Source organism: Pseudoliparis swirei, chromosome 19 (genome assembly GCF_029220125.1).
Source record: "Pseudoliparis swirei isolate HS2019 ecotype Mariana Trench chromosome 19, NWPU_hadal_v1, whole genome shotgun sequence".
In the NCBI taxonomy this organism is placed as follows: domain Eukaryota; kingdom Metazoa; phylum Chordata; class Actinopteri; order Perciformes; family Liparidae; genus Pseudoliparis; species Pseudoliparis swirei.
The window spans coordinates 11,736,571-11,808,026 of NC_079406.1; the positions used below are offsets into that span (position 1 = coordinate 11,736,571).

Here is a 71,456-nt window from a genome sequence, read left to right on the forward strand (position 1 = left end):
CTCATCATGAATGTCACCAAAACTAAGGAGCTGATTGTGGACTTTAGGAGGGTACAACAACAGAGGACGTACTCACCACTGGGGATTAACGGGACTACTGTGGAGAGGGTGAGCGGGTATAAATACCTGGGAGTCCACATCACCGAGGATCTGACATGGTCAACAAACACAGACACTCTGGTGAGAAAGGCAAGGCAGCACCTCTACCACCTCAGGCAGCTGAGGAAATTTAAAGTTTCCCAGAGGATCCTTCAGTCCTTCTACTCTGGAGCTGTAGAGAGCGTCCTGACAGGAAGCATCACAGCCTGGTTTGGCAACTGCTCCGCTCAGGACAGGAAGGCTCTGCAGAGAGTAGTGCGTTCGGCTGAGCGCACTATTGGAACCACACTCCCACCCTGCAGGACTTGTACACCAGGAGGTGCAGAACCAGAGCCGGCAGGATCATGAAGGATCCTCACCACCCCAACAACAGACTGTTTCAGCTGCTGCGGTCAGGCAGGCGCCTCCGTAGTCACGCTGCAAGAACAGAGAGACTGAGACGGAGTTTCTTTCCTCAGGCCATCAGGATTGTGAACTCCGACCTCACCAGGACCCCCACATAGACCCACACAACTGCCCCTCTTAGGCACACACACACACACACACACACACACTTACTGTAAATATTGTGTTGTTTTTTATTTTTGTAAATAGTGTGTACTTGTTGCCCTTGCACATTCCTGCTGAGCATTGCCACTTTCATTTCACTGCACACCCTGTGTGTGTATGTGACAAATAAAACATCTTGAATCTTGAATCTTGAATCTTGAATTTACATCTGGGCCACTGCACTGCATCTCCTCTTCCATGGTGCACCTATTTCTCAAGTAGCCTCAACTTACTCTCTGAGACTTAACTGTTGGAGGAGAATGTAGAGCAGACAAGGTTAGCAAATACATTTTCATGGTGTTAATGAAAGACAGTTTAGCCTGACTAAGAGAAACATAATTACAAACGTTCTTTAAATTACTTGATTGCCCCTCAGATGAACATGGGATATCCTAATAACCTGCTGCAGCCCACTTCCTTCAATACCAATAATGAGAAGACTAGGGAATGACTCTATTATTATTTGTCATGATTAAATGTATGTGTCACTATTATTATCAATTACATGTTCTGCTATTATATATATCTATGCAGCTCCCCTGCTATTAGCCCTTTCCTGAATTGCTCATTTAGAAACATGAGACGGCAGCTCAGCTAAAGGATACTCCTTACTTACACAACACATTCACAAATACATTCACGAGATGGAGTGGAGTTTTCCAGATTCTCCAAATTATGTCAAATCAAAACATGTCAACTGTTTAAACATTATAAACAATGTGCGATCACAGAACATTATGTACAATACTTATATTCAATTCATCACAGTGGAACAGGTCCTCTTTAAAGAAAAGCGGAAACAGTTGTCAGTCACTTCCTATTCTCTTAACTTTGCATCACGAGGCTAAAGATCCCGGCTTCTTCCTCTTTTGCTACGTTTCAATACTCACGACACTATTTATTTCCCCCCACATCCTCAGCAGACAAGCTTTGCCCCAAGTGTGGAGCAGAATTCATATTTTCTTTGACACTTCATGAAGATTTTAACATTTCAACAATCATGGATGGAGACGTGTTGTCTTTGTCGTCTTTATCATCATTATCATCCTCAGCAGCGACAGGACCACAGAAAGATACCTCACCAAAAAACGACAGCAGCCTCCCTCAGAGTCAACAGAATCACAAATTAACTAAAGAGTTACGGTATGTATGTTTCCTATTTCTTGATTACTAGGTGAACACAAAAATAGAAACATATTATAGTACAATCTATGACAATTTAATATAACAACTCCACCAACTGCCGCTATCAACACCTCTCTGACTGAGTGTGAACAAATGTTAAACATTATACAGGAAGTATAAGGTAGTTTTTATTGTAGGGATATTGCGTTGTAGTTTACTGGGATTCCTGCACTTATCAAGCTTACGTGATCTGTCCATCATCTGTAATGTATTACATTCTAGAAACAGGAACACATTTTGATTTTTATTATATTTCACAAGTTCATGAGAGGAGGAATAAAGAGTGAATTCAATTCAATTCAGTTTATTTGTATAGCCCAATTTCACAAATTACAAATTTGTCTCGGAGTGCTTTACAATCTGTACACATAGACATCCCTGCCCCAAAACCTCACATCGGACCAGGAAAAACTCCCAAATAACCCTTCAGGGGAAAAAGGGAAGAAACCTGGAGGAGAGCAACAGAGGAGGATCCCTCTCCTAGGATGGACAGATGCAATAGATGTAATGTGTACAGAAGGACAGATTTAGAGTTAAAATACATTCAATGAATATGACAGAGTGTATGAATAGTTCATAGTAGGCATATTCCACGATGGAGACTCCACGATCCATCAGGCAGATGGCGGTGGGGAGGAGGAGGGCGGAGTCTCAACAGGACAGTGGCGTAGTCATGAGCAGGAATTCCACGACCCAGACGATCCATCAGGCAGATAGATCTATGCGTCTCATAGGGTCCGATGACCCCATGAGACGAAAGTCAAAAGGACTTCCGGGAGAAAGCAGAGTTAGTAACGTGTGATTGAGAGATGAAAATTCATCCTTAAGGAGAGAAAAAGAGGAGATAGGTACTCAGTGCATCCTAAACGTCCCCGGCAGCTATAAGCCTATAGCAGCATATCAAGGGGCTGGACCAGGGCAAACCTGATTCAGCCCTAACTATAAGCTCTGTCAAAGAGGAAGGTCTTAAGTCTACTCTTAAACGAGGTGACTGTGTCTGCCTCCGGACTGAAATTGGAAGCTGGTTCCATAAAAGAGGAGCTTGATAACCAAAGGCTCTGGCTCCCATTCTACTTTTTAAGACTCTAGGAACTACAAGTAGTCCCGCATTTAGTGAGCGTAGCTCTCTAGTGGGGCAATATGGTACGACAAGCTCCTTAAGATATGATGGAGCATCACCAATCAAGGCTTTGTAGGTTAAGAGAAGAATTTTAAAAGTGATTCTTGATTTTACTGGGAGCCAGTGCAGAGCAGCTAGTGCAGGAGTGATGTGATCTCTTTTCTTAGTTTTAGTGAGAACACGAGCTGCAGCATTCTGGATCAACTGAGGGACCTAAGAGATTTATTAGAGCAGCCTGCTAATAAGGAGTTGAAGTAATCCAGTCTCAAGTAACGAACACGTGAACCAATTTTTCTGCATCTTTTTGAGACAAGATGTGCCTGATTTTTGAAATATTACGTAGATGAAAGAATGCAGTCCTTGAGATTTGCTTTACGTGGGAGTTAAAGGACAAGTCCCGATCAAAGATAACGCCAAGATTCTTTACAGTGGTGTTGGATGCCAGGGCAATGCCGTCTACAGAATCCACATCACCAGATAATTGATCTCTGAGGTGCTCAGGGCCGATTAAAATTACTTCGGTTTTGTCTGAGTTTAACATCAAGAAGTTGCAGGTCATCCATGTTTTTATGTCTTTAAGACATGCTTGAATTTTACAGAGTTGGTTGCTCTCCTCTGGTTTTATCGATAAATATAGTTGAGTGTCATCTGCATAACAATGAAAGTTTATGGAGTGTTTCCTGATAATATTGCCCAAAGGAAGCATGTATAAGGTAAATAAAATTGGTCCAAGCACAGAACCTTGTGGAACTCCGTGATTAACGTTGGTGGTTATCGAGGCGTCATCGTTTACAAATACAAACTGAGATCGATCTGATAAATAGGATTTAAACCAAATTAGTGCCGTGCCTGAAATGCCAATCGACTGCTCCAGTCTCTGTAACAGGATGTCATGGTCAATGGTGTCGAATGTAGCACTAAGGTCTAACAAGACCAGGACAGAGAGGAGTCCTTTATCTGCTGCCATTAAGAGGTCATTTGTAATTTTCACCAGTGCCGTCTCGGTGCTGTGGTGTTTTCTAAATCCTGATTGAAATTTCTCAAATAAACTATTATGATGTAGAAAGTCGCACAACTGATTTGCACCACTTTCTCAAGGATCTTGGAGAGGAAGGGAGGTTAGAGATCGGTCTGTAGTTAGCCAATACCTCTGGATCCAGAGTGGGCTTCTTCAGGAGAGGTTTAATAACAGCCACCTTGAAGGAGTGTGGTACGTGGCCTGTTAGCAGAGACACATTGATAATATCTAATAGAGAGCCGCCAATTAAAGGCAAAACGTCTTTAAGCAGCCTCGTCGGGATGGGGTCCAAGAGACAGGTAGACGTGTTCAAGTAGAAACCGTTGAAAATAATTGGTCACGGTTGATAGGAGAAATCCCTCCAAATATACACCAGGGCATACAGCGGTTTCCAAGGCCATTCCACTTGAGAACAGATTGGCACTGGTTATGGGCAAGAGATTATTAATCTTGTCCCTAATAGTTAAAATCTTTTCATTAAAGAAGTTCATAAAGTCATTACCACTAAGGTTTATAGGAATGCTCGGCTCCACAGAGCTGTGACTCTCTGTCAGCCTGGCTACAGTGCTGAAGAGAAACCTGGGGTTGTTTTTATTTTTCTATTATTGATGAGTAATAGGCTGCTCTGGCATTACGGAGGGCCTTCTTATATGTTTTAAGACTATCTCGCCAAACTAAGCGGGATTCTTCGAGATTAGTTGAACGCCATATGCTCAAGCTTTCGTGACGCTTGCTTCAGTTTGCGGGTCTGAGGGTTATACCAGGAGCAAACCTCCTCTTCCTCACTGTCTTCTCCATCAGAGTTGCTATCGAGTCCAGTGTCATTCTCAGAGAGCCTATGGCACTGTCAACAAGATGATCAATCTGGGACGGACTAAAGTTAGACCAGGAGTCCTCTGTTATATTGAGACGTGGTATCGAATCAAATACAGAAGGAATCGCTTTAAATTTAGCTACAGCACTATCAGTTAGACATCTAGTGTAGAAACTTTTGACTAACGGAGTACACTCCGGTAGTATAAATTCAAAAGTTATGAGGTTGTGGTCTGACAGAAGAGGATTCTGTGGGAAGACGTTCAAATGCTCAATGTCAACGCCATAAGTAAGAACAAGATCAAGCGTGTGGCCAAAGCTGTGAGTGGGTTTCTGTACTCTCTGACAGAAGCCAATCGAGTCCAACAAGGAGATGAATGCAGCACTAAGGCAATCATTATCAACATCCACATGGATATTAAAATCTCCAACAATAATAACTTTATCGGTTTTAAGAACCAAACTTGATATAAATTCTGAGAATTCAGATATAAACTCTGAATATGGACCTGGTGGCGGTACAGAATCACAAATCGAATTGGCTGTAGTGTTTTCCAGGTTGGATGTGAAAGACTAAGAACAAGGCTTTCAAATGAGGTGTAGTGTAATTTTGGTTGAGGATTAATTAATAGGCTGGATTCAAAGATGGGTGCTACTCCACCTCCTCGACCGGTGCCTCGAGGAATGTGAGTATTAATATGACTTGGAGGAGTCGATTCATTCAGGCAGACATATTCTTCATGGCTCAGCCAGGTTTCAGTTAGGCAACATAAATCAATGTGATTATCTGATATTAAATCATTCAGTAACACAGCTTTAGATGACAGAGATCGAATATTTAGGAGACCACATTTAATAGACCTATTTTGTTGCACTGCTGAAATAATTGTGTTAACTTGTATAAGGTTATTGTGTACGACTCCTCTTCTGCTTACTTTTGATTTATTTAATTGAAGTGGCCGTGGGACAGACACAGTCTCTACTCTAAAGTCAAGGGTGGGTAACTGCTCGAATGGAAGAGCAGAGGTGTTAAACTACAACTCTGCTCCCGGTTCCTGATCTGAACCCTGGGTTGTCATAGATTAAGTCCGGTGATCAACTTGGTCATATTCGCAGAAATGAGACGCTCCGTCCACCGTGGGACGAATGCCGCCCCTCCTCATCAGATCAGGTTTTCCCCAGAAAGTCTTCCAGTTGTCTACGTAGCCCACATTATTCGCTGGGCACCACCTCGACAGCCAGCGGTTGAAAGACTACATTCGGCTATACAATTGGTCTGTCTGCAAGTTTGGGGAGAGGGCCAGAGAAAATTACGGTGTCCGACAACGTCTTGGCATAAGCACACACCGATTCCACATTAATTCTAGTGAGTGCCGAGCGGCGGGCTCGGGCGCCATTACCACCGGCGTGTATTACAATCTGACTGTATCTCCGCTTATCCTTAGCCAGCAGCTTCAAACAAGACTCCACGTCGCCCGCTCTGGCCCCCGGGAGGCACATACCGACTCTGGTCCGTGGCTTCGCTATTTTCACGTTCCTGACTATAGAGCTCCCGATAACCAGGTGTGTTCCTCAGCGTGTGTCGCTGAGCAGGGAAAACTGGTTCGAAACGTGAAGTGGTTGGTGCACAGCGGGCTTCTGTAGACACGACTCCTGCGAACAGTTAGTTACCCAACCATCCGGCTGCACGGTTACCGCCGGCACAGCTAACAGCTGACTGTAGCTCGCCCGACTACGGGAGAGGGCGGGCTAACTAGCATAGCTGTCTGAGCTTCGAGCGGCGGAGCCGCATCTAACCCACTTAGACCTGCCTCCAACCTAGCAAATAAACTACACTTGTTGCATGTATCGTTATCATTAAGGGAGGCAGGGGGATAACTATACATGAGACACACTGAGCAAGAGGGAGCGGGAGGGAGAGAAGAAGAAGTCATGCTCGCTGTTGAGCTGGCAACCAAAGCTACCTCAGGAGTTTCCCATGAGGTCATGAAGATGTAGTCTTCAGTTCATCATTTCACAACACTAATACTCATGTTGTAACAAATGCTATTATATTGCCATATATTTTATGATGTCAAGGCATCAACCTGAAAGTAGCTTTGTATTTCATGGTCTCTTCTTTCATGGTGTTTATTGTGTGCACACTACCTGCAAAAATAAATAGTCTGCCTTAAAATAACCATGTCGAAATAGTGAGATTGCACACTTCTCTCCTCTGGACTGTGCCTATCGACCAGTAACAAACAGAGGCCTATCTAGAGTGATATTTCTCAGGTTTGCCACCAGCAAGAAGGAAAGATAGTATCTCTCTCTTTATCATATGCCATGACAGTGATTTATCATATTGCTGCTGGAAGCAGTGGCATTTTGGTGTCCACTAAGGTGGCATACAATTGAAAACTTTGTGAAACTGGATCAGACAATGTGTATGGACTGTCAGTGAAGCTGAAAGAGAAAAGACTCAGGATCAGAGGAAATGGAGCATGGTGTAGTCCCACTAAGGTGGCTTAATACACAGACTTGACTTGACAACCAGGCCTTGGGCATGCGTATCTTGGCGTTATTTGGTCAAACTTGCTCGAAGATTTCATGTGTTTCCAGCGACTTCATTCTGGACTTCCCAAACTGTAGAACTATTGGTTCTGTGTGACTAATTCTCTCATTAGTGTCCATTGTTCCTGCCTTGTTGAACTAGATGACAAGTGGTACAGTGCAGATTTGGAGGAATCTTTTCACTGGGTAAAGTTTTCTATGATGTACTTTTTAATTATCTAATGAGACTATGTAGGTTTCACACAAATGGCAATGTATCTAAATAAAAGCAATTCATTCTATAAAGAAAGTAACCTTGTTTTAGGATATTATCTTTTCTGAAAAGTCACAACCCACATAGCAAACTGACTCCGTTCCAGATCCGCCCCAAATCCGCCATAGACTCCGGGAAGGCTCCGCAAAACGGGTCCGGATCGGCGGCTAAATGCACACCGCTACCGGATCCGGAACAGATGCGCGCTGTGTAATATTGGCGGATACGGGGCGGATACGGGGCGGATGCGCCCCGTATCCGCCAATATTACGCAGATATTCATAAAATATTGACCCTTCCATAAAGCGGCTCATTTGGCCCAGATCAAGCTAACAAATATGCATCAATGCAACAACAACAAAATGCAAACGTAAATAATGTCAAACAGTTTTTTTATTTGAAAGGACAAATTTATATACACACACATTTAAAAAAGATATATTTTAAGTCTGTTCAGTGTGGGGGACGTCTACAGTAGCACGCCTCCTGGAGCTACCCCGGTCTGCTGCCAGGTTGAACCACCGAATGGCGTGCTTAAGAACCTGGTCGTCAGTGGATGTGTTGAGTGATTCTTTCTGACAGCATCTGTAATCACACAAGCAGATACAAAATCACATGAATACTCAGTGCAACATAAATCAGACATGCAGTCTAAAATCTAGTGGCTGTCTGGCACTTAAAGTGTGCTATGCTAAATATAGTCAAGTCAAGTCAAGTCAAGTCTTTTATTGTCAGATACACAGAAGAAACTGTTCTCCAGTCTCTGTGTGCGAGACCGGATGATACGGTACCGCCTTCCAGAAGGCAGCGGGGTGAACAGGCTGAAGGCTGGATGATGGCAGTCCTTTAGGATCCTGCCAGTCTTCCTGAGGCATCGTGTGCGGTATGTGTCCTGCAGGGCTGGGAGCTCCCTACCGATGATGAACTCCGCAGTCCTGACCACACTGCGTAGGGCCTTGCGGTCCTTGGCTGTGCAGCTCCCACACTGTGATGCACCCAGTCAGGATGCTTTCTATTGTGCATCTGTAGAAATTGGTGAGGATGACTGAATCCATGCCAAACTTCTTCAGTCTCCTCAGGAAGAAGAGGCGGCTCGGCAGCTTTGACCACCTTGTCTGTGTGAGCAGACCAGGTGAGGTCGTTGCTGATGTTGACCCCGAGGAACCTGAAGCAGCTGACCATCTCCACTCCATAGAGCTAATATATCATATAACTATTATGTAAAGGTATAGTTGAGTAACATTCACCTAAATAGAGAATAAAGTTGCAATTCAAACATTTTATTTAGAAACATGGTTATTCGTTAGTTTGAACACAAAGACCTCCGGGTGAAATCAAATTGTTTTCATTATATATGAGTTACTTACGCAGGAGCAAAGTCTTGGACGTCATTAGATTGAAAGATTTTTTCCCATGAATCCTTTCCAATTTATGGACTTGCCAACATCATCAGTGAACATGCGTGCGAGGATGTTCCACGTTGCACGTTTACATCATGTCCTCCGATTGTTCCCAGGAGGAAATCTAAAATGGATAGAAAAAGTACTATTAATATTTGATATTGTTTAAAAAAACATTACCATCAAACAGGGTATTATCTAGTGTTAATGACATACAATAGATTTTAATGAGCTTTATGCGTGAGATTCTTAACCCTTGTGTTGCCTTAGGGTCATTTTGACCCGAATCAATATTACACCCTCCCCCCGCCTTAGGATTAATTTGACCCCATTCAATGTTTAATGTCGGTGTTCTTTCGGTAGTCAACAAACAAACATAAAGTGCCTCACACTTAAACTTGGAAAACAATATTAATTCTAATAATTTTCTGGAGGTTTTAATTGCTGGCGTCAAATTGAACCCAAAGGGTAAAATATGTTAGTAAATATAAAGGTAACAGGAGGGTGAAACATTGAATCGGGTCAAAATGACCCTAAGGGTAAAATATGTTAGTAAATATAAAGGTAACAGGAGGGTGAAACATTGAATCGGGTCAAAATGACCCTAAGGCAACACAAGGGTTAAAAAAACAACAACTCACCACTCTCCTTCATTATAGCGTTGGCTGGATCTTTGAGCTGTTGCTCGTAAAAAGGGAAAAAGGTAACGATTAAGAGATTTTACATCAAATATGGAAACATCAAGTGTTATACAACCCATTAATCCAATCGTAATGATCATATTCACTTGGATTCAATGTGACAGTGTGTATTGCATGTCTCGTATCCAATTTACCATCGTTAACATTGTAAAAAGTGAAATGATTAAAAAGATTCAATTTGAATCCCATAGCTGTTTGAGTTGTTGCTCACCACAGCAGGCAATGGTGTCTGAACCACACCTCGCCCCTCGCCAGGTTGGTGTGTACCCTGCATGGCTTGTTCGCTGTCCTGCTGGTGATGAAGTCTGTGGAGGAGATGGGACAATAGTTGGAGGAGGGGCAACTGTCCCGCTAGTAGATTCTTAAAACAAAACAAAAACTCACCACTCTTCTTCATTAAAGCGTTGGCTGGATCTTTGAGCTGTTGCTCAAACATGTCCACTTCCTGCATTGTGGTCAACGGAAACGGGTCTCTCCACTCCACTTCTTGACCAGACATTTGTGTCACGCCAGCGAACAAAGCTGTCAATTTTGGAAGTTAATTGATGGACCTGCTGTGTTAATTGATGGACCTGCTGTGTAAGCGTCTCCAGCATGGCCATCATTTGAACTTGAGCAGCTATAAAAAAAAACATTAGAATAGCATTTAAAAAAGGGAGAGATTTTACATCAAATATGGAAACATCAAGTGTTATACAACTCCATTAATCCAATCGTAATGATCATATTCACTTGGATTCAATGTGACAGTGTGTATTGCATGTCTCGTATCCAATTTACCATCGTTAACATTGTAAAAAGTGAAATGATTAAAAAGATTCAATTTGAATCCCATAGCTGTTTGAGTTGTTGCTCACCACAGCAGGCAATGGTGTCTGAACCACACCTCGCCCCTCGCCAGGTTGGTGTGTACCCTGCATGGCTTGTTCGCTGTCCTGCTGGTGATGAAGTCTGTGGAGGAGATGGGACAATAGTTGGAGGAGGGGCAACTGTCCTGCTAGTGGTTGGACCCTTTTTTTTTTTGGGGTGGCGATTTTCAGTCTCGCTGTCTGCATCCGAGTCCCCAAAGAAATGGCTAGAAATGGAGTTAGGAAAAAATGTATTATTTGTCATACTATAACATTGAATGACAGACACTTTATTTATGAAGGTAAAAGAGTTCTAAAGAATACAATTTATTCACATTTACTCACACAGGCATTGGCTTTCTCCTTTTAGGAATTGCCTCCTCTTCTGAATGGAGATCAGATGTGTCACAGGACATATATTTTGTTAACCATCGCCTTGCCACCAAGTAATCATCTAAAAATTAAGTCAAAACACAATGAAAAAGTACAGAATTATGACCAGAACAATGTGATTAAAATGTTGTTTCCCCCCCCCATATGTAACATAAGGTAAATGTTTTTATGTATTTGTTTAAACTGCTAATTATTAGAATATTAATATAATTAGCATACCGCATGATCTAATTATTCTGACATAATGTGTCTGCCAGTCAGGTTCAGGTTCTTCGGCACTTCGGACCGCCTTGTCCACCCTTTCATCCCTCGGGTAATCTGGCCAAACGCAGCCACCACCACTGTACCAGCTTTGTGCACGACTGCTACTGTTTTGCTGTCCAAGAATTCAATCAGTCATCAGTCACAGAAATATAACTCTGTTCCAAGAACTTCTGAAAACAATTTAGCAACTAGAAAACAATTTAGCAACTTTAATAAAAACACTACGCTATACATTAAGATAGTATTTTAATGGATTAAAACAAATCTGGTCATTTTAAAGTTAAACAGGTTATACAATTCCCTCTCAAATGTGTCTTTAAGTTGCTGTGAAAACTTCCTCCAAAAAGACATGCTTACCTGAATTGTAGAGATCGATCCTGATGAACACTTCTGTAAACTGAGGATGACATTTCAAATTGTAAATTATGTGTTGAGAACTCAATACATACGAATTAAATAAAAACAGGTTTGTGCTGGCCATCTTTATTAGCTTAATAGCTAGCGCTCCTCGTTATTAGCTCGTAGCTAGCGCTCCCGTTATTAGCTCGTGAGCTAGCGCCTCGTTATTAGCTTGCGAGCTAGCGCTCCTCGTTATTAGCTCGTGAGCTAGCGCCTCGTTATTACCTTGCCCAGCTTCATCACAAGCCTTGGGTTGAGCTTAAGTATACTAAGTATACTTAAGCTCCAACCCAAGAACCACTGAAAATTCAGCGCTAGCTGCAGAAGATAGCTCACCCTAACCCTAACCGAGATAGTTCGAAAATAGCCATAATTCGACAGTAGCAACACAATTCAACACTTACCTAAATAATATGTCTGGCGAAGAGCTGCAGGTTTGAAAATTCCAGTTTGGAAAGTCGAGGCGCAGAAGTCAGAGGAGCAACGATTTAGAACAACCGCTGTGTGAACCGGATGCAGATGCGGGTGGATCCGGTTCACATGACCAAACCGAGTGCGGCAGTAGGGCGGATCTAGCGACCTGCGGGCGGATCTAGCGACCTGGCGACCTGAGGGCGGATCCGCCCCGGAATCATCTAGCGACCTGCGGGCGGATCTAGCGACCGGCGACCTGAGGGCGGATCTAGCGACCTGAGGGCGGATCCGCCCCGGAATCAGCTGCTATCTGGGAAGCCCCTAAATATCCCAATTCCCTTACTTGCTATGAATTGGATAAGAAGATTGATACAACTGTCAAACCTTTACATACAAAATATGAAGCTACAGCTAACAGTCGGTTAGCTTAGCTTAGCAGGCTAGAAGATTAGAATACGGGGAACTCTAAAGCACATTTAAAGCTATCAATCTTCTCGCCGAACCTGGAACATCTGACGATCTCATGCCGTCCATTCTACCTTCCCCGGGAGTTCAGCTCGGTCATCACCACAGCCGTCTACATACCACCACAAGCGGACACCGACGTAGCACTATCGGACCTACATGATGTGTTATGTCGGCATCAGAACAAGTATCCCGACGCGGCTGTGGTGGTGGCTGGGGACTTTAATAGGGCTAACCTAAAAAAAGTCATGCCGAACTTTCACCAGCACATTACGTGTGCTACCAGAGGGGAAAGAACGTTGGACCACTGCTATACGCCATTCAAGAGAGGCTACAAGGCTGTCTCTCTCCCTCCGTTCGGAAAATCAGACCATGCCGCCATTTTTCTGCTTCCGGTACGCAAAATATCGCGCTGGAAGCGGTAGTGAGCGAGGAACGTGAAGCGGTGGTCTGACCAATCAGAGGCTGAGCTACAGGACGCTCTGCGTGTCGCCGACTGGGACATGATCCAATCCAGTTCCAGTGACGCGTCAGCGAGTTTGCGGAAGTAGCAATGAGCCTCATAGCAACGCTTAGCGGACACCATCGTCTCCCACGATAAAAGTTAGGGTCTTTCCTAACCAAAAGCCGTGGGTTGATGGATCCATCCGTGAAGCTGTGAACGCCCGCATTGCTGCCTATAACTCGGGTCTTGTATCCGGCAACATGGACGAGTACAAGGCAGCGGTCTATGGACTGAGGAGGGCGGTGAAGGAAGCCAAAAGGAGGTACCGAGACAGAGTGGAATCACAGATGGAGCAGCGCGACACCAGGCGCCTATGGCAGGCGCTACACGCTATCATAGACTACCAGAGCTGACCCCGCGCTATGGTGTGTTCAGACGCATCCTGAGCCGACGACCTGAACTCATTTTATGCACGGTTTGAGGCTAGCAACAACAGCGCTTAGCTCGCCGCTAACAACAACACCGTTAAGCGTGGCCGAGGTGAGTTCTACCGCTGGGGACGAACACACACTCTCTGTGACCGAGCACAGTGTGAGGAGGGCTCTGTTGAGGGTGAACACCAGGAAAGCTGCAGGTCCAGATGGCATATCTCGGCGAGTACAGAAGACCTGTGCTAACCAGCTAGCTCCAGTGTTCACCACAATATTCAACCTCTCCCTGGCTGAGTCCGTGGTCCCCGCCTGCTTCAAGAGATCCACTATTGTCCCTGTGCCCAAGAATGCTTCTCCAGCATGTATGAATGACTACCGACCGGTGGCCCTCACCTCGGGTGGTCATGAAATGCTGAGAGGCTGATAAAGGACTACATCTGCGCCTTCCTTCCTTCCTCCATGGACCCGCTGCAGTTTGCTTATCGCCCAAACAGATCCACAGATGATGCTGTCTCCCAGGTACTGCACACCACACTCTCTCATCTGGACAGCCAGAAGGGGGCTATGTGGGAGACTGTGCTGTTCATTGATTATAGTTCAGCTTTCAACACCATAGTCCCTCCAGACTGGCCGGCAAGCTGATTGAGCTGGGACTGAACACCCCTGTGTGCTTGGATCCTGGACTTCCTGACCGCCAGGCCACAGGTGGTCAGGGTGGGCAGACACACCTCCAAATCCCTCACCCTGAACACAGGATCCCCCCAGGGTTGCGTCCTCAGCCCCTACTGTACTCCCTGTACACACATGACTGTGTGGCCAGGTTCAGCTCCAACACCATCATCAAGTTTGCGGATGACACAGTGGTGGTGGGCCTGATCTCCGACAACCACGAGAAGGCCTACCTGGAGGAAGTTGCTGATCTGTCACTCTGGTGCCAGGACAACAGCCTCATCATGAATGTCACCAAAACTAAGGAGCTGATTGTGGACTTTAGGAGGGTACAACAACAGAGGACGTACTCACCACTGGGGATTAACGGGACTACTGTGGAGAGGGTGAGCGGGTATAAATACTGGGAGTCCACATCACCGAGGATCTGACATGGTCAACAAACACAGACACTCTGGTGAGAAAGGCAAGGCAGCGCCTCTACCACCTCAGGCAGCTGAGGAAATTTAAAGTTTCCCAGAGGATCCTTCAGTCCTTCTACTCTGGAGCTGTAGAGAGGCGTCCTGACGGGAAGCATCACAGCCTGGTTTGGCAACTGCCCGCTCAGGACAGGAAGGCTCTGCAGAGAGTAGTGCGTTGCTGAACGCACTTTGGAACTACAGTCCACACCCTGCAGTACTTGTACACCAGGAGGTGCAGAACCAGAGCCGGCAGGATCATGAAGGATCCTCACCACCCCAACAACAGACTGTTGCAACTGCTGCGGTCAGGCAGGCGCCCGTGAGTCACGCTGCAAGAACAGAGAGACTGAGACGGAGTTTCTTTCCTCAGGCCATCAGGACTGTGAACTCCGACCTCACCAGGACCCCCACATAGACCCACACAACTGTCCCTCTTAGGCACACACACACACACACACACACACACACACACACACACTGTAAATATTGTGTTGTTTTTTATTGTAAATAGTGTGTACTTGTTGCCCTTGCACATTCCTGCTGAGCATTGCCACTTTCATTTCACTGCACACCCTGTGTGTGTATGTGACAAATAAAACATCTTGAATCTTGAATCTTGAATTTTACTCTCCGCGAAACAAGCACAGATATTTGTTCAACATTTTGAACAAAACATTTTGAATCTTTTATTTCAATGATCCCAGAGTAGAGCTCTTCACCCAGTCCCACAGTGTGTGACCGGTCAGAAGGCAACAGCTAGGCCAATGTCGCCTCAACCCAGAGGTGCCAGATTAGCACCCATTATAGATCAATATTTATACACATTTGTTGCAACTAACAAAGTCCAATCAATTTCCATCTTTGTCAGTAACAACTGGAAAGCGAGGTGATCACAGATTTGTCATACTTAGCTCTTTAAGGTTACAGCAGTGTGAAAAAGCCCTGGGAGCTGCATTCAGAGTTGTGTGCTCTTCCATAGCAGGCAGATTCCTCCAGGGTTTAAGATCTGGTGGAAGGGAATCTAATTGACTATTAATCTTTGCAAAAATTTTTTTTTTTCCCCAAAAAAGGGGGAAAAACCCCCAAAAAAAAACCCAAAAAAACAAAAAAAAAAAAAAAATTTTAAAAAATTATTAAAATAAAAAAAAAAAAAACCCAAACCCAAAAACCCCCAAAAACGGGTTTAAAAAAAAAAAATTTTTGGGGGAAAAAAAATTTTTTTTTAAAAAATTTAAAAAATTTTTGGGGGGTTTTTTTAAAAAAAAAGGGTTAACCCCAAAAATTTTTAAAAAATTTTTCCCCCAAAAACCCCCCCCCCAAAAAATTTTTTCCAAAAAAAAAACCCCCGGGGGGGGGGGCCCCCCCCAAAAAAATTTTTAAAACCCCCCCCCCAAAAAAATTTTTTTTCCCAAAAAAACCCCTTTTTTTCCCCCCCCCCCCGGGGGGGGAACAAAAAACCCCGGGGGGAAAAAAAAAAGGGGGTTTTCCCCCCCCCCTTTTTTTTTAACCTTTTTAAACCCCGGGGCCCCCCCTTTCCCCCTTTTCCCCCCCAAATTTGTCCCCCCCCCAAACCCCCCCCCCCCCCTTTTTTTTGAAAAAAGGGGGCCCCCCCCCCCTTTTTTTTTTTTTAAAAGTTTTTTTTTTTTTTTTTTTTAAAAAAACCCCCCCCTGGGGGGGGGGTTTTTTTTTAAGGGGCCCGGGGGTTTGGGGGGAAAAAAAAACAAACAAAACTTACTTAAATTTTGGTTTTGTTTTTATTTAAAAGGGGAGGCCCACATTTCTAAATTTTCCCATTATTTCATTTTTGTTTGTACAAAAAAAACATTTTAATCTTAATTTTTGGGTTTTTATTTAAAAAACAGTTTTTTAACTTTTAAAAAACTTTTTAATCTTTTATTTCTTGTGATTTTGAGTTTCAAAACATTTTTAGGAAAAGGAAATTGGGCCAATGTTCCCCCCAGGGGTTTAATTACAATTTGCAAAAATTTTAAATTTGTTCCTTTCAAAGTAACTTTCCTTTTTTTTCAAAAGGGGGGTTACCCCAATTTGCATTTATTTTGGAAGCAGTTTAAAAAACCCGGGATCAAAATTGTTTCCCCCAAGACAGTTCCCCATTTAAGTTTTTGGGGGGGTTTTTGTTTTAATTTTGCTTGGGGTTAAAAGAAACAACATTTTTAAAGGGTCATAAATTGACAATTTTTCCCAAAAAATTTAAAATAAGTTCTGACCAAAAGGATGAAAAACACCATTTTGGGCCTTTTTCACATAAGGTAAACAGTGGGGGGGGGAAAATTTAATTCAACTTTAATTTAACTTTCTTTTAAAAAAAGGGGGAAATGTTTTTGGCCAACATGGGGTTCTTTTTGGGCCCTTTGTAATTTTTCATTGTTTAAGGAAACCGAAACTGAACCGGATTGGTGGGTGGGAACGGAAAAGGAAAGCCCAGGGCCGCGGGTTTTCCCATGAAAAAGGGGGGAAAAGGAGGGGGGGAAGGGGCCGGGAAAAACGGGAAAAGGAAAGGGAGGGGGGGAAAAAGGGTTTAAAGGTGCGTTTCCTCAAAAACCGGGTATTTGAGGAAAAATTTAACCCCTCTCAAAAAGGGACAGGCTTTGTGAAAACTGTCGTAAAAGAACTCCCCCAAAACCGGCCCCGGTTTTTTAAAAAGGGGTGCAAAAAAAAGGGGAAAAAGGGTTTAGGGTTTTTAGATGCCCCCCTTTCTGCCCAAACCCCGGTCACGGTTTTCGACAGTTTAAAAGGGAAGAGGAAACTCGGCAAAGGCCGATTAAGGGGGGGGCGGAGATAAGTAATTTATATGATTTGTGTTCGTTGGGCCCTAAATGGGGCGGGGCCCGGCCGTCCCACCTCGACAGTGGGGTTTTTGGGCTGGGAACCCCCTGTGTTCAAACACCCCAACGGGGAAAGCTTTTTTCAAATCGGGCCCCCCCCAAAACACCCGGTACAATTTTGGAAAAAGGGCTGGGGGAAAAAATTTGGAATTTATTTTTAAATTTTAGGAAAATAGAAGGTTTTGTGTTAGGGTCCTCTTTGGGGTCCCAAAACCAAAGGTCGGCGAAGGCGGGGGCTAAAAGCCAGGACTTAGTACAAAATGAGGGGAAAAGGGGTTAACCCCAGAAAGGGTCCCGGGGAATAGGTAGAAATTTTTACTAAAAGACTCATGGGGGTTTTGGGTTTGTTCGGTTTGCTTTTTTTTCGGTGGGCCCCCGCCAAAAAATTCCCCCAAAAAAGTAGGCCCAAAAAAACCTGTAATTTTAAGTTTGGAACCCCCCCAATTTTTAATTCCCCAAAAGAAAGGGGGAAAGGGAAAACCAAAGAAAATTCCCCAAGTCAGCTCCCGGAAGTGAGGCTAAAACACAACCACTAAAACCTCTTTTTTGACCCTCAAAAATTTTTTTTTTTCCCCTGTGTATTTAAAAACCCGGTCCCCCCACTTTTCCGGAAAATTTTTGCCCTTTTTGGGGTCCCCTAATGGGGGTTCTTTCCCTCCTTTCCTGAAAAGGTTTTTGAGAGCCCCTCCTTCTGCCCCCAAACAAAAAAAGGACGGCCCCCCTTCTCTGGGGCCCCAAAGGACGGGGGGGCCCCCAACCCCAGACGGGAGAGGAGAGGGGAAAAAAATTTAAGGGGCAAGGTACAGGTTTTTTATTGGGGAAATAATCCTTAATACAAGGAAAAATTGTCAAAACAGGGCGGGGAACCACCTGAACCCGGCTTGTGTTTAAACACCCCAAGGGTAACACCCCCTCTTTAGCCCCCTAGGTTCCCCGGTAGGGGAAACCCAAAATCAACCGGGGGTTTTAAGAATTAAAGAGGGGCCAATGGTCCTTTTTGTTCTGCGACCCCGGGGTTGTAAACCCCTGGCCCCCTGGGCCCCGGGGTTCTTTTACCCCGGCCCCTGTTAATTGTCCCGGGGGAAAAAGGGCCTGGTTTTCTTTATCTATCTCCCCCAAAACCCCGGGTCGGCCGGGCCTGGGGACCTTTTTTTCCCTTATTTTTGGGGCAAATGGAAACGGGGCCCTTTACGATTCCTTTTTTTTCCCCGGATTCCCCCTTTCCCGGGCCGGGGTCTACCGCTAATTTTCCCAGAAAAATTGGGGAATTTAGGGTTCAGAAGGTTGGGGACTGAGGAAATGGGGTATGAAACCCAGGGGGTTTCTGCTGGTTGTGTTTGGGGGGTCACGGGGGTTTAAAAAATGGTGTGTGAAGCCAAAGGACCGGATTTTAAAAAAGGAAAAAAGAAAAAAAGGTAAATTCGTGCCCCCCGGAAGCCGACCTCCAACCCCAAAACCTCCTGCCCCCAAAACCCTTTTTCCCTTTCCCCGGTTGGGGTCCCTTTAACCTCGGGTCCCCCCCTTTCCGGTTCCGCCCTCGGGGTGCGAGGGGGGTTCCCCCTTCTCCCTGGGGGGAGAGATTTCCGGGCCCCTTCGAGGGGGGGCCCTCCGTTTGGGTTCTCCCATCCCAACTTGGGGCCCCTTTTTAGCCCTTTTCGGCGGGGCTTCCCGTAGGCCACCCCTTCCCCTCAGGTCTTTGGGCCCAACTTAAATGAAGATTAAAGGCCCGGTTAACCCCGTTCCGGGTTGGGGGTTTATTCACCTGTCCCCTCGGGCCCCTTTGGTGCTTGGCCCCGGGAACAATAAACCGGGTCTTATTTGGGAAATCAAAAGGGGGCCAGGGCCTGCTTGTATTTAAAAGGCCCCCGGGACCTGGAAGGGATCGGGGGGAAGGGACCCAGACACAGTTTGCGGCCGCCGGTGGTTTTGGGTTTTTTTAAAAAAGTTGTATCAAAGGAAATTTTGGGGTCCCTTTGCCGGGTTTTAAACCCACTTCGCTTTTGGCCGGGTCACTCCTAACCCAAAAAACGCGGGAAACAAATAAACTGCGCCTTTTTGGATCATTTTTCCCAAAACCAAATTAAAAAAAATTTATTTTAATGGTTCCATTTCCACCTTTATTGGGGGAAGGAAAGGAAAATTCCCGGGCCAAATTTGGGGTGAAAAAATTTTTGGTTTTAGGAAGTTTTTATAAACCTTAAAATATTGAAAGGAGGACCAACAAAAAAAATTTTTAGCACAGCTTTAAATTTTTAAATTTTCAAAAAGAATAAAATTTTTTTTAGGAAATTTTTTTTTTAAAACCGGCCCTTTTTTAAAAAAAAAAAGTACCCGTAAAAAAACAATTGGGGTTTTTGTAACCTGGTTTCCGGTTAAAATTTTTTGCCTGGGGTTTTCAATCGTAAAAAACCCAAAATCCCTTTTTAAAAGGGACCTAAGGATCGGAAAAAACCAAAAATTTGGTGGGTTTTTCTGTTTCTGTTTTTTGGTTTAAATAAAGTTAAATCAAAAAACCCCCCTTTGCCTCTATTTTTGGTCGGGAAAACCCCCCTCCCAAAATGACGGGGCCCAATAAACGGGCCCAGCGCTAAGGGAAATGCACAAAATTCCGAAAGGAAAAACATTAATTGGGGGTTTAAGGAACGGGCCGGTTTGGGGAGAAAAATTGTTTTAACGGGTTTAACTGCCCCGGTTTTACTCCTTGGGGCCCCGCCACGGGTTGCCATTCTTCCCCCGGCCACCCGGCCGGGCCTTTAAAATTAATCCCCGCCTTCCGATTTAAACCACCTTTAATGCCTGGGATTAAAGCCCCCCAAATGAAACAGCTATGGGGGTTTATTTATCCCAGGTAAAATTCAGGTCTGCCGGGAGACTAAATAAACCCCCCTAAAAAAATTACCCCCCGGGTTTTTGAGCCCCAGACGGTCGGGCCGCCCGGGAAACCCAAGGGTTCCCCCCAATTTTTCGGGAAATGGTTTAACAGACTAAGACCTCCCCCCCTTTTTAAATACTCCGCCCTGAATAAGGACCGGTAACAGGGAAAATTTCCCAGCCGTAAAAAACCGCCCTGGGGCCAGCTGTCCCCAAACGGGGGGCCCCCCTTTCCTCCCCGGTTAAAACCCGCCCCCCCTTTCCCCTCGGCCGGAGGCAATCCCCACCCCACCCCGGTCCTGCTTTAAAAAAAGGGCGCGACCTAGGCGGGGAAACGGGACGTGGGCGGTCCCCCGGTGTGTTTTTTGGTTAAATAAAAGTGCTCGAAAGGAAATCGGTCCGGCGATCCTTGTTTGTAAAAAAGGGAGCGGCTGGGGGCCCGGGAAAGGGGACCCCAAAATGGGCCCCCCTAACCCGGTGGGGGTTAAATAAAAGGGGAGCTGAAAAACCCCCTTGGGCGGCTGGTTTGGGTGGGGAAACCCACGGGAGGGAGAACCGCCAGTTCCAAAAAACCCGGGCCCCTGGCAGGGGAAAAACCCGGGGCCCCAAAAAAATTTCCTTTTTATTTAAGGATAGCTGCCGGGGGAGCTCCCCAAAACCCCGGGGGAACCAATTGGTTTAGCCGTGGCCCTGAATCCCGGCCCCCGGAGGTATCCCCGTTAAAAATAAAGCCGTTTTTACCCCAAAAACCTGAAGCGCCATAGGTAAGGACCCGTTAAATTGGTTTAAAAAACCCAAGGAGGTCAGCCTGCCAAGAATGGGGGCCCCGGGGTTTACCCGCCACTCCGCCTCCCAGGCCCCCGGACGGGAAAATGAAAACCCCCAAAAGGGACTGCTGCCTTTTCGGGGTTTAAATTTTTTTAAAAAACCCCCGGGGTCCAACCTTTCCAGTTCAATTTAGCCCAAAAAACCCCAAAAATTTGGCCAAAAACCTACTTTTGAAAAAAAAGGGGAGCCAGTGCCGACCCCCACCTGCCCCGGTGGGGGCCGACAGCCCCGGGGTTTCGGACACTGAAATAAGCGGGTTGCGGGGGTTTTGTGTTGGGTTGAAATTTGGACCGGGTTTCAGGGCGCCCCCAGCCCCCAAAAGTTTTTCAAACACCCCAACCTCCGAAAAAGAAAAAACGGGGATGGAAAGAAATCTTTGTGAAATGTCATGTGTTTTTCAAATCCCTCGGGGGGGTTAAAATCATGTTTTGCCCGGAAATCAGCAAGGATCCCGAAAAAGGCACGGGTTTAAAGAAGGAAACAATGAATTTTTCCCCCTTTGTTTTTAAAAAAAAATTTCAGAAAAAAATTTGGTCCCGGCAAAAAAAAAAAAAAAACCGAGACCCTAAAGCTACTAACCCTAAAACGCGCCGGGCACAAATGGGCGGTGCGCCTGTGGAGGGTGCACGTGCGCAACGGGGCGATAAAACTAAATTTATTTAATGGATTCACGCACATGTCCACCTTACTGTGGGATGAGGAGGAGGAAAAATCCCCAAAAAAGCGTAGGTTTTGGGTGAACAATTGGTTTTAGGTACAGTGTTTTACTGTACAAGCCTTACCATAATAGTTGCCAGGATTGGTACCTCTACTGTATATAATTAATATATTTAGCACATGTTCTTTAATATATCTATTTCTAACACTGTATATATTTTGTTCTTCATAGGTAATGATTTTGTTTACTCTGGCTGATTGAATTGAATGTATAATAGATAATAAATTCAATTGAGTTTATTTTGTATAGCCTGATATCACAAGTTACACATTTGCCTCAGGGTTTTACAATCTGTAAACATACGAAATCCCTGTCCCAGGACCTCACATCGGATCAGGAAATGATAACCATTATAAATTGGTGGTTTGTTACTGCTTCAATGTCTGTCAGAGGTTATTTTTATTTATAATAACAGTTCAATCATATCCTCCTTATGTCATCTATTACTTAGTCTGCAAAATAATTTCCTCCCAAATGACTTGGCTCAATAAAACTGGCACAGCGACAATAAAAGTGAATGACATCAGAATGTCAGACAAGGAAGCTACATCTATGTGGGTTTCCCAAGAACAGCTGGTTTCGGAGCAGTTCATGTTTGCGCTGACACTGAAATAAGCTGTACGGTTTACTGCTGCGGTTTGCTGTTCACTGTTGACACATATCATCACATGGCCACCAGGTAATCAGGGGTTTTCCTTCTGTAAATAAGTCTCTCAGCCTTCATAAAAAGTTACTTCAAACATCCTTAACCTGCCTGTTGTATTAAAGTACACATTTTATGAAACAGTCTATAGGAAGTTTATTATATAACATTTGTGTAAATGATCATGTGTCATCAGCCAGGAGACTAAATAAACCCGCGAGGAAACAAAGAGGTTACATCACATGTTTTTGACCGCACTCAGACAATGATCTGCGACCGCAAACATGGTTCACAGTTTTCTGAAAATGAAGTTGATAACATTTTTTTTTTATGTTACTAAGTATTTCCCTCCTTCCCTATTTATAAATACAAATCTAAGTGCCAAATGAATAAGTAAGGGGCGCGATCACACCAACAAAATTAAAAACGCAGCCGCTACTAAAACGCTACTAACCCTATAACGCGCCGGGCAGAAATTGGCGGTGCGCCTGTGGAGTGTGCACGTGCGCAACGGGCGATACAACTTAATTTATTAAATGGATTCAAGCACATGTCCACCTTACTGTGGGATGAGGAGGATGAAAAATCCCCAAAAAAGCGTAGGTTTTGGGTGAACAATTTTCGCTCCTTGTTGAAATGTTTCAACTTTGAGGCGATAATTTCGCAACTCGGGCCAATCAGCTCTTGAGTTGCTCTGCGCGTCATCACTGTCCTGCCGTTATCGAATCAGAACAAGATCAAGGACAAACTTATCTTTGCGGTTTGCGGGCACCAGGAGCTCTTTAATACTACCTCCTATGAGTACCTGACTCGCAGAGTATAAAACAGGCACAGGTGATGTTATGTATAAATATGATATAATGTTATGAACCCAACACGAGGGCGTTAGATGTTCCGACGTGTGTGGGATGTCCACAACAAATATAAAGCAGAACTAGTGGTTAGTTATTCCGTGGTGGATGAAGGAAATGATAAAAGTCTTTACCGGGACGAGACACGAAGATAAGCCCCACCCCTCGCGGAGTGTAGCGTGTGAACACGGCAAATGGTCGTGCGAGTAAACGCACGCGCTTTTGGTGTGAACGTACCTTTAGGAAAGGGAGTTTCCAGCAGGTGCTCTGTGCAGTATTTAATCATTGGCACAGAGGGAGCTCTTTAGTATCCTGAGATAAGAAGAGAAGTAATTCAATTCAATTCAGTTTATTTGTATAGCCCAATTTCACAAATTACAAATTTGTCTCGGAGTGCTTTACAATCTGTACACATAGACATCCCTGCCCCAAAACTTCACATCGGACCAGGAAAAACTCCCAAATAACCCTTCAGGGGGAAAAAAAGGGAAGAAACCTTCAGGAGAGCAACAGAGGAGGATCCCTCTCCAGGATGGACAGATGCAATAGATGTAATGTGTACAGAAGGACAGATTTAGAGTTAAAATACATTCAATGAATATGACAGAGTGTATGAATAGTTCATAGTAGGCATATTCCACGATGGAGACCTCCACGATCCATCAGGCAGATGGCGGTGGGGAGGAGGAGGACGGAGTCACAACAGGACAGTGGCGTAGTCAGGAGCAGGAATTCCACGACCCAGACCTCGATGATCCATCAGGCAGATAGATCTATGCCATCTCATAGGGTCCGATGACCCCATGAGACGTGAAGTCAAAAGGACCCGGGAGAAAGCAGAGTTAGTAACGTGTGATTGAGAGATGAAAATTCATCCTTAAGGAGAGAAAAAGAGGAGATAGGTACTCAGTGCATCCTAAACGTCCCCCGCAGCTATAAGCCTATAGCAGATATCAAGGCTGGACCAGGGCAAACCTGATTCAGCCCTAACTATAAGCTCTGTCAAAGAGGAAAGTCTTAAGTCTACTCTTAAACGAGGTGACTGTGTCTGCCTCCCGGACTGAAATTTGGAAGCTGGTTCCATAAAAGAGGAGCTTGATAACTAAAGGCTCTGGCCCCATTCTACTTTTAAGACTCTAGGAACTACAAGTAGGCCCGCATTTAGTGAGCGTAGCTCTAGTGGGCAATATGGTACTACAAGCTCCTTAAGATATGATGGTGCATCACCAATCAAGGCTTTGTACGTTAAGAGAAGAATTTTAAAAGTGATTCTTGATTTTACTGGGAGCCAGTGCAGAGCAGCTAGTGCAGGAGTGATGTGATCTCTTTTAGTTTTAGTGAGAACTCGAGCTGCAGCATTCTGGTTCAACTGGAGTCACCTCAGTGATTTATTAGAGCAGCCTGATAATAAGGATTTGCAGTAATCCAGTCTCGAAGTAACGAACGAGTGAACCAATTTTTCTGCATCTTTTTGAGACAAGATGTGCCTGATTTTTGAAATATTACGCAGATGAAAGAATGCAGTCCTTGAGATTTGCTTTACGTGGGAGTTAAAGGACAAGTCCCGATCAAAGATAATGCCAAGATTCTTTAAAGTGGTGTTGGATGCTAGGGCAATGCCATCTACAGAAACCACATCACCAGATAATTGATCTCTGAGGTGCTCAGGGCCGATTAAAATTACTTCGGTTTTGTCTGAGTTTAACATCAAGAAGTTGCAGGTCATCCATGTTTTTATGTCTTTAAGACTGTCATGGTGAGTCCGGGTTGTCGCAGCAAGAGAGGACCCAAATGCCGACATTACTGCACAAAACAATCTTTACTCCAAGAAACCAGAACAGGACGACAAACACGCGGACCAAACAATACGAAGCCACACTGGGAATGAGACGAACAGGGTTTACATACAGGCAAGGTGAGAGGATTGGACAACGGGGAACGAGACACAGGTGGACACAATGAGGGCGGGACCAGCAATCACACAGAAGGAAACAATCAGGACCAGGGCAGACAATCACAGGGAGACAGACGACACAAGGACTTCAAAACAACACAAACTCCAGATCATGACAAAGACATGCTTGAATTTTACCGAGTTGGTTGCTCTCCTCTGGTTTTATCGATAAATATAGTTGAGTATCAGCTGTATAACAATGAAAGTTTATGGAGTGTTTCCTGATAATATTGGCCAAAGGATGCATGTATAAGGTAAATAAAATTGGTCCAAGCACAGAACCTTGTGGAACTCCGTGATTAACGTTGGTGGTTATCGAGGCGTCAAAGTTTACAAATACAAATTGAGATCGATCTGATAAATAGGATTTAAACCAAATTAGTGCCGTGCCTGAAATGCCAATCGACTGATCCAGTCTCTGTAACAGGATGTCATGGTCAATGGTGTCGAATGCAGCACTAAGGTCTAACAAGACCAGGACAGAGAGGAGTCCTTTATCTGCTGCCATTAAGAGGTCATTTGTAATTTTCACCAGTGCTGTTTCGGTGCTGTGGTGTTTTCTAAATCCTGATTGAAATTTCTCAAATAAACTATTATGATGTAGAAAGTCGCACAACTGATTTGCGACCACTTTCTCGAGGATCTTGGAGAGGAAGGGAGGTTAGAGATCGGTCTGTAGTTAGCCAACACCTCTGGATCCAGAGTGGGCTTCTTCAGGAGAGGTTTAATAACAGCCACTTTGAAGGAGTGTGGTACGTGGCCTGTTAGCAGAGACACATTGATAATATCTAATAGAGAGCCGCCAATTAAAGGCAAAACGTCTTTAAGCAGCCTCGGGATGGGGTCCAAGAGACAGGTAGACGTGTTCAAGTAGAAACCGTTGAAGATAATTGGTCACGGTTGATGGGAGAAAAGCCTCCAAATATACACCAGGGCATACAGCGGTTTCCAAGGCCATTCCACTTGAGGACAGATTGGCACTGGTTAAGGCAAGAGATTATTAATCTTGTCCCTAATAGTTAAAATCTTTTCATTAAAGAAGTTCATAAAGTCATTACCACTGAGGTTTATAGGAATGCTCGGCTCCACAGAGCTGTGACTCTCTGTCAGCCTGGCTACAGTGCTGAAGAGAAACCTGGAGTTGTTCTTATTTTTTTCTATTACTGATGAGTAATAGGCTGCTCTGGCATTACGGAGGGCCTTCTTATAAGTTTTAAGACTATCTCGCCAAACTAAGCGGGATTCTTCGAGATTAGTTGAACGCCATATGCGCTCAAGCTTTCGTGACGTTTGCTTCAGTTTGCGGGTCTGAGGGTTATACCAGGGAGCAAACCTCCTCTTCCTCACTGTCTTCTTCTTCAGAGGGCCATCGAGTCCAGTGTCATTCTCAGAGAGCCTGTGGCACTATCAACAAGATGATCAATCTGGGACGGACTAAAGTTAGACCAGGAGTCCTCTGTTATATTGAGACGTGGTATCGAATCAAATACAGAAGGAATCGCTTCTTTAAATTTAGCTACAGCACTGTCAGTTAGACATCTGGTGTAGAAACTTTGACTAACGGAGTACACTCCGGTAGTATAAATTAAAAAGTTATGAGGTTGTGGTCTGACAGAAGAGGATTCTGTGGGAAGACGTTCAAATGCTCAATGTCAACGCCATAAGTAAGAACAAGATCAAGCGTGTGGCCAAAGCTGTGAGTGGGTTTCTGTACTCTGACAGAAGCCAATCGAGTCCAACAAGGAGATGAATGCAGCACTAAGGCAATCATTATCAACATCCACATGGATATTAAAATCTCCAACAATAATAACGTTATCAGTTTTAAGAACAAAACTTGATATAAATTCTGAGAATTCAGATATAAACTCTGAATATGGACCTGGTGGCCGGTACAGAATCACAAATATAATTGGCTGTAGTGTTTTCCAGGTTGGATGTGAAAGACTAAGAACAAGGCTTTCAAATGAGGTGTAGTGTAATTTTGGTTTAGGATTAATTAATAGGCTCGATTCAAAGATGGCTGCTACTCCACCTCCTCGACCGGTGCCTCGAGGAATGTGAGTATTAATATGACTTGGAGGAGTCGATTCATTTAGGCAGACATATTCTTCATGGCTCAGCCAGGTTTCAGTTAGGCAACATAAATCAATGTGATTATCTGATATTAAATCATTTAGTAACACAGCTTTAGATGACAGAGATCGAATATTTAGGAGACCACATTTAATAGACCTGTTTTGTTGCACTGCTGAAATAATGGTGTTAACTTGTATAAGGTTATTGTGTACGACTCCTCTTCTGCTTACTTTTGATTTATTTAATTGAAGTGGCCGGGGACAGACACAGTCTCTACTCTAGAGTCATGGGTGGTAACTGCTCGAATGGAAGAGCAGAGAAGGGTGTTAAACTACAACTCTGCTCCCGGTTCCTGATCTGAACCCTGTTGTCATCGATTAAGTCCGTGATCAACTTGGTCATATTCGCAGAAATGAGACGCGCTCCGTCCAACGTGGGATGAATGCCGCCTCCTCATCAGATCAGGCTTTCCCAGAAAGTCTTCCAGTTGTCTACGAGCCCACATTATTCGCTGGGCACCACCTCGACAGCCAGCGGTTGAAAGACGACATTCGCTATACAATCGCCTGTCTGCAAATTTGGGAGAGGGCCAGAGAAAATTACAGTGTCCGGCAACGCCTTGGCATAAGCACACACCGATTCCACATTAATTTTAGTGACTTCCGACCGGCGGCTCGGGCGCCATTACCACCGGGCGTGTATTACAATCTGACTGTATCTCCGCTTGTCCTTAGCCAGCAGCTTCAAACAAGACTCCACGCCCGCTCTGGACCCCCGGGAGGCACACGACTGTGGTCCGCGGCTTCGCTATTTTCACGCTCCTGACTATAGAGCTCCCGATAACCAGGGTGTGTTCTCAGCGGTGTGTCGCTGAGCAGGGAAAACTGGTTCAAACGTGAAGTGGTTGGTGCACAGCGGCTTCTGTATAGACTTACTACTCCTGCGAACAGTTACCCAACCACCGGCTGCACGGTTACCGCCGGGAACAGCTATCAGCTGACTGTAGCCCGCGCCGACCACGGGAGAGGGCGGGCTAACTAGCATAGCTGTCTGAGCTTCGATAGCGCGGAGCCGTGCATCTAACCCACTTAGACCTGCCTCCAACCTAGCAAATAAACTACACTTGTTGCATGTATCGTTATCATTAACGGAGGCAGAGGGATAACTATACATGAGACACACTGAGCAAGAGGGAGCGGGAGGGAGAGAAGAAGAAGTCATGCTCGCTGCTGAGCTGGCAACCAGAGCTTACCGGAAGAGTGAGATGATGCATTCAGGAGCAGCTGGGAAAATCAGTCAGCACAAAACAAAGGCCAAGTAAGGTATGGAGGAATACAAAGCCACTGCAAAATGTATAGTTAATACTGACTAGTGTAGTCACTTTGTGTGTGTGTGTCTGTGTGTGTGGTTGTATGTGTGTGTGTGTGTGTGTGTGTGTCTGTCCAAGGTATCATCAGTGAAACTGTCTAAAGATGACACTATCCACCACTAAACTGCAGGAGATCTACAGCCAGCAGGGTTTCCTGTCTGCGTTGCCTGTGTTGAAGGAAAATGAGCTGACTGAGACCAAGCATGCCTTTTCTGAGCTGGAGAAGGAATTTGGTAAGTAGCAGTGCTATGGTAAGGACATGTTGGTTTGGAGATGCACTGACATCGATACTGATATCATATATATATATATATCCCGTATTCACGAAATAACTGGAACCGGTATCGATACAGGCTGATCTCCAATTGGATACGATAATTTTTTTGTATAAATCAGAATTTAATAAATGTCAGCCTGTCCAGCCTGTTGTTGCCTTGCACATTAAAGAAGGATCCCATTGTCTTCCACTCAGTGAAACTCAGTGTATTAATAAAACACTGGTATCGGATCATTCCTGGATATCTTCCCATATCCAAAACCCAGGTAACGGGAAGGAAAAGTTGGTGCATTGCTTGTTTAAGATAATTAAGTGAAATAATATCAAATTAATTATAAGACCAAATTTGGAAATCAGGAATGTGGTTTGGTTGCAAATCTAATTTGTAATCCTCAAGATGTACATTTGCATGCTGTTTCTTATTCAGAGTGTGTTCATACTTTCTTTCCACGTAAAACCAAATGTTTTGCTCTGTATTTTTTCAAGGAGAGGGGTACAGCCTCCACAACATTCACCTTCAGTATCCATGGGTGAGGAACCTAACCAAACACCCTCAAATCATACAAGTGGTCAAAGACATCCTTGGTCCTGATGTCATCCTGCTGGACTCCCGCTTCATCTGTAAATATCCAATACTCAAAACTGACATCCAGAAGAATGAGGAAGAAGAAATCAAACCTGGTCTTCCATATGTGGCCTGGCACCAGGATATGAGGTATATCCACTGAGACCCGCTCTGAAAAACACTGAGAGGTTTTGTTTTGCTTTGTTTAGTTTTTTCTCATTGTAATTTTTGTGTTCACAGGTATTGGGGTATTGCTGGTGGTCCTGTTCTCTCTGTGTGGCTCGCTTTAGATGACTCACTGCAAGAGAATGGTGCCCTTCAGGTCATCCCAGGTACCTCAGCTACTCATTTATGTGTTTATTGTGCTTGTTTCATACTCCTGATTGCGGTAAATATTCAAATCAGTTAAAAGTTTAATTCAATGTTTGCATTTTTCTCAGCTGTGTCACCAAACAGTACCAAATAGTATGGAATTTGCTCTTTTAATACATTCACCTTGCCTTGGTTGGACCTTAACTGAACAAAACAAAGCTTTGTTTTAGTCCTACCAAAGACTGCTTTATAGAGAGTAACGTTGAACTTTTAGATAGATAGATAGATAGATAGATATATACTTTATTAATCCCCAAGGGGAAATTTGTCGTGACAGTAGCAGCAACACACAAGAGTAAAAACAAAACACAAAATATAAGAAACAGGGATGAAAGATATAGAAGTATACAAGTAAAATAAAAGTAAAATACAAAACAAAATATATATGTAAATATACAAATATACAACACACATGCATACACAACACACAACAACACTGACAAATCAAATACACAAAATATTAAATATAGACAGAGTGCAAAAAGCAAAGTGTGTATGAGTGCAGAGCAAATGAAATGTGTGTGTATGTGTGTAGTGCAAACAAATGAGATGTGTGAAGTGCAGATCAACATAGTGTAAGTATTCAGTTATTGCACTATGATCTGGCAAGAGGTGATCTGTTGTAGAGCCTCATAGCCGTCGGCAGGAATGTTCTCCTGTATCTGTCCTTGTGGCAGCGGAGCGTGAGGAGACGTCTGCAGAAAGTACTGCTCTGTCCCTGTAGGAGGTGGTGGAGAGGGTGGTCCGGTTGTCCAATATGGACACAAGTTTCTTCAACGTCCTCCTCTCCACCACCTGTTCCAGGTGCTCCAGCTGGCAGCCGATGATGGAGCCAGCCTTCCTAACCAGTTTGTTCAGACGGCTGGTGTCACCGGCTCCGATGCTGCTCCGCCAGCAGACAATGGCAAAGTGCAGTACACTGGCGACAACCGACTGGTAGAATAACTCCAGCATCTTGCTGCACACGTTGAAGGATCGAAGCTTTCTCAGGAAAAAGAGTTGACTCATCCCCTTCTTGTACACAGCGTTGATGTTGGCCTTCCAGTTCAGTCGGCTGTCGATGGAGACGCCCAGGTACTTGTACTCCTCCACCATGACCACGTCCACTCCCAGGACACTCAGAGGTGTAGGAGCTGTCGCCTTCCTCCTGAAGTCCACCACCATCTCTCTGGTCTTGGCCACGTTCAGCCGCAGGTGGTTCTCATCGGCCCACTTTACAAAGTCGCTCACCACTGCCCTGTACTCCTCCTCCCGTCCATCCCTAATACACCTGACCACTGCAGAGTCATCAGAGTACTTCTGCAGATGGCATGACTCTGTGTTGTACTGGAAGTCACTGGTGTACAGGGTGAAGAGGAAGGGAGACAGAACAGTTCCCTGTGGGTTTCAACATCACTGACCACCGTTCCAGACAGCACACGCCCCATTCTGACAAACTGTGGTCTGCCTGTGAGGTAGTCAGTGATCCAGGAGATGGTGGACGCATCCACACCGACCACCCGCAGCTTCTCACTCAGCAGCAGTGGCTGGATGGTGTTAAATGCACTGGAGAAGTCAAAGAAAGTGACTCTCACAGAGACACCGGTTCCATCCAGGAAGGTAGCCACTGCACTGGTATGTTGCCCCATCAACACGCTACTCGCCCTGGAAACATGCTGTCAGTCAATCAGGAGATTCCAGAGGAGCTGGTGCAGGTGGATGAAGCTGTGTTTTGCCCTCTGTTAGCTGGGCAGATGTCTGTAAGTTTATTCCCTGTTTGTTAAAGATGACAGAGTTATGAATAGTTTGACTTAAAGACAGGGTGGATAACTTAGGATTTGTTTTTGATAGATTCATGATGGATTTCTTGTCCACGCCAGTGATGCCAACACGTCTCAGAGGAGGCGATGTGGGTTTGTGATCCGTTATGTTTCCACATGTGCATATCCCATACAGGTTTGCCAAAAAAATATTTATTGCTATACTGCATACAGATTATCATTTTTAATGTTGTGTTAATCCTGTTTCGTTTTTTTGTTGCCGATAGGATCCTGATCGTCCCAGGAAATTTGATGCAACAGTGTTGGTCTGTGGAACGGATCAGTTCAATAATTTCTCCAACAAAACCACATAAATACATCTTTGGTTCTTCCTACAAGAATAGCTACTTGTGCACTTTCATAGAATATTTCATACTGAGAGCGACTGTCTCAGTATGAAATACTATGGTATTTGTATGAATGATGTTGTTTATCAAAAATAATTGCAGATTTCTACAATAGTTTGAACTTAATTCTATAGTATTAAAATTTTGAAACTGCTGTTAATGAATGTAATAAAATACTGTTTTAATGTGAAGAATGTGTCCTAATCATATTGTGGCATACATACATTTAACTGAAATGTTTTAAACTGCTTCTAAGTTTACACATAACACGTTGTATTTTCAAATGACACTCATCAGTCCGTCAATCTTAGTTCAAGCAAAATATGAAGGACATCTTGACCTCTTTACTGAAGGTAAATCAATGAAATATGATGCAGAAGTGTAGGCATATTTTTAATTGTTACGATTTGGTAAAGTCCTCAAAATCCAACACTTAAGTAATTTAGTCACTACTTGTTTGAAATGTAGGAACTCAGTTTGTCTTTTTGCAAGAACTCTTAAGAATAGATATTATTGTTCAACAGTAATTAATTGATTGTATGGATTACAAGATTATACAAATAAAGAATAACAGTTTTAACAATACCAGAAGGTCACTAATAGGCGGTCCGTATCTGGACCCAGATGCCGTTGTATCTGGACCCTGGACCTATAACTGATCGATAATTGAGAATAATTAAATGTTGACAGAGCGTTTATATTTTAACCGGTGCAGCTTTTCCAACATTGAGGGTACTTGTTCAGCGGTCCAGAAAACACACCAAAGAATTCCATGCATTGTAAATCATATCACGTGATGCGTAATACAGGAGCAATTTGAGCCCAGTCAGATATGCGTATTCTTGTAAGCATCGTAGCTCGAATGAGATATACACAGACGGGACAGACTTTACGAGGAGAATAAGCTGATCTAAGAGCCCAATGTGATCAGAATCTCTGAATCAGAAACACATACATTCACTACAACAATAATGCCAATCAAGTAGTTTCAATAACATATTCAGTCCCTGCACACACATTTTTATAAGAAAAATATGTATTTTTTGTTGGAGTATTTATAATTCATCTAGTTAAATTTGAAACTGATAGTAAATATTGTTGAGTATTCTTTCTTTGGTCAGTGACTATACAGATGTTGAAAGAATTATTTCAATACATATGGGACTAACACCACAAATTAGACATTACTGTGATTCCGGACCTTTGCATGAGGAATTTTTCTCGAAGATGAATACCCCTACTGTAGACACTTAAACCAACAATGCCAAAGATTGTGTGTTGTTTAAACGTCAGACAAGTAAAAGGAAAACCAGTAAGATGTATTCATGTCAGGGTTTGGTGGGTGAACTGTTCAATGTTCCTTTACAAAGCAGCTCCTGCTTGCCTAACATACAGAGAGGTCCCAATGATCTCTGCTTGGACAATGCCTACAGGCCTCGACAGATGATGGGCTAAAGAATAGTCTGCCCTGTGTAATAAACTAGTGAAGACTCCTCCTTGTTAGGTACAAATAAGTATTTATGTATTTCATTGTTTTATTTCAATAACGAAGAAAATTGCAAAATTGTAATTTGTAGAATTACTTTATTGAAGATCTCAAAGCAACACATTGATGATACAATTTGAAAAAAATGCTTATATACTGTATATGTATAACTTCATATTAGACATAATGCTTATGCAGAACATCAATAGTGTATTATGTAAATACAATAATCCAGTATATAATTAGAGTCTTCTTAAACCAGTTTCAGTGTCTCTTTGACCATGACTCCAATTCCATCAAAAACTTTATGAATGGGAGCATTGCACATAAATGCAGAGGTGGTGACCAGTTTATTTTTTACATCAACGTGTGCTTCCTCCACATCCGTGTTGACGTGTTTGCAGCCCATCTCCTTCATAGTGCCTGCTGTCTGAGCATGTGGCCACCTAAGAGGGAAAATAGAAGGAACGTGAGAACGGTATAACTGTGTATTTATACTATGTCTACTGATTTTGATCAACTGTGACACACACCTTTCACACTCTTTGTCCTGTCCCACAGTGATCTCACAGCCGGGCAGGATTTTGGCAGCGAGGATTGGGGAGATGCAGCACATGCCCATCGGCTTTCCGGCTTTGTGGAAAGCCTTGAGGAGCTTCTCTAAATGTGGCTGGATGGTGAACTCCTTGTTCTTCACTGCCCAGTCACTCAGGTTCTTGGCCACCCCAAAGCCCCCTGAATGAGAGCAAACAGTATTCATTAAGAATATCACAGTTTTGACTATTTGACTCCATGGAATTTATTCATGGCTGGTTCAGCCAAACCTGGGATTATGACGGCATCAAATGCTGAAACATCTAACTTTGCCAGATCGGTCACGTCACCCCTGGCGATGCGAGCACTTTCTTGCAGGATGTTTCTTTTCTCCTCTGTAGGTTTCCCCTCACAGTGATTTACAACATGCATCTGATCTGCATTAGGAGCAAACATCTGCACCTGAAATGAAGCACGTCAAACTTAGCCTCTGTAGCTAAGGACTGGAGGATCTAGTTGTTATCAAGGCCATGTATATGTCTTTAATTGCTAAATAAGTATATAGAAACATGTCCATGAATGCTGCAATTCCCCTCTTAATGGGACTGAATCCAGAAGTGTAAGAATACATAACAGTAGTAAGTTGACATTTGATCTTCTCCTACTTTCGCTCCAGCTCGACTCAGGTGGACGAGGACAGCCGAGGCCTCATGGATCTCTGTGCCGTCATAGACTCCACAGCCTGCAAGAATAACTGCAACACGCTTTGACATGGTTCCTATAAAACAAATATAAAGCATATACATGCATAGTGTTTATATCCCATATTTGTCATGAAGAGCCATGGAGAGCGCTGCTCCTGAGTCACATGTTGCTCTTGTTTACATAAATAATGAACAGAGTCAGATGACAGAGGAGTAGCTGCTGCTGCCAGGTAACACTGTTGACACCTCGATAGAGGAAGAGGTTGGAGTCTGTTTCACAATACTCCACTGGTTTGAATAAATATTCATTACTGTAAAAAATAATATCAAACAGACACCTTTTTAAGCGTTTTTAAGCGTTGCACCATTTACCTCGTCCATTTCATCAATACATTGCCATCTAAAATCAACATGTTTGTCCCTTAAAATATTAGGAGAAAGCATTGGTTAAGTTCAGAAGTGAAGACGATGTCAATCTCACCTTGTAGAAGTACTGTAAAGATGTGAGTGATCGAGCTGTTCAACGGAGGTGTGCGGACTGAACTCTGAAGCAGTCTTTATAGTCCTGCTTGCCTTTCAGGCTCCTCCCACAACCTGGGTGTAGCTCAATTTGTTCTGCTGACGTCACACGCAGCGGTAGACTATAAAATTCAGCCTCTCGTCTTCAGTAATCCACTCCGACTATGGCTCAACACTCACTGCATGTGTCCATCGGCATACTGGGAATCTCTGGCGGTAAGCTTTTTAATTGCATACGCTATAGTGACTCATTTTCGCCATTACAATGTGCGGCGGTGGTAATTCTGCAGCCATAAGTCTCCGTCGAACGGTTATTGTCACATTAGTTTTTTGTTATGAACGTGACGTAGTGACACCCTCCTGGATTTTGGTATCAGAATTATAAACGTATGTTGTAGCCTATAGCCTGTGTTTTGAAACCTAAAACATGTAAAATGACTATCCAAGCACTAATATCAGATTCGTATTAATTCAATTCAATTCAATTTAATTCAATTCAGTTTATTTGTATAGCCAATTTTCACAAATTACAAATTTGTCTCAGAATGCTTTACAATCTGTACATATAGACATCCCTGTCCCAAAACCTCACATCGGATCAGGAAAAACTCCCAAACAACCCTTCACGGGGAAAAAAAGGGAGGAAACCTGCAGGAGAGCAACAGAGGAGGATCCCTCTCCAGGATGGACAGGTGCAATAGATGTAATGTGTACAGAAGGAATCATTCTACACAAATTAAAACACAGTAACAACACAATCAATGAATACGACAGTAACGAACGTGTGAACCAATTTTTCTGCATCTTTTTGAGACTAGATGTGCCTGATTTTTGAAATATTACATAGATGAAAGAATGCAGTCCTTGAGATTTGCTTTGCGTGGGAGTTAAAGGACAAGTCCCGATCAAAGATAACGCCGAGATTCTTTACAGTGGTGTTGGATGCCAGGGCAATGCCATCTACAGAAACCACATCACCAGATAATTGATCTCTGAGGTTCTTAGGGCCGAGTAAAAATAACTATTTTTATTTTTTCATGCACTTCCTCAAGGAGGGACAGTCCCTCCATGAAGAAATGCACTTCCTCAAATAGTTTAACAATTGTCCTTTTTCTACCAGTTTTTCAGGGTAACAAGTTAATAAGTAAGCAGTTTCATTGTTTCATTATGAACCTGTGTTTAGTCTTTTAAGGGGAAATCCAAAGGGTATGTTGCCGTGCACATTTGAGATACTTCCGTGGTGATGATGTAAAATCCAACAACAACCCAATCAATGAATATGACAGTGTATGAATAGTTGGTAGTAGTCATATTCCACGATCCAGACCTCAATGATCCATCAGGCAGATAGGATCTATGACGTCTCATAGGGTCCGATGACCCTATGAGACGTGAAGTCAAAAGGACTCCGGGGAGAAAGCAGAGTTAGTAATGTGCAATAGAGAGATGAAAATTCATCCACAAGGAGGGAGAAAAGAGGAGAGAGGTGCTCAGTGTATCCTAAACGTCCCCCAGCAGCCTATAAGCCTATAGCAGCATATCCAGGGGCTGGACCAGGTGAACCTGATTCAGCCCTAACTATAAGCTGTTGGCAAAGACACATTGAGAATATCTATTAGAGAGCTGCCAATTAAAGGCAAAACGTCTTCAAGCAGCCTCGTCGGGATGGGGTCCAAGAGACAGGTAGACGGGTTAGAAGTAGAAACCATTGAAGATAATTGGTCAAGGTTGATGGGAGAAAAGCTATCCAAACTAATTGATTAATCATCAAATATCATGTATGTATTGTGTACTAAAAAAATAAAGTGACACCATTTTAAAAAGCCTGTTGTTGATGTTTTAAACTGACGGTACTAATAGAACACATACATAAAAAGCAATCATATCAAAGTAATAATCTAGAATATGTAATCGTCGAAGAAAATCTAAACTGTGAAATGTAAGCACAATTTTTGGTACACAGATGCTGTTGATAGGTGGCCAAATCACACCTACGTTTTAATCAAAATGTAAAAAAATTTATAATAATCAGTCTGATACTTTTATATTTGTTGTTTATTAATTACCTGAACCTGGCCATTTTTTTCTCTTTCTGACTTGTAGGTTCTCTTTTGCTTTTGGTGAACAACTATGCCAGCTTACCTGAAAAAGACTTCATCCCCCATACTGTACTGGGGATCTTGCTCCTCGTTATTGCAATCCTCTTAGCTTATACAGGTAGTATTTTATGAATTCTTCTCACAAGATGATATACATATATTTGTAGTGTTGGTTGATTTATATTTGTTTGTACAACTCATAATCCTCTCCTCTGTTTTTACCTATATCTTAGGTATCTCTCACAGTCTGTCCCACGCTCAGCTGTTTTCCTCTCTGTGTCTGACCGTTTCGGCCCTCTGGTGTGGTTCAGGTCTGGTGTACATCCTGGTGGGGCAGGCGGTGCTGCAGCCTACGGAGCTGAGATCCTCTCTGGTTCCCGGCCTGGCAGCATTTACCTTAGCCCTGCTCGTCATAGGCGCTGTAGCAGTTGCAGTAAAGGAAGCAGTTCTAGTTATCATAGCTGTCGGCATAAGTTTAGCAAGTGCCCATCAAATCGCCGGTTTGTCAGCTTCAGGTTTTGGTCAGTCTGCAACAGCTGCCAACTACCTTCTGGTCTGTCTGGTGGGTGTTTACTTTGGTTTTGGACGTCTGCTGTACAGCATCACTCATGGTAAATTGGAGCCTCCAGGAACTGGCTTGAGGAGAACAGCAGAGCATCACCAGGGTTGTAATGATGCAGTGTCAGTGGGTCTGGTGATGAACTTGCTGTCCGCCTCTGTGTTAGCCTGTCCTTTGTTAGGCGTGGTCCCCCAGCTCTCCATTGGTCACGTCCCCTGGCTTTGGACAGCGGGAGTTTTCCAGCTTGGCATGTGTGTCCTCTTCTACCGGGCCATGGACACACTGGCCGCCACGTTTTACGGCTTCACTGCTCTGCTGAAATTTGCAGAGGGCTACAGCGCTCTCCTGTCATCTTCAGTTCACCCTTTCTCCCCTATTCCCTTCCCCATTGTCTTCTCTGTGCTTTTCTCCATCCTGGCTCTGTTCAGTTGTCAGAAGAGCTTGCTGGAGGGGCTCTACCAGTTAATCTTTGCAGCATATTGTATTGTCATTGCAGCCCAGCCTCAAGGCTTCTTCCAAGGAGGCACCCAGTGTGTTCAGGGAGCTATATTTGTGTTGTCTGCCGGCATGCTTTTTATTACCACATTTAATATGGTTTCCACGACAATGATTCCTACGGGGCAGGGATATTTCAAAGCTTTGGTGACCAGGATGCAGTGTCTTACTCTCAGAGCCCATAATAAAAATCAACATGTACCTTACCTGGGCTACTCCAAGTATGCTGATGCAGAGGTGTTAGGCCACGCCTGTAATGTGCTAGCTGCTTTTGCCGTAACAGCCACAGTTGGGGACATAAATCCTCTGTCTGTGCTGGTTATGCCCTGGGTGGTGGTTTCTGGAGGGGCACTCCAGCTGCTCTGTGGTTCAGTAGCTTTTGCTCGAGGTAAAACCTTTGAGAGCACAGTTTTCATTCTCTATGGGGTGATGTGGGCAGTATGGGGTTTGACTCGATATGGCGGCTTATACGGGGAAACCCGCAGCTTTAATGTGGTTGTCGGGATCATAAGCTTCATGTTGTTTAACTGTTTAGTGACAGCTGCAGCACTATTTGTAAGTGTTGCTTGGTTTGCTTATGCCCTCACCTTCCAGCTTATCCTCATTAGCTTCCTGCTGGATGCAGTAGGTGCACTGCCTTATGGCTATGACATAGGAGTCACCATAATTTTTGGTCTGGTCAGTTTTTATTTTTTCTTGGCGGAAATTTTTAACAGCACCTTCCAGTCCCCACTGATACCCTTCGGAAAACCTCTAGTCAAGCTAAATGGGGACAGAGGAGGCGCAGATATTTGTCCGCATGTACCCGCTCGCAAGGCCTCGTCTGTCCGGCAGATTGCAGGTGTATACAAACTTTATGTTTTTTTAATTTGTATGCAACTTTTTATTTTTATGCAACTTTACACAGTTGTCTTATTTTTTCCAATGCAGAAATTATGAAAAATGGTGGCATATGTGGAATGCCGACTGACACCGTCTATGTGCTGGTGGCAGCTTGCAACAGGCCCGACGCAGTCGTCAAAGCTTACAAGTGAGTTTCTATTCTCGTGAAAGTGCAATTATCTGCATTATTCTATTGATTCCATCTCTTCACTCTGTAATTTCTGAGCTTAACTTCAGGGTGAAGAAGCAGGCGCAGGACCGCCCCATGTCCCTGTGGATCTCCTCCATCAAACAGCTGGAGCCGGTGCGACACCTGCTGAGCCCTCTGCTCCTTGATTTCATGGAGGCTGCGTGGCCCTCTTCCATTAGCATGGTTATACCCAGAGGTAGGTGTGGGTTTATTGATGCACATTTGTACAAGTAACATTTTGTGCGGGTGCCTCATGTTTCATGATGTTTTATGAGTATCATATTAGTTGCTTGGCTTTCACAGGCCCGTGGATGGACACCTTTGGTTTAGGAGATGCTGCTAAACACATAGGGACACCACAAAGCATTGCAATCAGAAACCCAGACTGTTCTGTGGTCACACATCTTATTAATCTGGTAAGGGCTATGTAATTAATTGCTTAAAATGTCAAAGTGAGTGAAATTTGTCAGCAGGCTCTTTAGTAAATACAACCTTTTTTCTTGCAGGTGGGGCCTGTCGCTGTAACCTCAGCCAACCCTTCAGGCGAGGCAGACACAACGCACCACAACCAAGTTTACGCCAAGCTAGGAACAAAAGTTTGGACAATTGTTCAGTGTTAATAAATACAAAAGTGAACAGTGTTTTTTATATATATTTTTGCAGTAAACTACATACGCCTTTTACTCGATTAGGTGGATGGAGTGTTATGTGATGGACCATCCCCAGAGAATATTGCATCTACTGTGGTTGACTGCACCAAAATTGAAACGGGTTGTATTGGCTTCTTTAGAGTGGGTCTCATTCCTAAATCCAAGGTAGTAATCCTTCTTGTGCTATAATACACAGTTTCTGTTTGGTGAATGTTTACACTAATACCTGCTGTTTTGTGCTTTTAAAGGTTCTTTATATCTTTGAGGAGGTTCAGAAGCGGCACATACATGGGCAGACAAATCCTGCTTTTGAATGATCTGCATCTGTAAGATGCACAAAAGAAACTCAAGAAAACATTTACAGTTTCACTTGAACAACGTCCAGTCCTCCAGAAATGGGTCATCGTAAGCACTTGTAAATAATGACAAATGTAACCTATATCCAGACTCAGTGCAAGCATAGGAAATGTAGAGGAGATCTCAGGTTCCACTGCACAGGGACAACCCCACAAGCTGTTAATGTGCTGGTGTTTTTTGGCACGCAAACTGATTTTTTTTAATTATGTTTAATTCAATTCAATTCAGTTTATTTGTATAGCCCAATTTCACAAATTACAAATTTGTCTCGGAGTGCTTTACAATCTGTACACATAGACATCCCTGTCCCAAAACCTCACATCGGATCAGGAAAAACTCCCAAATAACCCTTCAGGGGGAAAAAAGGGAAGAAACCTTCAGGAGAGCAACAGAGGAGGATCCCTCTCCAGGATGGACAGATGTAATGTGTACAGAAGGACAGATTAGAGTTAAAATACATTCAATGATTTTGACAGTGTATGAATAGTTTGTATTAGGCATATTCCACGATGGAGACCTCCACGAGCCATCAGGCAGATGGAGGTAGAGAGGAGGAGTGGGCGGAGTCTCAACAGGGCAGTGGCGTAGTTGGTAGCAGGAATTCCACGGTCCAGACCTCGATGATTCATCAGGCAGATAGGATCTATGCCTTCTCATAGGGTCCGATTTACTTTTTTATACGAATGTTGGTGTAAACATTCTACAACATGCACACCGGCTCCAATGCACTGCAACTTGACTAGCTGGTTAACTTGACTAATGTCTGTACTGTATGTCATATATTTTTCAATGTGTCAATTCTTTTGAGTTGTGTATATACTTCTTTTATGATAAAATATATATTTAATGATTTCCAGAAGCAAGTGGCTGCAATTATTCATATAATTTTCTTTTTAGATTTTATTGACTGTTTTACTGTATTCTAGGAAATAAATTACATTAAAAGATCACTGCCAAGTATGAAAGTTACCTGAATGCACTTTCACTGTGCCTTAAGGGCAATAATATTAGAAAATGTAAACAAGTATATGCATAATGAAACATAGCCATATGATACTCTTCAGGTAAGGTATATACAAGTATATACCTTACCTGAAGAGTACAATGAGCTAAGTTTCTAAAAGGAGATTAAAAAATGTATTCTTATTTAAATGTCAAGCACATGTATTTGCAATGTATCATAGAATCAAGACACATCCAAAGAATAAATGTCATCCAATTCAAATCTTCTTTTCGCTTTACTGAAGTGTGGCAGTTACAATATATGACAGTTCCCTATTTTTGATTTGCTTTGCATTTTGATTTAACACTGCAAGGTATTTTAGAACAGACTGATAAATACATCCCATATATTAATCAAAGTGTCTGATGATAATTGAATTAAGTGGGAAATGTCTCAATATGGAAACCATCCATCCATCCATCCATTATCAATACCGCTTCATCCTCATTAGGGTCGCGGGGAGCTGGAGCCGATCCCAGCTGACATAGGGCGAAGGCAGGGGACACCCTGGAAAGGCCGCCAGTCCATCAATATGGAAACAATTAACATTTTGGATTATTACACATCTTTTTGCAACCAGTTGTGCACAGAATTTCAGTTTTTTTTTTAATTGATAAAATGTCAGTTGACCCAGCACTTGTCAATAATAAACAGGACTTGAGAAAAAACGAAAAATTATTTGATAAATCAGATTTTAGCAAGTAAAAACATTTTTCTATTCCTGGAAGATTCATGTTTTTAGGGTAATTATAGACATTGCGTGTCCTCTTTTGTTCATTGTCTTGTGTAGAAATCTGCAAACACATCTTGAAAATGTTTCCCACTGGAATCTCCTTACATCAGATCACAAAGTGTGTTCATTATCTATTGTATAAGACGGATAGAAGAAAAAGAAATGTACACTTTTATTTATCCCCATGGTAAAATTCTTCTCTCAGACGGATCATCCTAGTAAGAGCAGTGGCTGGGTGTTCAGTAACGGCTCAAGAACACTTTAATATGCATCCAGATGACATATGTCATAGAATTGAGATGCTGCTGCCCAAACAGCGCCGGAGGTTATTGATTTCGCAATCCCTTCAGCAAAAGCAAAGTATGAGAATATACAACCAATAAGTGTACTTTGCATTGTGTGTTAGATTCTTCTCTGCATTGACCCATCCTTGGTATTAAGGGCAGTGGGCTGGGTGTTCAGTGTCTTGTTCAGAACTGCTAATGTCATCCAGATGACATATGTCAAGTGATTGAGATGCCACAGAAGCTGCCCCAAAACAGAGGCCGAGGTTATTGGATTTCAAGATCCTTCAAAGAAAGAAAGTATGAGAACAGGTATAACCAATAAGTGTAATTTTGCATTGTGTGTTAAGTGGATTTTATATATTCATTTGACCATCCTTAGTAAGGAGCAGTGGCTGGGTGTTGTGTCTTTATTCAAGAACACTTTAATATGCATCCAGATGACATATGTCAAGTAGAATTGAGATGCCACAGAAGCTGCCCAAAACAGAAGGCCGAGGTTATTGGATTTCAAGATCCCTTCAAAGAAAGCAAAGAAGGAACAGAGTATAACCAATAAGTGTAATTTTATCAGTGTTGTGGGATTATATCCACAACCATAGGAATAACATGTCTTGAGTGAACTTGGTGATTTAAGAAGGAACCAGGTGGGGTCGATAAGCGGTTTCCACACTGCGCCTCAGGAGGGGCCAAGGTTGCACCAGCAGCAAATTGGAGCATTCTAATTCAGTAGGTGTGTGTGGTTGAGGTGTTACCAAGGTTACCAATGTAGGTGGTATGTGAAACCGGATGTTGAGTGATTTAAGGTGACAGGCTGAAGCTGCGAGCAGGTTCTCACGCAGGCCGGAAGGGCCAGGTTCACCAACAGTGAAGCAAAGCATATTCCCCCCTTTTCTAATTCTTGTGATTTATTCTTTATGACTAATGCTTTCAATTCAATTTGGTTTATTTGTATAGCCCAATTTCACAAAAAGTCTCAGAGTGCTTTACAATCTGTACACATGAACCCCGGATCAGGAAAACTCCCCAAAACCTCGCATCGATCAGGAAAAACTCCCAACAACCTCAGGGGATCAGGAAAACTCCCAAATAACCCTTCTTCAGGGGGAAAAAGGGAAGAAACCTTCAGGAGAGCAACAGAGGAGGTCCCTCTCCAGGATGGACAGATGCAATAGATGTAATGTGTACAGAAGGACAGAGTTAGAGTTTAAATTAGGGCTGTCAATCGATTAAAAAAAATTAACTAATTAATCGCACAGTTTGAAGTGCGATTAATTAATACCTTGATGTCGCGATTAATCGCGATTAATCGCGATTAATCACCAATTAAAAGTTAAAAGTTAAGTTCATTCTTTTTAAAGACAAAACTTCACACAGAGCTGTGTTTTCAAAGGGGCTCCTACATATACAGTGCCAGCGAGGTATTTAATATCGTGGATGATAAATTGTTTCTTCAGTGAAACATCAGATTAGTAAAAAGAAAAGAAGTACATTGAGACCCCATTGGTCCTGTCATCTTTAACATTGAACACAGCAGAACCAGTGGCCTTGGTAACTGACTGACATTCAAATATGTCACGTTAACCTCTGGAGGCTGGGCTCATTTTATACATTTACAAACAAACAAAATTCACCGTTTAATCTATATAGCTGCCTTCGGATCATTTGACCCGAATCAATATTACACCTTTCCTGCCGCCAGGTTAATCTGACCCCATTCAATGTTTAATGTCGGTGTTCTTTCGGTAGTCAACAAACAAACATAAAGTGCCTCACACTTAAACTTGGAAAACAATATTAATTCTAATAATTTTCTGGAGGTTTTAATTGCTGGCGCCAAATTGAACCCAAAGGGTAAAATATGTTAGTAAATATAAAAGGTAACAGGAGGGTGAAACATTGAATCGGGTCAAAATGACCTAAAGGCGGGGGGGGTTAAATATTTAATCGGGTCAAAATGACCCGAAGGCAATACAAGGGTTAAAAGTGTTTCTCTTCTTTTTAAACACAAAACTTCACACAGAGCTGTGTTTTCAAAGAAGCTCCTACATATAAAGTGCCAGCGAGGTATTTAATATCGTGGATGATAAATTGTTTCTTCAGTGAAACATCAGATTGAAAAAAGAAGTATATTGAGACCCCATTGGTCCTGTCATCTTTAACATTGAACAGCAGCAGAACCAGTGGCCTTGGTAACTGACTGACATTCAAATATGTCACGTTAACCCTCTGGAGGCTGGGGGCATTTTATACATTTTACAAAATAAATTAAATTCACCGTTTAAAGTCTTTTGCATGTGACACACCCCCACGTGTTTTACATCAAACATTCCAGAACAATCTCAGCTCTAAATGAGCCTCATTGTCCTAGCAACGTGTCCTCTGGTTCTCTGACTGAAGGCTGCTAAATGAGCTTCAACTCTGTGAGGTGGGGAGGTCCTTTGTGATTTACTGAGTGTTCATTGGTTTTTTTTTCCCCGAAATGTTGACAGACAAACGGATTGACCAATCACGGTGAAGGTTTGTGTAATGACGAGTTCTTTCGCGCGCGTCACCGACACGTCGCCTCTGTTCCTCTGTGTATCAAAGGGGGAGACGGGAGGAGGAGCAAGGGAGGAAACCCGACTGTTGATTCATCCACGGGAGTTAAACTGATTTCTGCTTCCTTATTTTCGCGGAGAAATGATTGTTTTAAAACGGAAACAGTGTCAAACCGCATCGCCGCTATGCGGTAAAAAAAAAAAACTTGCGTTAATTGCGTTAAAAATATTTTAGTGCGTTAACGCGGCCACGGAAATAATCACGATAGATTAACGCGTTAACGCTGACAGCTCCTAGTTTAAATACATTCAATAGATGTGACAGAGTGTATGAAGATAGTTCATAGTAGGCATATTCATTTATGGAGACTCTCCACGATCCATCAGGTGAGATGGCGGGTGGGGAGGAGGAGTGGGCGGAGTCTCAACAGTGGGCGGAGTCTCAACAGGACAGTGAAAGCGAGTCCAGGAGGAGGAATTCCACGGCCCAGACCTCGGATGATCAATCAGGCAGATGGGATCTGTATGTCGCCTCATAGGGTCCCGATGACCCATGGTGACGTGAAGATCAAAAGGACTCCCGGGAGAAAGCAGGTTAGTAACATTAATGATTGAGAGATGAAAATTCATCCATTAAGGAAAGAAAAAAGAGGAGATAGGTACCTCAGTGGTGTGTCCTAAAAGCGTCCCCGACGCAGCTATAAGCCTCATAGCAGTGATATCAAGGGGCTGGACCAGGTGAACCTGATTCAGCCCTAACTATAAGCTCTGTCAAAGAGGAAAAGTCATAAGTCTACTCTTAAATGAGGTGACTGTCTGCCTCCCGGACTGAAGGTAGGTGGAACTGGTTCCATAAAGAGGAGCTTGATACCTGAACGCTCTGGCTCCCATCCTACTTTTTTAAGACTCTACTGGGAACTACAAGTAGTCCCGCATTTTAGTGAGCACAGCTCTCTGAGTGGGGCAATAATGGTACTCTAAGTGTCTTTTAAGATATGATGGTGCATCACCAATCAAGGAGCTTTGTAGGTTAAGAGAAGAATTTTAAAAGTGATTCTTGATTTTACACTGGGAGCCAGTGCAGAGCAACTAGTGCAGGAGTGATGTGATCTCTTTTCTTAGTTTTAGTGAGAATACGAGCCAGTGCAGCATTCTATGGATCAAACTGAGGACCTAAGAGACTTATTAAGAGCAGCCTGATAATATAGGAGTTGCAGTAATCCAGTCTCGAGAAGTAACGAGCAGCGCTATGAACCAATTTCTTCTTTTTCTGGCATCTTTTGAGACAAAGATGTGCCTGATTTTTGAAGATATTAAGTAGATGAAAGAATGCAGTCCTTGAGATTTGCTTTACGTGGAGTTAAAGCGACAAGTCCCGATCAAAGATAACGCCAAGATTCTTTACAGTGGTGTTGGATGCCAGGGCAATACCGTCTACAGAAACCACATCTTGAGATAATTGATCTCTGAAAATGCTCAGGGCCGATTAAGTAATTACTGTTTTGTCTGAGTTTAACATCAAGTAGTTGAGTCATCCATGTTTTTATGTCTTTAAGACATGCTTGAATTTTACCGAGTTGGTTGATGGTCTCCTCTGGTTTTTATCGATAGATATAGTTGAGTATCATCTGCATAACAATGAAAGTTTATGGAATGTTTCCTGATAATATTGCCCAAAGGAAGCATGTATAAGGTAAATAAAATTGGTCCAAGCACAGAACCTTATGGAACTCCGTGATTAACGTTGGTGTTGATTATCGAGGCGCCATCGTTTACAAATACAAACTGAGATCGGATCACCAGATGATAAATGTTTAAGTTCTTATATATGTATGACGACACTCAGCTGTGTATGGGGAGGAGGTGGGGAGAAGAAATGAGTGGTAAAGGAGGGTAATAAGAAACGAGAAAATGATACAAATATATACTCGAGAAGCATTGAAGTGGGATTTCTGCAATGTTGACGCTGTCTAAAAGCACAACTGAGGATATCATCCAGGATTACCAGAAGAAGAATTTCATCTGCTCACAGCACAAAGGATGCCGGATTCTGTGGGCAGGAATTGGAGTTTATGAACCCCTGCTTCAAAAACATAAAGACACTGTTTTAGGTGACTCTTTACTGCAGTTAAGGAGAAATATTTCAGTTAGATTTCTATTTCCTCAGTAGGAGTTCCTGCTGAGGAAACACTTGTGTTGCCCTCTGTTTAAGCTTGTGTGCTGCCCTATGTACAAACACAATGTTTAACTTGTCGGCGAAGCCTGAACCGATTTGAGGTCATATCTGTACAGATTGTAAAGCCCTCTGAGTCATGCTGCAAACATAGACAACACTGGTGTGAACAGAGGCAACAAGTTAGACTTCCCTCACAGTTCAGGCACTTTCCAGGTAGCTCGACAGGCAGCCACCCCTCCTCTATTCTAGTGTTGAACACCGAGCCCCCTAGGGCTTGCGGGTTCGCCACCCTGTTCATGTTGTTCACTGCCGCGCTGTTCACCCACACGCGTTTTGCATGAAGAAAACCTCTGTGAAGTTTTCAGATGACACTATTTTCATTGACCGTGTTTACAAACAACACTAAACTTAACAAGAGAGGAAATCAACAACTTAAGGGAAATAAAGAACAGCTACAACTGATTGTTGACTTTAGGAAAGGAGGCCAAGACAACCTGTTTACATTAATGCCAAGGTGAGCAAGAACAGTTTTAAGACTCTCAAAATTTTCACTGTATCACACAACCTGACATCTCCATCCTGTGAGGAAAGTTCCTAAACGGCTGAATTTTAATGAAACAAAGAAAGCCCCATGTTTGACGAAAGAACTTGTCAACCTGAAAACTGGGAGAAAAAGCGCCAACTGTTAAACAGTGATACAGTGACTCATTCAATTCAATTTAATTCAATTCAGTTTATTTGTATAGCCCATTTCAAATTACAATTTGTCTCAGAATGCTTTACAATCTGTACATATAGACATCCCTGTCCCAAAACCTCACATCGGATCAGGAAAACTCCCAAACAACCCTTCACGGGGAAAAAAGGGAGGAAACCTGCAGGAGAGCAACAGAGGAGGATCCTCTCCAGGATGGACAGGTAATAGATGTAATGTGTACAGAAGGAATCATTCTACACAAATTAAAACACAGTAACAACACAATCAATGAATACGACAGTAACGAACGGTGGAACCAATTTTTCTGCATCTTTTGAGACTAGATGTGCCTGATTTTTGAAATATTACATAGATGAAAGAATGCAGTCCTTGAGATGTTCTTCACGTGGGAGTTAAAGGACAAGTCCCGATCAAAGATAACGCAGAGATTCTTTACAGTGGTGTTGCAATGCCATCTACAGAAACCACATCACCAGATAATTGATCTCTGAGGTGTTCAGGGCCGAGTAAAAATAACTATTTTTATTTTTCATGCACTTCCTCAAGGAGGGACAGTCCTCCATGAAGAAATGCACTTCCTCAAATAGTTTAACAATTGTCCTTTTCTACCAGTTTTCAGGGTAACAAGTTAATAAGTAAGCAGTTTCATTGTTTCATTATGAACCTGTGTTTAGTCTTTAAGGGAAATCCAAAGGGTATGTTGCCGTGCACATTTGAGATACTCGTGGTGATGATGTAAACCAACAACAACCCAATCAATGAATATGACAGTGTATGAATAGTTGGTAGTAGTCATATTCCACGATCCAGACCTCAATGATCCATCAGGCAGATAGATTTATGACGCCTCATAGGGTCCGGCTGACCCTATGAGACGTGAAGTCAAAAGGACCCGGGAGAAAGCAGAGTTAGTAATGTGCATAGAGAGATGAAAATTCATCCACAAGGAGGGAGAAAAGAGGAGAGAGGTGCTCAGTGTATCCTAAACGTCCCCCAGCAGCCTATAAGCCTATAGCAGCATATCCAGGGGCTGGACCAGGTGAACCTGATTCAGCCCTAACTATAAGCTGTTGGCAAAGACACATTGAGAATATCTATTAGAGAGCTGCCAATTAAAGGCAAAACGTCTTCAAGCAGCCTCGTCGGGATGGGGTCCAAGAGACAGGTAGACGGGTTAGAAGTAGAAACCATTGAAGATAATTGGTCAAGGTTGATGGGAGAAAAGCTATCCAAACTAATTGATTAATCATCAAATATCATGTATGTATTGTGTACTAAAAAAATAAAGTGACACCATTTTAAAAAGCATGTTGTTGATGTTTTAAACTGACGGTACTAATAGAACACATACATAAAAAGCAATCATATCAAAGTAATAATCTAGAATATGTAATCGTCGAAGAAAATCTAAACTGTGAAATGTAAGCACAATTTTTGGTACACAGATGCTGTTGATAGGTGGCCAAATCACACCTAAGTTTTAATCAAAATGTAAAAAAATTAATAATAATCAGTCTGATACTTTTATATTTGTTGTTTATTAATTACCTGAACCTGGCCATTTTTTTCTCTTTCTGACTTGTAGGTTCTCTTTTGCTTTTGGTGAACAACTATGCCAGCTTACCTGAAAAAGACTTCATCCCCCATACTGTACTGGGGATCTTGCTCCTCGTTATTGCAATCCTCTTAGCTTATACAGGTAGTATTTTATGAATTCTTCTCACAAGATGATATACATATATTTGTAGTGTTGGTTGATTTATATTTGTTTGTACAACTCATAATCCTCTCCTCTGTTTTTACCTATATCTTAGGTATCTCTCACAGTCTGTCCCACGCTCAGCTGTTTTCCTCTCTGTGTCTGACCGTTTCGGCCCTCTGGTGTGGTTCAGGTCTGGTGTACATCCTGGTGGGGCAGGCGGTGCTGCAGCCTACGGAGCTGAGATCCTCTCTGGTTCCCGGCCTGGCAGCATTTACCTTAGCCCTGCTCGTCATAGGCGCTGTAGCAGTTGCAGTAAAGGAAGCAGTTCTAGTTATCATAGCTGTCGGCATAAGTTTAGCAAGTGCCCATCAAATCGCCGGTTTGTCAGCTTCAGGTTTTGGTCAGTCTGCAACAGCTGCCAACTACCTTCTGGTCTGTCTGGTGGGTGTTTACTTTGGTTTTGGACGCCTGCTGTACAGCATCACTCATGGTAAATTGGAGCCCAGGAACTGGCTTGAGGAGAACAGCAGAGCATCACCAGGGTTGTAATGATGCAGTGTCAGTGGGTCTGGTGATGAACTTGCTGTCCGCCTCTGTGTTAGCCTGTCCTTTGTTAGGCGTGGTCCCCCAGCTCTCCATTGGTCACGTCCCCTGGCTTTGGACAGCGGGAGTTTTCCAGCTTGGCATGTGTGTCCTCTTCTACCGGGCCATGGACACACTGGCCGCCACGTTTTACGGCTTCACTGCTCTGCTGAAATTTGCAGAGGGCTACAGCGCTCTCCTGTCATCTTCAGTTCACCCTTTCTCCCCTATTCCCTTCCCCATTGTCTTCTCTGTGCTTTTCTCCATCCTGGCTCTGTTCAGTTGTCAGAAGAGCTTGCTGGAGGGGCTCTACCAGTTAATCTTTGCAGCATATTGTATTGTCATTGCAGCCCAGCCTCAAGGCTTCTTCCAAGGAGGCACCCAGTGTGTTCAGGGAGCTATATTTGTGTTGTCTGCCGGCATGCTTTTTATTACCACATTTAATATGGTTTCCACGACAATGATTCCTACGGGGCAGGGATATTTCAAAGCTTTGGTGACCAGGATGCAGTGTCTTACTCTCAGAGCCCATAATAAAAATCAACATGTACCTTACCTGGGCTACTCCAAGTATGCTGATGCAGAGGTGTTAGGCCACGCCTGTAATGTGCTAGCTGCTTTTGCCGTAACAGCCACAGTTGGGGACATAAATCCTCTGTCTGTGCTGGTTATGCCCTGGGTGGTGGTTTCTGGAGGGGCACTCCAGCTGCTCTGTGGTTCAGTAGCTTTTGCTCGAGGTAAAACCTTTGAGAGCACAGTTTTCATTCTCTATGGGGTGATGTGGGCAGTATGGGGTTTGACTCGATATGGCGGCTTATACGGGGAAACCCGCAGCTTTAATGTGGTTGTCGGGATCATAAGCTTCATGTTGTTTAACTGTTTAGTGACAGCTGCAGCACTATTTGTAAGTGTTGCTTGGTTTGCTTATGCCCTCACCTTCCAGCTTATCCTCATTAGCTTCCTGCTGGATGCAGTAGGTGCACTGCCTTATGGCTATGACATAGGAGTCACCATAATTTTTGGTCTGGTCAGTTTTTATTTTTTCTTGGCGGAAATTTTTAACAGCACCTTCCAGTCCCCACTGATACCCTTCGGAAAACCTCTAGTCAAGCTAAATGGGGACAGAGGAGGCGCAGATATTTGTCCGCATGTACCCGCTCGCAAGGCCTCGTCTGTCCGGCAGATTGCAGGTGTATACAAACTTTATGTTTTTTTAATTTGTATGCAACTTTTTATTTTTATGCAACTTTACACAGTTGTCTTATTTTTTCCAATGCAGAAATTATGAAAAATGGTGGCATATGTGGAATGCCGACTGACACCGTCTATGTGCTGGTGGCAGCTTGCAACAGGCCCGACGCAGTCGTCAAAGCTTACAAGTGAGTTTCTATTCTCGTGAAAGTGCAATTATCTGCATTATTCTATTGATTCCATCTCTTCACTCTGTAATTTCTGAGCTTAACTTCAGGGTGAAGAAGCAGGCGCAGGACCGCCCCATGTCCCTGTGGATCTCCTCCATCAAACAGCTGGAGCCGGTGCGACACCTGCTGAGCCCTCTGCTCCTTGATTTCATGGAGGCTGCGTGGCCCTCTTCCATTAGCATGGTTATACCCAGAGGTAGGTGTGGGTTTATTGATGCACATTTGTACAAGTAACATTTTGTGCGGGTGCCTCATGTTTCATGATGTTTTATGAGTATCATATTAGTTGCTTGGCTTTCACAGGCCCGTGGATGGACACCTTTGGTTTAGGAGATGCTGCTAAACACATAGGGACACCACAAAGCATTGCAATCAGAAACCCAGACTGTTCTGTGGTCACACATCTTATTAATCTGGTAAGGGCTATGTAATTAATTGCTTAAAATGTCAAAGTGAGTGAAATTTGTCAGCAGGCTCTTTAGTAAATACAACCTTTTTTCTTGCAGGTGGGGCCTGTCGCTGTAACCTCAGCCAACCCTTCAGGCGAGGCAGACACAACGCACCACAACCAAGTTTACGCCAAGCTAGGAACAAAAGTTTGGACAATTGTTCAGTGTTAATAAATACAAAAGTGAACAGTGTTTTTTATATATATTTTTGCAGTAAACTACATACGCCTTTTACTCGATTAGGTGGATGGAGTGTTATGTGATGGACCATCCCCAGAGAATATTGCATCTACTGTGGTTGACTGCACCAAAATTGAAACGGGTTGTATTGGCTTCTTTAGAGTGGGTCTCATTCCTAAATCCAAGGTAGTAATCCTTCTTGTGCTATAATACACAGTTTCTGTTTGGTGAATGTTTACACTAATACCTGCTGTTTTTGTGCTTTAAAGGTTCTTTATATCTTTGAGGAGGTTCAGAAGCGGCACATACATGGGCAGACAAATCCTGCTTTTGAATGATCTGCATCTGTAAGATGCACAAAAGAAACTCAAGAAAACATTTACAGTTTCACTTGAACAACGTCCAGTCCTCCAGAAATGGGTCATCGTAAGCACTTGTAAATAATGACAAATGTAACCTATATCCAGACTCAGTGCAAGCATAGGAAATGTAGAGGAGATCTCAGGTTCCACTGCACAGGGACAACCCCACAAGCTGTTAATGTGCTGGTGTTTTTTGGCACGCAAACTGATTTTTTTTAATTATGTTTAATTCAATTCAATTCAGTTTATTTGTATAGCCCAATTTCACAAATTACAAATTTGTCTCGGAGTGCTTTACAATCTGTACACATAGACATCCCTGTCCCAAAACCTCACATCGGATCAGGAAAAACTCCCAAATAACCCTTCAGGGAGGAAAAAAGGGAAGAAACCTTCAGGAGAGCAACAGAGGAGGATCCCTCTCCAGGATGGACAGATGTAATGTGTACAGAAGGACAGATTAGAGTTAAAATACATTCAATGATTTTGACAGTGTATGAATAGTTTGTATTAGGCATATTCCACGATGGAGACCTCCACGAGCCATCAGGCAGATGGAGGTAGAGAGGAGGAGTGGGCGGAGTCTCAACAGGGCAGTGGCGTAGTTGGTAGCAGGAATTCCACGGTCCAGACCTCGATGATTCATCAGGCAGATAGGATCTATGCCTTCTCATAGGGTCCGATTTACTTTCTTATACGAATGTTGGTGTAAACATTCTACAACATGCACACCGGCTCCAATGCACTGCAACTTGACTAGCTGGTTAACTTGACTAATGTCTGTACTGTATGTCATATATTTTTCAATGTGTCAATTCTTTTGAGTTGTGTATATACTTCTTTTATGATAAAATATATATTTAATGATTTCCAGAAGCAAGTGGCTGCAATTATTCATATAATTTTCTTTTTAGATTTTATTGACTGTTTTACTGTATTCTAGGAAATAAATTACATTAAAAGATCACTGCCAAGTATGAAAGTTACCTGAATGCACTTTCACTGTGCCTTAAGGGCAATAATATTAGAAAATGTAAACAAGTATATGCATAATGAAACATAGCCATATGATACTCTTCAGGTAAGGTATATACAAGTATATACCTTACCTGAAGAGTACAATGAGCTAAGTTTCTAAAAGGAGATTAAAAAATGTATTCTTATTTAAATGTCAAGCACATGTATTTGCAATGTATCATAGAATCAAGACACATCCAAAGAATAAATGTCATCCAATTCAAATCTTCTTTTCGCTTTACAGAAGTGTGGCAGTTACAATATATGACAGTTCCCTATTTTTGATTTGCTTTGCATTTTGATTTAACACTGCAAGGTATTTTAGAACAGACTGATAAATACATCCCATATATTAATCAAAGTGTCTGATGATAATTGAATTAAGTGGGAAATGTCTCAATATGGAAACCATCCATCCATCCATCCATTATCAATACCGCTTCATCCTCATTAGGGTCGCGGGGAGCTGGAGCCGATCCCAGCTGACATAGGGCGAAGGCAGGGGACACCCTGGAAAGGCCGCCAGTCCATCAATATGGAAACAATTAACATTTTGGATTATTACACATCTTTTTGCAACCAGTTGTGCACAGAATTTCAGTTTTTTTTTTAATTGATAAAATGTCAGTTGACCCAGCACTTGTCAATAATAAACAGGACTTGAGAAAAAACGAAAAATTATTTGATAAATCAGATTTTAGCAAGTAAAAACATTTTTCTATTCCTGGAAGATTCATGTTTTTAGGGTAATTATAGACATTGCGTGTCCTCTTTTGTTCATCGTCTTGTGTAGAAATCTGCAAACACATCTTGAAAATGTTTCCCACTGGAATCTCCTTACATCAGATCACAAAGTGTGTTCATTATCTATTGTATAAGACAGGGATAGAAGAAAAAGAAATGTACACTTTTATTTATCCCCATGGTAAAATTCTTCTCTGCATTTGACCCATCCTTAGTAAGGAGCAGTGGGCTGGGTGTTCAGTGTCTTATTCAAGAACACTTTAATATGCATCCAGATGACATATGTCAAGTAGAATTGAGATGCCACAGAAGCTGCCCAAAACAGAAGGCCGAGGTTATTGGATTTCAAGATCCCTTCAAAGAAAGCAAAGTATGAGAACAGAGTATAACCAATAAGTGTAATTTTGCATTGTGTGTTAGGATTTTATATATTCATTAACCATAGGAATAACATGTCTTGAGTGAACTTGGGTGATTTAAGGAAAGGAACCAGGTGGGGTCGATAGGCGGTTTCCACACGCTCGCCTCAGGAGGGGCCAAGGTTGCACCAGCAGCAAATTGGAGCATTCTAATTCAATGAGTGTGTGTGTGGTTGAGGTGTTACCAAGGGTTACCAATGTAGGTGGTATGTGAAACCGGATGTTGAGTGATTTAAGAAAGGTGACAGGCTGAAGCTGCGAGCAGGTTCTCACACGCTAGGCCGGAAGGGCCAGGTTGCACCAACAGTGAAGCAAAGCATATTCCCCCTTTTCTAATTCTTTGTGATTTATTCTTTATGACTAATGCTTTCAATTCAATTCAGTTTATTTGTATAGCCCAATTTCACAAATTAGTCTCAGAGTGCTTTACAATCTGTACACATAGACATCCCTGCCCCAAAACCTCACATCGGATCAGGAAAAACTCCCAAATAACCCTTCAGGGGGAAAAAAAGGGAAGAAACCTTCAGGAGAGCAACAGAGGAGGGTCCCTCTCCAGGATGGACAGATGCAATAGATGTAATGTGTACAGAAGGACAGAGTTAGAGTTTAAATTAGGGCTGTCAATCGATTAAAAAAAATTAACTAATTAATCGCACAGTTTGAAATTGCGATTAATTAATCGCGATTAATCGCGATTAATCGCGATTAATCGCAATTAAAAGTTAAAAGTTCATTCTTTTAAAGACAAAACTTCACACAGAGCTGTGTTTTCAAAGGCTCCTACATATACAGTGCCAGCGAGGTATTTAATATCGTGATGATAAATTGTTTTCAGTGAAACATCAGATTAGTAAAAAGAAAAGAAGTACATTGAGACCCCATTGGTCCTGTCATCTTTAACATTGAACACAGCAGAACCAGTGGCCTTGGTAACTGACTGACATTCAAATATGTCACGTTAACCCTCTGGAGGCTGGGCTCATTTTATACATTTTACAAACAAACAAAATTCACCGCTTAACTTTATATGCTGGATCATTTTGACCCGAATCAATATTACACCCTCCTGCCGCCTTCAAGTTAATTTGACCCCATTCAATGTTTAATGTCGGTGTTCTTTCGGTAGTCAACAAACAAACATAAAGTGCCTCACACTTAAACTTGGAAAACAATATTAATTCTAATAATTTTCTGGAGGTTTTAATTGCTGGCGCTAAATTGAACCCAAAGGGTAAAATATGTTAGTAAATATAAAGGTAACAGGAGGGTGAACATTGAATCGGGTCAAAATGACCCAAAGGCGGGAGGGTTAATATTTAATCGGGTCAAATGACCAAGGCAACATAAGGGTTAAAGTGTTTCTCTTTTAAACACAAAACTTCACACAGAGCTGTGTTTTCAAAGAAGCTCCTACATATAAAGTGCCAGCGAGGTATTTAATATCGTGGATGATAAATTGTTTCTTCAGTGAAACATCAGATTAGTAAAAAAAGAAGTATATTGAGACCCCATTGGTCCTGTCATCTTTAACATTGAACAGCAGCAGAACCAGTGGCCTTGGTAACTGACTGACATTCAAATATGTCACGTTAACCCTCTGGAGGCTGGGGGCATTTTATACATTTTACAAAATAAATTAAATTCACCGTTTAAAGTCTTTTGCATGTGACACACCCCACGTGTTTTACATCAAACATTCCAGAACAATCTCAGCTCTGAAATGAGCCTCATTGTCCTCGCGCCGTGTCCTCTGGTTCTCTGACTGAAAGGCTGCTAAATGAGCCTAACCTGTGAGGTGGGAGGTCCTTTGTGATTTACTGAGTGTTCATTGGTTTTTTTCCCCCCGAAATGTTGACAGACAAACGGATTGACCAATCACGGTGAAGGTTTCGTGTGACGAGTTCTTTCCGCGCCGCGTCACCCGACACGTCGCCCCTCTGTTCCTCTGTGTATCAAAGGGGGAGACGGGAGGAGGAGCAGGAGGAAACCCGACTGATTCATCCACGAGTTAAACTGATTTCTGCTCCTTATTTTCGCGGAGAAATGATTGTTTTAAAAACGGAAACAGTGTCAAACCGTACTGCCGCGGTTAAAAAAATAAAAAAAATAAAAAAGTTGCGTTAATTGCGTTAAAATATTTTAGTGCGTTAACGCGGCCAAATTAATCGCATAGATTAACGCGTTAACGCTGACAGCCCTAGTTTAAATACATTCAATGAATGTGACAGAGTGTATGAATAGTTCATAGTAGGCATATTCCACGATGGAGACCTCCACGATCCATCAGGCAGATGGCGGTGGGGAGGAGGAGTGGGCGGAGTCTCAACAGTGGGCGGAGTCTCAACAGGACAGTGGCGTAGTCAGGAGGAGGAATTCCACGGCCCAGACCTCGATGATCAATCAGGCAGATAGGATCTATGTCGTCTCATAGGGTCCGATGACCCCATGAGACGTGAAGTCAAAAGGACTCCGGGGAGAAAGCAGAGTTAGTAACGTGTGATTGAGAGATGAAAATTCATCCTTAAGGAAAGAAAAAAAGAGGAGATAGGTACTCAGTGTATCCTAAAACGTCCCCCGGCAGCTATAAGCCTATAGCAGCATATCAAGGGGCTGGACCAGGTGAACCTGATTCAGCCCTAACTATAAGCTCTGTCAAAGAGGAAAGTCTTAAGTCTACTCTTAAATGAGGTGACTGTGTCTGCCTCCCGGACTGAAGGTGGAAGCTGGTTCCATAAAAGAGGAGCTTGATAACTGAAGGCTCTGGCTCCCATCCTACTTTTTAAGACTCTAGGAACTACAAGTAGTCCCGCATTTAGTGAGCACAGCTCTAGTGGGGCAATATGGTACTACAAGCTCCTTAAGATATGATGGTGCATCACCAATCAAGGCTTTGTAGGTTAAGAGAAGAATTTTAAAAGTGATTCTTGATTTTACAGGGAGCCAGTGCAGAGCAGCTAGTGCAGGAGTGATGTGATCTCTTTTCTTAGTTTTAGTGAGAACACGAGCTGCAGCATTCTGGATCAACTGAGGGACCTAAGAGACTTATTAGAGCAGCCTGATAATAAGGAGTTGCAGTAATCCAGTCTCAAGTAACGAACGCTGAACCAATTTTTCTGCATCTTTTGAGACAAGATGTGCCTGATTTTTGAAATATTACGTAGATGAAAGAATGCAGTCCTTGAGATTTGCTTTACGTGGGAGTTAAAGGACAAGTCCCGATCAAAGATAACGCCAAGATTCTTTACAGTGGTGTTGGATGCCAGGGCAATGCCGTCTACAGAAACCACATCACCAGATAATTGATCTCTGAAATGCTCAGGGCCGATTAAAATTACTTCGGTTTTGTCTGAGTTTAACATCAAGTAGTTGCAGGTCATCCATGTTTTTATGTCTTTAAGACATGCTTGAATTTTATCGAGTTGGTTGGTCTCCTCTGGTTTTATCGATAGATATAGTTGAGTATCATCTGCATAACAATGAAAGTTTATGGAATGTTTCCTGATAATATTGCCCAAAGGAAGCATGTATAAGGTAAATAAAATTGGTCCAAGCACAGAACCTTATGGAACTCCGTGATTAACGTTGGTGGTTATCGAGGCGTCATCGTTTACAAATACAAACTGAGATCGATCTGTGAAGTAAATGTTTAAGTTCTTATAATGTATGACGACACTCAGCTGTGTATGGGAGGAGGTATAGGGGGAGAGAATGAGTAGAGAAAGGAGGGGTAATAAGAAACGAAATGATACAAATATATACTCGAAGCATTGAAGTGGGATTTCTGTGTTGGACGCTGTCTAAAGCACAACTGAGGATATCATCCAGGATTACCAGAAGAAGAATTCTGTCACTGCTCACAGCACAAAGGATGCCGTTCGTGGGCAGGAATTGGAGTTTATGAACCCCCCCTGCTAAAAAACATAAAGACACTGTTTTAGGTGACTCTTTACGAAGTTGGAAATATTTCAGTTAGATTTCTATTTCCTGGTAGGAGTTCCTGCTGAAACAGCTTGTGTTGCCTCTGTTTCGCTTGTGCTGCCTATGTACAAGCACAATGTTTAAGCTTGTCGGCAAGCCTGAACCGATTTGAGGTCATATCTGTACAGATTGTAAAGCCCTCTGACACAAGCGAAACATAGACAACACTAGTGAAACAGAGGCAACACAAGTTAGACTTCCTCACAGTTCAGGCACTTTCCAGGCAGTTTGAATAGGCAGCCACCCCTCCTCTATTCTAGTGTTGAACACCGGAGCCCCCTAGGGCTTTGTGTTCGGCCACCTCCTGTTCATGCTGTTCACACTTGTCATGCTGTTCACCCATGACTGCTGCTCTTGCATGAAGAAAACTCTTCTGTGAAGTTTTCAGATGACACTATTTTCATTGACCGTGTTACAAACAACACTAAAACTTAATTAAGAGAGGAAATCAACAACTGTGCAGAGTGGTGCTCAAAGAACAGCTACAACTGATTGTTGACTTTAGAAAAAAGGAGGCGAAGACAACCCCCCTGTTTACATTAATGTCGCCAAGGTGGAGCAAGTGAACAGTTTTAAGATCATGGGAATCATCATATCATACAACCTGACATCTCCATCCTGGTGAGGAAAGTTCCTAAACGGCTGAATTTCTAATGAAACAAAGAAACTGCTTACTTGTTAACTTGTCAACCGGAAAAACTGGGAGAAAAAGGCCAACTGTTAAACAGTGATACAGTGACTCATTAATTCAAATTCAATTCAATTCAGTTTATTTGTATAGCCCATTTTCACAAATTACGAATTTGTCTCAGAGTGCTTTACAATCTGTACACATAGACATCCCTGTCCCAAAACCTCACATCGGATCAGGAAAAACTACCAAATAACCCTTCAGGGGGAAAAAAGGGAAGAAACCTGCAGGAGAGCAACAGAGGAGGATCCCTCTCCAGGATGGACAGGTGCAATAGATGTCCAGGATGGACAGGTGCAATAGATGTAATGTGTACAGAAGGAATCATTATACACAAATTAAAACACAGTAACAACACAATCAATGAATACGACAGTAACGAACGCGTGAACCAATTTTTCTGCATCTTTTTCAGACTAGATGTGCCTGATTTTTGAAATATTACGTAGATGAAAAAATGCAGTCCTTGAGATTTGCTTCACGTGGGAGTTAAAGGACAAGTCCCGATCAAAGATAACGTCAAGATTCTTTACAGTGGTGTTGGATGCTAGAGCAATGCCGTCTACAGAAACCACATCACCAGATGATTGATCTCTGAGGTTCTTAGGGCCGAGTAAAAATAACTATTGAAAAACTATGAAAAAATGCACTTCCTCAAATAGTTTAACAATTGGCCTTTTTCTCCCAGTTTTTCAGAGGAACAAGTTAATAAGTAAGCAGTTTCATTGTTTCATTATGAACCTGTGTTTAGTCTTTTAAGGGGAAATCCAAAGGGTATGTTGCCGTGCACATTTGAGATACTTCCGTGGTGATGATGTAAAATCCAGTGCTATTTTTTTACTGATATCTTTGAGGACAATACTGTTTAAATTAAAACACAGGTTTATTGATTTACATATTTAAAAGTGATATATAGGGAAAATAAAATGTAAATAATGTTGGATTACGCTTAGAAAACATATGACTATTATGTGATATGATATGAATATTATTTCATATTTTGTCCTCTCATTGAGATCAAAATAATACATTTTGCTGTCTCGATGAGAAAAAATATGTTCAGATGTAATCCGAATTGACAAAAGTAAAATCTTGCTTTGAGCAGATTTTTGCTTTTTTTTCTTCAAAATGACAATCGACATTTCATAGTTGCTTCATAATACAGTATGCAAGTCAATTTTAGTGGCTCAGGTTGCTGAACATTGTTTCCGAACCACCCAGAAATGTACACAAATAGACAAACGAGAACCCTGTAATTAAACCCTGATACAATACATATTCTGGGAAGTGCCTTAAAACTCTTTTGTACAAGAAGCTTCTTTAAATCTTGAATTTCTATGTCTGGGAGTTTCCGCACATGCATAATGACACCATTTACAACCGATTGAATCCAACAGTGTACGTGCCCTTCGGTTTTAAAGATGTATACATTTAATCATTTGTCGATCCTATATGTCTATTTTGGGTGTATATGAAAGAGTTCACCTCATAATAACAATAACATGAAACTCTGTAATGCTCCCTTCTGTACACATCATGACATCTATTGTTTCTGTCCCTTGCATGCAGGCAGCATGACAAGGAGCGGAACAGTGCGTGCACTTCAACGCTGTCGACATCTTAACGCTGATTGGCCAAGACTCGACATGTCACTTCAAAGACTTTTTATTGCGAAGATCACGACATCACCTTTTTTTTTACTCCAATCTTTTTTTACAGAGCTCAATGTTGACTGGTTCTATCTTTAGAACATGCCTAGCAAGCGACTCACGTGGTCCCTGAGGGCAACCAAGTGCCTGCGGACACAATGTTGGGTACCTCTGGCCTACAAGTACATGTGCAGGGGTGCACATAATTGGTACGCAAATAATCAACAATGCGTCATGCCACTTGTGTTACTTCGCGCCTTTGCGTACTTGACCGATCTGATGTTGATCGTCTCTAACCAACAGCATGTCATTTCTGTCTCTACGTGTCGCGTTAACAATTCTCGGCTCTCCGTCTCGCGCGCCGCAGAGCTCCGGAGCCGGGATGCGCGCATTCAGGTGAGCATACTCTCACTAGCACCTCCCCCCCCCCCTCCCCGTCGGTGGACGTCACAAAAGCTGACGCTACATATGGAGTGAGTACCAAACACCATCTCCCGGTACTCTCCTGAGTAACTCACTGAAAATGTTATGTGCACCCCTGTACATGTGGCTGCTGTCCAGCTATTACCTGGCCCCCGGCACCTTCAGCTGATTGGTGGACATGGCATTGCAGCCATTGTGTGATCGTGGAATGAGGGTCTTTTGTTGACTTGATCTCATGGTCATGGCCAAGTACAGAGAGTGGGTTATGTTCCATATGGGCCAATGCATTTTTTGGCAAACCAGGTTGGGGTTGTGGACAAGATCGACACTAACAGTATATGAGGGTTATGCTAAATGCATTGTTGTTGATGTTTGCATCCCTACCTGTGAGGCTAGACTACTGACCACTTGGATCCTGGCTAAGTATCTTCTTTAGATTAGTTTTATCTGCTAAGGCACTATTGTATTTGTTGTTTGAAGCTGCTAAATTGTTGTCTGTACTGTTTTTAGGAATGATCTTTGCCAGAGAGTTGATTCTTGTACACTTGAATCTCCAGTGATTAGGGGTGAGACCAGCTGTTGTTGTGAGACCACCTGGTTTCAACTGGCGGTCATTTGAATACCGACGGGCTAGGGAAGTGTCCTAACACTGCTGGAGCAAATTATCGTCAACTCGGGTGCATCAGCTGCTCCTGAACGCATCATCTCACTCTTCCGGTAAGCTCCGGTTGCCAGCTCAGCAGCGAGCATGACTTCTTCTTCTCTCTCTCCCGCTCCCTCTTGCTCAGTGTGTCTCATGTATAGTTATCCCTCTGCCTCCGTTAATGATAACGATACATGCAACAAGTGTATTTTATTTGCTAGGTTGGAGGCAGGTCTAAGTGGGTTAGATGCACGGCTCCGCGCCATCGAAGCTCAGACAGCTATGCTAGTAAGCCCGCCCTCTCCCGTAGTCGGTGCGGAGCTACAGTCAGCTGCTAGATGTTCCCCGGAGGTGCCCGAACAGCCGGGAGGTTGGGTAACTTCGCAGGAGTAGTAAGTCTATACAGAAGCTCGCTGTGCACCAACCACTTCACGTTTCCAACCAGTTTTCCCTGCTCAGCGACACACCCGCTGAGGAACACACCCTGGTTATCGGGAGCTCGATAGTCAGGAACGTGAAAATAGCGAAGCCGCGGACCACAGTCGTGTGCCTCCTGGGGGCCAGAGCGGCGACGTGGAGTCTTGTTTGAAACTGCTGGCTAAGGACAAGCGGAGATACAGTCAGATTGTAATACACGCCGGTGGTAATGACGCCCGAGCCCGCCGGTCGGAAGTCACTCAAATTAATGTGGAATCCGTGTGTGCTTATGCCAAGACATTGTCGGACACCGTCGTTTTCTCTGGCCCTCTCCCAAATTTGCAGACAGACGAATTGTATAGCCGAATTTCGTCTTTCAACCGCTGGCTGTCGAGGTGGTGCCCAGCGAATAATGTGGGCTACGTAGACAACTGGAAGACTTTCTGGGGAAAGCCTGATCTGATGAGGAGAGACGGCATTCATCCCACGTTGGACGGAGCGCGTCTCATTTCTGCAAATATGACCAAGTTGATCAACGGACAGCTATATCTGTGACAACGCAGGGTTCATGTCAGAAAGCAGAAACAGAGTCGCCCCACGCCCCTGTCATCCCTGACACCCAGTGTCCCCCATAGCACATCCCTCACCCGGGGCCTCCGCCCCCTCTCACCCAGTCCCTCCCAGAGCTCCATAGAGACTGTGTCTGTCCCACGGCCACTTAAACTTAAATTAATTCTATCAAAAGAAAGCACAAGAGGAGTCGTACACAATAACCTTATTCAAGTTAACACCATTATTTCAGCAGTGCAACAAAACAGGACTATTAAATGTGGTCTCCTAAAAATTAGATCTCTGTCATCTAAAGCTGTGTTACTAAATGATTTAATTTCAGATAATCACATTGATTTATGTTGTCTAACTGAAACCTGGCTGAGCCATGACGAATATGTCTGCCTAAATGAATCGACTCCTCCAAGTCATATTAATACTCACATTCCTCGAGGCATCGGTCGAGGAGGTGGAGTAGCAGCCATCTTTGAATCGAGCCTATTAATTAATCCTAAATCTAAATTACACTACACCTCATTTGAAAGCCTTGTTCTTAGTCTTTCACATCCAACCTGGAAAACACTACAGCCAATTCTATTTGTGATTCTGTACCGGCCACCAGGTCCATATTCAGAGTTTATATCTGAATTCTCAGAACTTATATCAAGTTTGGTCCTTAAAACTGAAAAAGTTATTATTGTAGGAGATTTTAATATCCATGTGGATGTTGATAATGATTGCCTAGGTGCTGCATTCATCTCATTGTTGGACTCGATTGGCTTCTGCCAGAGAGTACAGAAACCCACTCACAGCTTTGGCCACACGCTTGATCTTGTTCTTACCTATGGCGTTGACATTGAACATTTGAAGGTCTTCCCACAGAATCCTCTTCTGTCAGACCACAACCTCATAACTTTTGAATTTATACTACCGGAGTGTACTCCGTTAGTCAAAAGTTTCTACACCAGATGTCTAACTGACAGTGCTGTAGCTAAATTTAAAGAAGCGATTCCTTCTGCATTTGATTCGATACCACGTCTCAATATAACAGAGGACTCCTGGTCTAACTTTAGTCCGTCCCAGATTGATCATCTTGTTGACAGTGCCACAGGCTCTCTGACAATGACACTGGACTCGATAGCCCCTCTGAAGAAGAAGACAGGAGGTTTGCTCCCTGGTATAACCCTCAGACCCGCAAACTAAAGCAAACGTCACGAAAGCTTGAAAGCATATGGCGTTCAACTCATCTGGAAGAATCCCGCTTAGTTATAAGAAGGCCCTCCGTAATGCCAGAGCAGCCTATTACTCGTCAGTAATAGAGAAAAATAAGAACAACCCCAGGTTTCTCTTCAGCACTGTAGCCAGGCTGACAGAGAGCCACAGCTCTGTGGAGCCGAGCATTCCTATAGACCTCAGTGGTAATGACTTTATGAACTTCTTTAATGAAAAGATTTTAACTATTAGGGACAAGATTAATAATCTCTTGCCCTTAACCAGTGCCAATCTGTCCTCAAGTGGAATGGCCTTGGAAACCGCTGTATGCCCTGGTGTATATTTGGAGGGCTTTTCTCCCATCAACCGTGACCAATTATCTTCAACGGTTTCTACTTCGAACACATCTACCTGTCTCTTGGACCCCATCCCGACGAGGCTGCTTAAAGACGTTTTGCCTTTAATTGGCAGCTCTCTATTTGATATTATCAATGTGTCTCTGCTAACAGGCCACGTACCACACTCCTTCAAAGTGGCTGTTATTAAACCTCTCCTGAAGAAGCCCACTCTGGATCCAGAGGTGTTGGCTAACTACAGACCGATCTCTAACCTCCCTTTCCTCTCCAAGATCCTTGAGAAAGTGGTCGCAAATCAGTTGTGAGACTTTCTACATCATAATAGTTTATTTGAGAAATTTCAATCAGGATTTAGAAAACACCACAGCACCGAGACAGCACTAGTGAAAATTACAAATGACCTCTTAATGGCAGCAGATAAAGGTCTCCTCTCTGTACTGGTCTTGTTAGACCTTAGTGCTGCATTCGACACCATTGACCATGACATCCTATTACAGAGACTGGAGCAGTCGATGGCATTTCAGGCACGGCACTAATTTGGTTTAAATCCTATTTATCAGATCGATCACAATTTGTATTTGTAAACGATGACGCCTCGATAACCACCAACGTTAATCACGGAGTTCCACAAGGTTCTGTGCTTGGACCAATTTTATTTACCTTATACATGCTTCCTTTGGGCAATATTATCAGGAAACATTCCATAAACTTTCATTGTTATGCAGATGATACTCAACTATATCTATCGATAAAACCAGAGGAGAGCAACCAACTCGGTAAAATTCAAGCATGTCTTAAAGACATAAAAGCATGGATGACCTGCAACTTCTTGATGTTAAACTCAGACAAAACCGAAGTAATTTTAATCAGCCCTGAGCACCTCAGAGATCAATTATCTGGTGATGTGGTTTCTGTAGACGGCATTGCCCTGGCATCCAACACCACTGTAAAGAATCTTGGCGTTATCTTTGATCGGGACTTGTCCTTTAACTCCCACGTAAAGCAAATCTCAAGGACTGCATTCTTTCATCTGCGTAATATTTCAAAAATCAGGCACATCTTGTCTCAAAAAGATGCAGAAAAATTGGTTCACGCGTTCGTTACTTCGAGACTGGATTACTGCAACTCCTTATTATCAGGCTGCTCTAATAAGTCTCTTAGGTCCTTCCAGTTGATCCAGAATGCTGCAGCTCGTATTCTCACTAAAACTAAGAAAAGAGATCACATCACTCCTGCACTAGCTGCTCTGCACTGGCTCCCAGTAAAATCAAGAATCACTTTCAAAATTCTTCTCTTAAAGGGTACCTGTAGTGCAAAACAACAACGTGCTACATCCATTCGGCGCATCAAATAAATCATATTTACCCCGCCGCTATTGTCAACAAGTCACGCATAGCCCGAGGATTTACATTTCTTTGTCAACATTCCGAGTCCGTGAACGCTTCAGGGCGCAGCCATTTTGCTAGTTATTTACTCATGTCAAAGCTAACTATGACGTTGAGTCGTTGAAAGGAATTCAGCCAATCCGGAGTATGCAGGCAAATGTTAGGCCTCTCGCTTATGGGAGAATAAAGGTGAATATATTCAGAATATTAGTAATAATCACACCAACTCTGGTGATCGCAAATTAGCCTACATGAAACAACTGGCAAACTTACCGATTTGACAGTTCTCCTCGGTGCAGGCCCCGAACATGTGGCCGATCATTGCATCAATGAAAGACATCTCCAGCGCTGGCTTATGCGCGATGTAGCTATCAAGCTCACTCTTTTGTGTGAAGCAGATGAGGTCTAATGACACTATATCATCGGACATAAGTTCGTGCTCTTTACAACAAATGCACTCTATGTCTGTTTTTTGTGGCACATTTCCACAACTGCACCAAACGTCCGCCGACTTGCGTGCACGGTCCGCACGGTGAAGCATCTGGACCGCGGTCCTTCGCATCAACTTCATCAGAATCATCGCTATCATCGCTGTCACAATTCACTAAATGGGGATAGTCTGTTTTAAAGGTTCAAACAAGTATCCAGTTGCTGAATCAGACAATCTTTCATCGTCCATATTATCAATCTCTCAGCATTTGTTTGCGGCCGACGTTGTTTATATTGGTATCTGAACACATCCGCTGTGGCTGGCTGTCGATCTCTCAACGATTTGACGTCACACCACCCGCGACATATTCAAGCTCCAGTGCAATGTCGCATGTCGGAGTTGAGGACTTTGAACAGCCTAAACTACGTATTGTTATTGAATACTGGACCGTCAGTGCATGAATAACCTTTAGAAACACATTATCTTTTGATCTGGCTACATATTCGCTTTCACTACGGTACCCTTTAACGTACAAAGCCTTGATTGATGATGCACCATCATATCTTAAGGAGCTTGTAGTACCATATTGCCCCACTAGAGAGCTACGCTCACTAAATGTGGGACTACTTGTAGTTCCTAGAGTCTTAAAAAGTAGAATGGGAGCCAGAGCCTTTAGTTATCAAGCTCCTCTTTTTTGGAACCAGCTTCCAATTTTAGTCCGGGAGGCAGACACAGTCACCTCGTTTAAGAGTAGACTTAAGACTTTCCTCTTCGACAGAGCTTATAGTTAGGGCTGAATCAGGTTTACCAGGTCCAGCCCCTTGATATGCTGCTATAGGCTTATAGCTGCCGGGGGACGTTTTAGGATGCACTGAGCACCTATCTCCTCTTTTTTCTCTCCTTAGGGATGAATTTTCATCTCTCAATCACACGTTACTAACTCTGCTTTCTCCCCGGAGTCCTTTTGACTTCACGTCTCATGGGGTCATCGGACCCTATGAGACGGCATAGATCCTATCTGCCTGATGGATCATCGAGGTCTGGGTCGTGGAATTCCTGCTACCAACGACGCCACTGTCCTGTTGAGACTCCGCCCACTGTTGAGACTCCGCCCACTGTTGAGACTCCGTCCACTCCGCCTCTCTACCGCCATCTGCCTGATGGATCATGGAGGTCTCCATTGTGGAATATGCCTTCTATGAACTATTCATACACTGTCACATTCATTGAATATATTTTAACTCTAAATCTGTCCTTCTGTACACATTACATCTATTGCACCTGTCCATCCTGGAGAGGGATCCTCCTCTTTTGCTCTCCTGAAGGTTTCTTCCCTTTTTTTCCCCCTGAAGGGTTATTTGGGAGTTTTTCCTGATCCGATGCGAGGTTTTGGGGCAGGGATGTCTATGTGTACAGATTGTAAAGCACTCCGAGACAAATTTGTAATTTGTGAAATTGGGCTATACAAATAAACTGAATTGAAACTGAATAACCGGATCGGGTCTTTAGTGTCAGCTGTGACTCGTCGTACTAAGACTCGGAGGATAAACACATAGGAGTCTTTCGTTGGAATCTTCCGGGGTGGCTGAGTACAAAACACCTTTGTGAATATGTGTTTACTTTCCATACCTGTGCGTATTTCAACTCGTAGATACTATATGCCTCGAATTCGTTTATTCATGTACCGAAATCCCTCTTTTGTTATCTTTCCTACCTGTTCTACACACACCCAGCACCTTTTCACAGGAGGCCTCTGGAACTGTCTGTCAGCGAACCGCAAGGCAGACTTCATCTCTGGCTTCGCCATCGAGCAGTCGCTTGACTTCCTGGCTCTCACTGAGACTTGGCTCACACCAGACAGCACGTATACCCCGGCTGCTCTCTCCACTGCCTCCTCCTTTAGCCACATATCCAGACCCCCTGGTCGGGGTGGGGGTAAAGGTTTACTCATCTCACCCAAATGGTGATTCACGCTCTACCTGCTTCTACTTTTTACCCCACTGGCTTTTGAGTTTCATGCAGTGACAGACGATTCAACTAAACATTGTTGTTCTCTATCGTCCTACTGGTTCTTTGGGAGATTTCTTCCAAGAACTAGACGTCCTCCTGTCAAACTTCTCGGAAAACGGCCCCCCGCTCATCCTTCTGGGTGACTTAAACATCCAAACAGAAGTCATCTGATCTATTACTCTTACTGTCTTCCTTTGATCTCTCACTCAGTCCCTCCCCTCCTACTCACAATGCCGGCAACCACCTTGACTACATTTTCACTAGAAAGTGCTCTACATCTAACCTCACTGTAACTCCTCTTCATGTCTCTGACCACTTTATCTCTTACTCTCTCTCACTCTCTGGAACTGATAACCTGCCCACATCAACAGACTTTGCACCTATATGTCGCAACATTCGCACCCTATGTCCCTCCTCTCTGGCCTCCTCTGTTCTATATGCTATCCCTTCAACTGTCTCCTTCTCACGCATGCATCCAAACACTGCCACAGACGCTCTCCTCTCTACTCTGTCTTCATCTCTCGATTCTCTATGTCCTTTTAAGACATGACCGGTTCGCAAGTCTTCTCCGACTGGGTGGTTGTCTGACTCGGTGCGCGCCCAGAGAGCCACCTTGTGAACGGCGGAAAGGAAATGGCAAAAATCGAATCAAGCAGACGACCTGCTCACCTATCAATCTCTTCTCTCCTCCTTCTCTGCCTCTCTCTCTCTGCAGCCAAAAGCTCTTTCTACCTATAACCAAAATTCAGTTAGTTTTCTCTTACCCAAAAAACTCTTCTATCTTTTCCAACCTCCTTGTCCCACTCCTCCTTCCACCCTTCTACCGATCCACTTCATTGACTACTTTACAAATAAGATAGATGACACACGCTCCTCCTTTACTGATCCATCTTCTATCACTACACGAACACCAACTTCTTCTTGATCCCCCTCACTTTCCTCTTTCACCCCCCTGTCTTGGTGACCTTCGCTCAACCAACCACCTGCCCCATTGACCCCATCCCATTCTCCAGGCTATTGCTCCTGACCTTCTTACCTTTCTCACCCATCTTATTAACAGCTCCCTCTCAACTGGCATTTTCCCTAACTCTCTGAAGGAGGTGAGAGTTAACCCTCTCCTGAAGAAACCCACCCTTGACCCATCGGAAGTCAACAACTACGGACCTGTCTCTCTTCTTCCTTTTATTTCCAAAACTCTGGAGTGAGCTATCTTTAACCAAGTGTCCTCCTATCCCAACAACAGTCTTGACCCTCACCAGTCTGGATTCCATGCCGGCCACTCAACAGAGACTGCCCTCCTTGCTGTCTCTGAGCAACTTTACACTGCTAGAGCAGCCTCTTTCTCATCTGTCCTTAACCCTCTAAACCTTCATGCAGCATTTGACACAGTGAACCACCAGGTCCTTATTTCCTCCCTTCTCGGGCACTGCACTCTTCCTTTTCTCATCCTACCTCAACGCCCGCACTTACTGGGTAACTTGGAGAGGATCTGTGTCTGATCCTTGTCCTCTCACTACTAAAGTCCCTTGCGGCTCCATCCTGGGTCCTCACCCCCCCCCCCCCCCCTTCTTCTCTCTGTACACCAATTCTCTCGGCTCTGTCATTCGTTCGCATGGCTTTTCCTACCATAGCCATGCTGATGACACCCAACTGATCCTCTCGCTTCCCCAATCTGAAACACAGGTAGCGGCACAAATCTCTGTCTGACTGACATCTCTCAGTGGATGTCTGCACACCACCTGAAAATCAACCCTGGAAAAACTGAGCTACTTTTCCTTCTAGGGAAAGGCTCTCCCAACAACGACCTGATGACCACCTTCAACAACTCTGTGTTAGCCCCTACCCTGACTGCCAGAAACCTCAGGGTGATACTCGGCAGTCAACTCTCCCTGACGGCCAATATTATTGCCACAACACGTTCCTGTAGGTAGATGCTACACAAGATTAGGAGAATACGTCCTCTTCTTCGAAAGGCAGCATAGTTTCTGGTCCAGGCTCTGGTCATTTCACGCCTAGACTACTGTAACTCGCTCCTGGCAGGTCTACCTTGTTGAATTAGACAATTTACTAAAGCAATATGTAAATTAGGATTTACTAATATACCATAACTTCATACATGTTATAGAATGTGTATTATTGTTTAATAATTTACAATATTGTTTGGTAATGTCTGTGGATTCTTATTTAATGGATTACTGTAACACACTGGTAAAATGAATCTATTTGTGTGCCAAGAAACAGATCACTGGCAGCAAGGGATCCCCTTCCCCCAACATGGAGAGAGGGACCCCTGGGGAGCCCCGGGAAGAGACCCCATTCATGTGATGTGCCACCTGTCAGAGAGGGCAAATGGTGGCCGGAGTGATGACATCATGTGGACATGCCAATCTACCAACAGCCAGACGGCAAGGCCAATGAGTGGATTAGGACTAATGTTTTACCTAGATAGGTTAATTAGGAAAAGGTGTTGCCTTCCAATGAGAAGTGGATACCTCCCCTGGGGTGGGGACACCCGGAAGATGCAAAATGAACAATCGGATGAAGCTGAGACACTTTTTAGGTGGAGCAAGAGACAGTTAACTGCAATTGGATTAGCCAGGAGTGGTATATGTCTTGCAAAGCCTTAGAAGTCCTCGAGCGAGAATTTATACTCTGTATCTGAACAGTTATTAGTTATTATCAACTATTGGTAATACTTTTTATTAAATACTTTTTATTATAACTTTTCGACTCCGGACATTTTCCTCGGTTCAGCACCCAGGGGTTTTTGAATACATAACAACCTGCTAAAGCCATCCGACCTCTCCAGCTCAACCAGAATGCTGCAGCCCGACTGGTCTTCAGCCTCCCGAAATTCACCCACACACCATTCCTCCGCTCTCTTCACTGGTTACCGATGGCTGCCC

At 43.3% G+C, this 71,456-nt stretch overlaps 3 protein-coding genes, 2 long non-coding RNA genes and 2 pseudogenes across 6 annotated transcripts; 4 read left to right on the forward strand and 3 right to left on the reverse strand.

Moving 5' to 3' along the window:
- Nucleotides 1-7,965: 7,965 nt before the first annotated feature.
- Nucleotides 7,966-8,675, reverse strand: LOC130209965 (uncharacterized). The gene is made up of 2 exons (XR_008834748.1): nt 8,506-8,675; nt 7,966-8,175 (listed from the first exon to the last, which is right to left on the reverse strand). It is a non-coding gene; the product is annotated as an uncharacterized LOC130209965 (long non-coding RNA).
- Nucleotides 8,676-9,236: 561 nt separating this feature from the next.
- LOC130209963 (uncharacterized) lies at nt 9,237-11,528 on the reverse strand. 2 transcript variants are annotated; one of them, XR_008834744.1, is made up of 6 exons: nt 11,152-11,528; nt 10,885-10,993; nt 10,549-10,766; nt 10,076-10,112; nt 9,903-9,996; nt 9,237-9,668 (listed from the first exon to the last, which is right to left on the reverse strand). It is a non-coding gene; the product is annotated as an uncharacterized LOC130209963 (long non-coding RNA). The 2 variants fall into 2 exon arrangements; XR_008834745.1 differs by lacking the exons at nt 9,237-9,668; nt 9,903-9,996; nt 10,076-10,112 and adding an exon at nt 10,210-10,310 and having other exon boundaries at nt 11,152-11,527.
- Nucleotides 11,529-28,742: 17,214 nt separating this feature from the next.
- Nucleotides 28,743-32,055, forward strand: zgc:174917 (uncharacterized protein LOC565650 homolog). The gene is given in 6 exon segments (XM_056439913.1): nt 28,743-28,890; nt 29,406-29,631; nt 29,722-29,813; nt 31,453-31,592; nt 31,684-31,788; nt 31,880-32,055. Coding segments are annotated over 6 exon segments (798 nt in total). The 3' UTR covers nt 31,967-32,055.
- Nucleotides 32,056-33,563: 1,508 nt separating this feature from the next.
- si:ch211-153b23.5 (uncharacterized protein LOC321177 homolog) lies at nt 33,564-35,251 on the reverse strand. Its single transcript, XM_056439914.1, has 5 exons — nt 35,205-35,251; nt 34,685-34,797; nt 34,310-34,481; nt 34,019-34,220; nt 33,564-33,931 (listed from the first exon to the last, which is right to left on the reverse strand). The coding sequence occupies exons 2-5, from the start codon at nt 34,790-34,792 to the stop codon at nt 33,739-33,741; spliced, it is 675 nt and encodes a 224-aa protein (XP_056295889.1). The 5' UTR covers nt 34,793-34,797; nt 35,205-35,251; the 3' UTR covers nt 33,564-33,738.
- A 155-nt stretch (nt 35,252-35,406) lies between these two features.
- On the forward strand, nt 35,407-41,326 carry si:ch211-153b23.4 (uncharacterized protein LOC335392 homolog). Its single transcript, XM_056439912.1, has 9 exons — nt 35,407-35,458; nt 37,346-37,459; nt 37,575-39,236; nt 39,326-39,425; nt 39,515-39,663; nt 39,771-39,883; nt 39,974-40,063; nt 40,160-40,282; nt 40,366-41,326. The coding sequence occupies exons 1-9, from the start codon at nt 35,407-35,409 to the stop codon at nt 40,432-40,434; spliced, it is 2,472 nt and encodes an 823-aa protein (XP_056295887.1). The 3' UTR covers nt 40,435-41,326.
- A 4,254-nt stretch (nt 41,327-45,580) lies between these two features.
- Nucleotides 45,581-53,493, forward strand: LOC130210144 (uncharacterized; annotated as a pseudogene).
- A 14,705-nt stretch (nt 53,494-68,198) lies between these two features.
- LOC130210146 (uncharacterized) overlaps nt 68,199-71,456 on the forward strand; it is a 3,531-nt pseudogene continuing 273 nt past the window's right edge.

Bases quoted from the DNA above. Each gene is read 5' to 3' on its own strand.
- si:ch211-153b23.5 (XM_056439914.1), bottom strand. From the start codon at position 34,792: ATGTCAAAGCGTGTTGCAGTTATTCTTGCAGGCTGTGGAGTCTATGAC. The intron at 34,221-34,309 runs GTTTGGCTGAAC...GCTCTCATTCAG, and splicing joins TGATGCCGTCATAATCCCAG to GGGGCTTTGGGGTGGCCAAG. The intron at 33,932-34,018 runs GTGTGTGTCACA...TTTCCCTCTTAG, and splicing joins CAGGACAAAGAGTGTGAAAG to GTGGCCACATGCTCAGACAG.
- si:ch211-153b23.4 (XM_056439912.1), top strand. From the start codon at position 35,407: ATGGCTCAACACTCACTGCATGTGTCCATCGGCATACTGGGAATCTCT. The intron at 39,237-39,325 runs GTGTATACAAAC...TTTCCAATGCAG, and splicing joins GTCTGTCCGGCAGATTGCAG to AAATTATGAAAAATGGTGGC. The intron at 40,283-40,365 runs GTAGTAATCCTT...GTGCTTTTAAAG, and splicing joins GTCTCATTCCTAAATCCAAG to GTTCTTTATATCTTTGAGGA.